Here is a 72089-nt window from a genome sequence, read left to right as displayed (position 1 = left end):
GAGAAACTGCCTTGCGACCATGGAACTGCAGAAATTATGGAGTTATGGTTAAATGAAGCAGGATGGTGAGAAATATAATATTACTGGAAAAGTAATATAAAGGCCCATAAATTCAAGATGAAATAAGGGAGTATCTCAAAATCACTGTGGGTTAGCCTTGCAAGGAAGAAAGTCTGAGATTTAGTCATTGGAGTGCTGTGGGCCAACAGATCCAGATATTTTAGAGAACATATTATTTAATCAAATAACACATATCTGTGATAAAGAGGACATAGTGATCATAGGTGATTTTAATATTCCAAACATTGATTACAAAAATACAAAAAAAGTAAACTGAAATGGTGCTAATGATTTTTCACCCAGTTTGTTTCAAGCCCACACTACATGGTAATGCCTGTCTTAATCTCATTTTATCAAACAATAAAGACAGAATAATAAAACCAGAAGTTAGTGATAGTGATGACAACATGGTAAAATTTTAGATCATCTTTGAAAACACTAATTTATACCAAAATGAAGACTTTTTGTAATTTGAGGAAAGCAGACCTTATGATATGAGGAAATATCTGGAAAACACAAAATGGGAAAATAAAACTATGCAACTATAAGTGATAAATGGTGTCACTTCACAAATATTCTGATCCAGATCCTATAACTAATAAAACATAAAGACTGAAAAATCTGCCAAAGTGAATAAATAAAAGCATTAATAAAAAAGGAAAAGCTTTATTCCCAGTTAATCTTACCATTATGACCTTTAAGACAAGATTAACCAAGAATCACTTTTGGAATGGAGGAGTCATTGATAGATACACTGTATATATATATTTTTTTTCAGCAATAGAAGGTATCTGTAATAATAAAATGTGTGGTGTAGTGGTTAAGGCTTTGGACTATAAGCCCTGAGATTGTAGGTTCAAATCCTGCTACTGACACTGTGTAACTGTGGCCAACTCCCCTGACCTGCCTGTTCTAAAATTGTATCATAGATGTTGTATGTCACCTTGGATAAAACCATTAAGTAAATGTAATGTTTAAACCAACTGCTCACTCTGAAACCCCTGACATCAATTTATAGTTTTACTTATTATATCTGGAATGTCTCAAACATCATGACTTGCCATGTCATCTTTTTAACTCTTGACAGACTATTTCTAAAGACCTGAAAAAAAAACACATGGCCATTTCATTCCAAGTACACTGCTAATGTTTTACATTTTATAATGCTCTCACTAATGGTCATGTTGTCCTGTTTTAGGATCAGCAGTCTGTTTGTAACTAAGGCTTTTCTTTCTGAGGTGTTAATGAAAAGAAAACCTCAAATGGAAAGTTTGAAAATCATTCCAATATGGAGGAATTGTCACAAATCATGGTTGCCCACTTAATTGGTTTGCCTACTAGAGTTCTACCCAAAGAGAGATTAAATGAGATTGATGGAATAAGGAGATGAAACATAGTCAGACTATATATGACTATATATGACTATAATCATAGTCAAGTCCAAAGATTGTTACCAAGAAATCTATAAATAATTCAATCTGTATCAAAAACTAATCTTAACTGTAGTCAGAAATGATTAAGCAAAAACATCTAAAGCCAGGGACAATAAATCACAGAGAATTTAACTAAAGTTTCATGTAAATCCATAATCTTGGAATATGCACTTCTGGTTGTTGGTGTATTGCAACACAGTAGCAATGATAAACACACTCATGGCAAAATGGTTTTGCCCTTGAAAAACAATTTTGCGTCAGGGAGTACGATTTTGAGTTGCTGCAATGAAATTGCTGGGTAATGGCCGAGGCCACCTGTCACAAAAGATAACAATGTTAATAAAAATTAATACAGCATTATATGTATTGTATTTTCATAGGACATACAAGCAAGTATTTCACAGCACATGAAACAGCACTACTGCTAAACATAGACAAGTCCACGAAACAAATTAAGAGCACATTCCTGAAATATCACTACCAAGGCCAAAGTCAAAGACACAACTGGCAGATGTAAAGGCAGTCTTTGGGACACAGAGCTGAGATGTGAAAATGTGGAGCTCATATTGAGAAGGCTAAGAGTGACAGAGGTTTTGTATTTTTATTGTATTCTTTAATACTAGATGCACCACAGTCAATGTCAATTAGTGTTGTGTTGTTAAATCTTTCGTGATTTTATCAGTGCGAATGTCACGCTCCGGTCCTTCCATGACTTTTCCTAAAATGTTACACAGCAAATGTCCATGTTGATGTACAGTAACTCTGAAATCTATTTAGAAAATGTGATTTGATATATATGTATATATATATATATATATATAGTGTATGTATGTATATATATATATATATATATATATATATATATATATATATATATATATATATATATATATATATATATATATATATACACACAGTATACATATATTTCACAGAAGACCCTCACGACCACCAGAAGCAACTCCATTAAACATTGTTTCCCAGGAATGAATTGTCTTATCGCTTTCATCTGGCACTCGTCTACCTTTGCATATCCTTTTAAACTCAACAGATCCCCTCTTGCCACTGTTACTACCATTACTGAACATTGTTTCGCCAGAAATGAATTACCATCTTTCTTCATCAAACAGCTATGTAATAATCAATGATTCACAATGTTAATGGAGAAAATAATAGACAAATTTGCAAACTGTTGCCATTCCATTTATTTCAGTTAGGTAAAACAATGGCTATAAATTCACTTATAGTGTCATCACAATGTTTTCCACACAACTTGGAAAATGAAGTACACAGCCAGCATTTGGCAATACCAAACCCTGTTAGTGGTACAATAGCAGTGATCAAACATTTTATGGTATCATAAAGTAAAGAAACAAACTGAAAGAACTAAATTGGAATTAGTTTTAGATTTCGATATTAAAAGTTTACTGTCACAAATCAGACTAAAGGCACATGTTTTCTTACCGATAGATGACATGGTAAAATTTGCTGTGCTAGCACTTGCATTATCTTGCCATTATAAGTACAGTGACATCATGATTTGCATGAATATTCTGTCCCTGTGTACCTCAGATCTTGAGAATAAAACATAAACTATTTCTTTTACCTTTTCTTTATGTTTCCTGAAATGAATGACAAGCTCCTTTTGCATCCAATAATTATTGTTTACATGTTATAAAATGTTCTTTTCATTTTCTTAAAACAGAATTATATGCAAAAGTTTTACTCAAGTAAACAGATTTCAGAAAAGAATTCCATAAGTTATTCAACAAAGTCAGCAGTTCCCTTAGAATAAAAAGCTCCAGTGTTTTAGAGGCCATCAGAAATTAGCACAAAAGCCTTTCTTATCAATGACATTACATTCTTTTATGTGGTTTAACAGACCAAAGCATTTGATGAGGATTTGAAGGGATTAGAAAACATTAAGCTGTCATATTTATGAATACAAAGGCGAAGCTCAGTTCTGTTTATGTGATTCTGTTAATGGGATCTGGGCCATACAAAGAGATTACCCAACTACTAAAGTGCAGAATGTTGGTAGTGAAACAAAAGATTTTATTTTTTCTGGTACTAAAACCTAAAAGAAAATTTCAAGTTATATTGGAAACATTCAAATATTTCCTTTTACTAGTTTTCTATCTATAATGGTTATATTTATATCATGGCATCACTGGCTCTCCCAGTTAAACTAAAGTGTGTGGTGGTTTAAAAGAATGACCATGTTGAGTGTTGTTTACATGTAGGGTGATGAAAAACATCTTATAGGCTGAAACCTTTGAATATTTTAGTATTTTCTGTATTTATAGTGAATATATAAACAAAAAAGGCAGAGAGACTTATAATTTTTCAATTACACACATAATGCAGATCCATTTTATATTCATCTATTACAATATAATAAAAAGATAATACAACTGGCAGTTGCACATGTAAAACATATTTCATTTTTATGGAAATATTTTTATAATCTTAAGGAACAGCTTGTAACAATCCCTTGCAGGTAACACTAACTTGGAAGAAAGTAATGAAAAAAATGGCCACATATATTTAAGAATGAAAAAGTTTTTTTTTTCATATCAGAAAATAAAAATACAAAGGAAGAGATCATCTACAAAGAGCAAAGTAAATTCACCTGCATGCTTATTTTGTAATACAAAGGTTTTTATACTGTCCCCATGTTTCCATGCTCTTCTTATTTCTCTCTGTGCTATAATTTGCCATTAACCTCTTCTCCCGCCTTGGTGCCCAACTATAGATATAACATGACATGGCAGAGATTACACATATATAACATTTCCAACACTGAAGTCTGTTGCAACATCAGAGAATTTCCTGTAAAGTCTTTAAGGCATCTGATAATATTTCCCTTTTGGAAACCTCCAGCTGCACTGTGACCTTAAAAACTTGAGCTGCTGCTTTACTAAGACACAACTGTGCCATGATACAATGAAAGTATATTGGACTTTTCTGTACTTTTAGGGAATTATGGTGTCTTATAACTTTTGCTGAATTACATTTGTCTTCATGATACTTCTCTTTTGGTGCTGTACTAACTATAGGATTCCCAGTATAGCTCATCTGAAATCATGCATAAAAGCAAACTTAATTTAATTAATTACACCAATTGGCTACACAAGTCTTTCTTTAATTGTGACATAAGGAGAGGCGATAATCCTTCTGGAATCGATAACTTAGAATGCTGTATGTCTCTTACATACAAAAAGTTTTATTGCATTGTACAATACAGTATATACAGTATAACACAATATAAAAAATGTTAATGTATACATACACACACATTTACTCCTACTTGTAGCATTGAAATGTTTTTGCTGTTGTGATAGTAAAATATTTTTCATTCACAAGACTGAAGAGAAGACTATCGGCAGTCATTATAAGTTTGGATACAAAAAGTTGACCATTGAAGAAGTCACTCCTCTCCAGTAAGAGCTGTCCTTCAACATTTCTAGCCAGTACACACAGAAATACATAACAACATGTGTAAAGTTACAATTATTATTATTACTGCTGTTAATGTAAGTCTTAGGTCATTCAAAATTCTTGATTCGATACATCCTTTTTTAGCTGGTGTGAGGATTTTGTTTAACTTCATGTAAGCAAGCTATAAATGAATAAAGTTATTTATTAAATGTTCATAAGTGCACAAAAATGCAATTTTGTGTATTTTCCTCTACATTTAAACCCACTTTATCCAAAACAGAGTCATGGTGGGGAAACGTCTACCTAGGTACAAAATGCAAACCAGTCTAGGTCAGGATGCCAGTCCTCCATAGTGCAGATCAATTCACATAGCCTTCAAAATCACTTTAACAGGGCCAGTTTAACTTGAATTGATTGTCTTTGAAATATACAAAAGACAGAAATGTGTATAATTGTAAATTACATAACTATGTGTATAAATGTATCTAAATGTATAATTAATATTTTTAAAAATGGCATTTAAAACTACAAATCCAACTGTTTTTCTTACAGTTGGGTACAATAATTTTAACAATGAAATACACAGGAGAAGAAAGGAGTAAAGATAGCAATACCCGGTATCCTCTCAGATCTTACTCTAAGAGGTCTTGAACCTGTGGGAAGGCTTGCTTGCATTCTAATCACATCCTTCCTACCCCCCAAAATTTACTTGCTTTCTTCAAATCTTTTTCTCTTTCCAACATAATTTTGAACTTTCTTCCTTGCACAAGTAAACCTACTTCCCAAACTCTCCTACTGATTTAAATTTTCATCTAGACTAAGGCATTGAGAACTTGTGTGATGTTCATATGATTCATTTTCCTAGTATTTGAATGTATGATTATTTAAGTTTTTATTTTTATCGTTGCACTTGTTCGATCAGTGCACTGATATTCTGTAATATGTTTTCTTCCCAGAGCATTGCCATGTTGTTACTTGGTTACCGTCTTTGCTAATCACAAGAACTGTGACCTACAGTATGATGTAATGACACTTTATTTATACAAGATGGAAGAACACACTGACTATTGTTCAGTCTTTGCACGGACGACTAAAAGCAACTAGAGAAATAGTGCGAGTAATGAATAAGCCAACAAGTTAGTTTTAGGATTTTGACTTGTACTTTGCTTGTTTTTGAGTTTTATTTCTGGTATATTATGTTAAATTTAAACACCCTTAAGTTCACATCAGTTTAAACCGAACAAAAACCAAAGAACACCGAGCATATGGCTAGAGGAGATACAATACTAGCAGATCCTGGCTTTCCTACACTCCTGGAAGAATTTACTTAGCCATTCTGCTGATACAAAATGACTTTGAGCTCTGTACAAGTTATCAATGTAATGCTCTTACAGCTCTCACTTATCCTGCTCTGCAACTATTCCCAATTTCTCCTCTTCAGCAGAGAATCAGAGCCTATTTTGCTATCCATGGGCACAGTGCAGCCGACTTTGGATGTATTGAACAGTATTTTAGTCTTTTTAATGCCATTTTATCAATTTCCAGGTGTATGCATTATGATAGAGGAGTTATATTACAATAACTAAACACAAATTACTATAGCCAGGAAATGAAAATTTAAACAAAAATCAAAAATACAGTCAACCTATTAAATCACAAAAAGGGTTAAGATATCCTGAACTTAAACAACATTAAAAAGATTCCCTCACCCAGTACAAAAAGCTTATTAATAATGTAAACCCCATTGTATTATACTTCTTTATATTGATTGAAACAACAGGAGCTCTACAGAAACATTGGCAGTAGTCCAGCAGATTTATTTTAGAATAACATTAATGAATTATTGCCAAATTCACTCTGCATAGTTCCATGCACAGAAAATTTTATTTCTTTCTGGTTTTAGTTAACATATAATTTTCTCTTCAAGTTATGAAGCATGCATTAGGATTCTTCCAGTTAACCAAAATTAGTTGACATGCTAACAATATAGTGTAAGAAATTACAGTGAGTTTACTGCTGCATATTTTTACCCCATACAGTGTTTCTATATACAAAACTATCTGATAGATAAGTAAAACGTTTGCCCAAAAAGTTTTTAATTTATGACATTCCTAAAACATATGACTTATGACAGAGGTATATGGCGTCATCCACAATTGGTATGCAGTTCCTGAAATAATTTAATAAAGTCTGGAGAGTTGTGCATGATGGAACTGTACCAACTGAAGACTTTTAGGTATATTTAATCTGAACTCACACATAAAAACAAACCTGCTTTAATTGATTAGACTAAATTAGTGACATCAGACTCCTTTTAAATGTGACATAAGAGAGGGGTGGAAATATTTCTGGAATCATTAATGTAGAATATATTTTTTACATATTGAAAGGTATTTTTCTATTGCCTAATGATTTCAGAGATTTTCATATTTTAATAGGATATGGTCACAAACACTAATTCTTTACAAGATCCTAACTATTTTCAGTGAGGCACCCCAAAATTGAAAGAAGACACTATGGCTGTTCCAGGGGAACAAAAGTAAAGAAATTTTCTATAAAAAGTCCATATCTAAAAGTCTGTATCTAAATCTAAATGTTACAAGGATTTTGGCACATAAAAACATAGAATATGTTTACAACCACTCTTCTGAGTCATCTGTTTTTTGGCAGCAACTGTCAAAATCCAGTTAACACCAGAATTACCACAGCCTACGAAAAAACTCGTAGATCCGGCCCACCTTAAATCCCATCGCACCTCTCCGTCAGCGTCGTTTGTCCTGTAAATGTGCCGATAAAGGCAAGCAAGTAAGCAGCCTGCTATTCCCCCAACTGCCGCAGAACGTGCACAAAGTTCTCCCAGCTAATACCTTGATTATCTGGGAGTGAAGTGCTAGAGTTTTAGAGTGGAAATAATAGATTGTTATTTGGAACACATGCATTTCGTGTGTGTTCCATTTCTACAATAATCTGTGTAAACACATTGTTAAAACAGAAACATTTTTCAGATTTTAGTAGAAAATGACAAAATGTTGCCATAAACTATGTAATGTGTGAGGCCTGTAAAAGGCGCTATATAGCGCCCGACCCGGCACAGACTCACGCAGAGGCACGTACTTAAACAAAATGCACTTTTATTTTATCTTCAGCCGTGGGGCACGCCTTCCCCGTGTCCCACAGGCCCAACACAGTCCCAAAAGCACTTCAACACAACAACTCACACTTCTCTCCACCTCAGCACCACCACCACCACTCCTCCTCCTCCTCCTCCTCCTCAGGCTTAGTCCTCTTCCTCCCGACTCTGGCTCTCGAGTGGTGGTGGCTGGCCTTTTTATACCCCACCCGGATGTAGTCCAGGTGCTTGGTCACCTGGGCCTAATTGCATTTCCGGGTGGGGCTGAGGAATTGACCAGCCGGGCTGGTAAGTCCATGCAGCTCCCCCTGGCGGCCATCCAAGCCCCCAACCAGGCTCTGGAGGACTCCATGTCCCATGGAGCCTTGCGCCAGGTTGGGGAATCATCGTCCACCAGGGAGGCTGCCACCAAGCGTCCCGGGGGAGGTACTGAGCTGCCCATGGTGGCTCCCCCGGAATAGATGCAGCAGGGGCGTCCCTGCCGGGCATGGGACCCGGCTGTCCTTCACATGGCCCCTCCCTCAGATGAGGCTTCTGGGGCTCATCGGCCTGCCCCGCGAGGGCCGGTCCTCTCCAGGATAGGGAGTCTGCATTCTTGGCTTCTCTCCTGCGGCCTGTGAAAATATAAGCAACAGGTCTGGGGGTGCTGCCCCGACGTCCCTGCCATTCGGACGTCTTCACTGGACAACACCTCCAGACGTGGCCACCGCAGCCGCAGTTATAGCACGCCCGACCCCCTCCAGTTCGACCCTTGCGGGCGTGGAAGCAGGCAGGAAACGCCTGCCCCATAGCCCGCTCTGAGGAGGGCTTGTGACACTTCCGCCCCTCTGCAGCATAGCCCTCCCGCTGCGTTAACCCAACGGGCTCATGCTGCACCTTGTTAGGAGTCCCCAACCTCTTTGTCCGGGTCCTCCTCTTTCTTTGGGGTGCACTGACGGTCTGAGTCCCCTTATGGGAAGAAGGGAGACCCCGTGCCGTCTGCACCCCTTTAGACGGCCGTAAGACAGGCGCGGGCAATCGGGGCGGAGTTGTTTGGCAGCTGATATTCACCAGCTGCCTCCCCGCACGCTCTTCTGCCACGCTGTCTGTCATCACGGCAACGACTTGTGTTGAGGACGGAGTGGCTTGGCAAGCAGTACTAATCACCACTGCCGCCGCTGCACACCGCCCTCCTTCCTGTTCGACCCAGGCTTCACCTACCTGAGTCGCTGCATCCTGCAGGCTGGAGGGTGACGACCCACCTGTCCGAAGCCATTCAACCAGGGCTCCGCACGGGCCGCCGAGCTTCTTCTCAAGCCCCTCCTTTGACTCCTGCAGGACCTTAAAAACATTGAATAAGGACTGCAGGGCGAGGACAACTGATTGCACCTCCCCTGTAGCCCAGGAAAAGTTAATAGTATCGGTCGGCGGTGGACTAGGGCTCCCCTTGTCCCCTTCCGCCGACCGCGAGCCATCAAGGCCCTGCGGCATCTCCGCAGGCCCGTTCGGGCATTTCGGAGGCTCAGGGAGAAGATCTGTCAGCCCCGCCTGCAACCTTTCTTCGGCGGGCAACTGATACACGCCCTCCCCCCCTTCACCTGTTTCCGAAAGGAGGTCGGACTCCTTGAGCGGTGACACCACGCTGGGAAGCTCGTCCGGGCTCTCCTCCGCCAGTCGATCCAGCAGGGCGAAGGGAAGACACGGCTCTGCCTCGGTCTCCGCTGAGCGGACTCCACCATCCCTCCATGGACAGATCTCGTCCGGCCAGCACCGGGTGCTGTGTGGCTCGCCACCTAGGAGGCAGGCTGACGCGAATGCGGAAAACCCTTCCCGCAGCCCTTCCCCTTTGGGCCCGTCACCTACCTCCGGCTGCAACCCGGTCTGCTGGAGGGCATGGCAGTGTCTGGCGGCTGTCTTCTGTGACCGCCCGGCTTTCTTCTTTCCCATCCCGCGGTGTCTTTTAGGAGCTCTCAGTTGCTCCCTCTGTGCTGCGCGTGCCGGCTTGCGGCCGCTGCTGCGTATGCGCGCTTCGCGCTTCTCACGCTGTGCTGCGCGTGCTTGCTTACAGCTGCCGGCTCCTGCCGCGTGTGCGCGCTTTGGTTGCGCTGTGCTGTCCTCTCTGGGCCGTGCCTGCTTGTAGCTGCAACGGGAGCGCGCTCTCCGTGCAACTCAGTCGAGGACGTGCCTCGCGCTGTCAAAGGTTGCTATGCTGGGTCTCTGCACAAAATTTATTTGCAGGTTCCGGTCCAAATGGACGGACCGGTATCCTGCCGACTACGCCAGTTGTAAAAGGCGCTATATAGCGCCCGACCCGGCACAGACTCACGCAGAGGCACGTACTTAAACAAAATGCACTTTTATTTTATCTTCAGCCGTGGGGCACGCCTTCCCCGTGTCCCACAGGCCCAACACAGTCCCAAAAGCACTTCAACACAACAACTCACACTTCTCTCCACCTCAGCACCACCACCACTCCTCCTCCTCCTCCTCCTCCTCAGGCTTAGTCCTCTTCCTCCCGACTCTGGCTCTCGAGTGGTGGTGGCTGGCCTTTTTATACCCCACCCGGATGTAGTCCAGGTGCTTGGTCACCTGGGCCTAATTGCATTTCCGGGTGGGGCTGAGGAATTGACCAGCCGGGCTGGTAAGTCCATGCAGCTCCCCCTGGCGGCCATCCAAGCCCCCAACCAGGCTCTGGAGGACTCCATGTCCCATGGAGCCTTGCGCCAGGTTGGGGAATCATCGTCCACCAGGGAGGCTGCCACCAAGCGTCCCGGGGGAGGTACTGAGCTGCCCATGGTGGCTCCCCCGGAATAGATGCAGCAGGGGCGTCCCTGCCGGGCATGGGACCCAGCTGTCCTTCACAGGCCTAAAGTCCAAAGATCAAATAAACACTTTGACAAAAGGTTCAAAGGTAAGAAAACAGCTTCCGCAGCGTAGCGGTAAGATATTCTGACTTGTAATCACAAGTCCTTGGTTTGATCCCGACTGACTCCTATATTTGCCGTTGTCAGTAGTGAGCCGCTCTTATTGTTAATATTATACAGTACACACATACATTTGATTTGTGTCTGTAACAGAAGGTGTACCTTTACAGTACTTGTAAAAGTTACCTTTTTTTTTCACTTTTATTCTCTCAGTCACGGTACATACTAACCCACAACCCAAAAACAGCTGATGGTCTAACCATGCTTCTAGGATAAATTACCATATATACTCGCATATAAGTTGGGTCTTGAAACCTGAAAAATCAATCATAAAATCAGACCATGACTTATATGCCCGTTCAAAAATATGACACTTAATTTTTTTTTCTTGCTTCCTCCACCAATCTCGCACCAGTTTTTCAGACACATCGAATTTTGTTGCAGCAGCGCAGTTACCAATTTCTTTCGCCACTTCAACGACTTTTAATTTAAATCCAGTTTCATATTTTCTTCTGATCGAACGCTCCATCGTAGATAAGGGATGCTCTTACAATAAAGTGTATGAAGATCTGAGATACAAAAAACACAAAACAGTGCAAACATCACTTCGGATTAGTTTGGGTAATTACTGTGTGGTCACGTAGGCACAATACACAGAGAACAAGGCAGTGTGCTCTGTGGTTACTCTCTCAGGTGGGTGTTAGCATATCATAATCTTTTGGACCAATAGTATGAGTTTTCTGCATTCGACTTATACGATTGACATTATAAAATACTGGAAATTATACAGTAAAATCAAGCCCCGACATACCTACGGGAGAACTTAAACGTGACTATATATGGTATATTGTGTCCCAAATTAGATGCCAAGCCCAACACACACTAGCAGCTATCATATTATGTGATCTGTTGCATCCTAATGCGCCATACATCAGTCCTTAGAAATAATGGGTAATTGCCAGTAAACAAAACATAAAGAAAATAAATAAGGGACAAAAAGAGTGCAACAAAGACTGTTAGTAGATTTTGCACCTGATACCTTGATTATGGCTATGTCATTTACCATGAATTCCAAATATTTTATACATGGCCATTACTTGAGTCCATTTTTTTATTGTTTAAAACAAAAAATTAACAGATGTGTCTATTTAAAAGAAGAACTGATTTGATGAGGTGTTCTGGCAACAATTAACTATCATAACTTTTCCAAATTTTTGTTCAGTTATAAGGTGTCAGAGATTAATCAAGAGATTATGCCAGGGCCTGATTAGCCAAAGCTGATTCAGAAGAAGTATGGGCCAGGAAATGACCACTTTCAATATATCACATGCCCATTGGATAGCACACTTTTATCCACATGCACATTGGGTCAAATTAGTGTTACCTGTCCAACACATGGTTGGGCATTGCTGGGAAAACAGGATCCCCTTGAAAAGCCCATGGGAACACAGGGAACAACTGCAAACTCACATTCAGAGCACTACTGCTAGGAAAGGAGGTGGTATAAAAGAGGGTAGTATGGCCATAAAGAGCAAAACAAAATGAATGAGCCGAATAAACTTTATTTTGCTAATGAAAGCAGTCATAAATAATGATGGCAGCTGCCTGGATTTTCTTTGGCATTTTAACAATGTCTCTTTTATATTTTTATAAACAGGCTGCTAAATAACACAGTTTATTGCTGTTCCCACAATCATTAAGGTAGGTAGTAATACATAAAAATGGCATATTAATATGTGATGATTCGAATGTTTGTACTGTTTTGTTAACAAAGTTCATTCAATAAAAATGAAGCTGCAATAGTATTTTTAATGGTGTCGTGGAAAAAACTTTCTCTGTCTTCAAAGAAGGTAGTTACAGAGTACAAATGAGAATGTAGAATAATCTTCTTTTATACATTTTTCTAATTACCATTACCTCATATAATACATCATATCATCTGACTCTTAATATGCAGAACTTTATCACCTCCTCCAATCAACTAAAGCCACCAGTAATTTCTGACTCTTGTCGATTCTCCCATTATTTCGAACACCTCTTTGTTAAAATGGGTGTTTAGCAGATTCTCCCATTGATCTTAGCACCTCTTCATATGAAGGAAGTATGGGCTTTTCCATCAGTTTATCCCCGCTTTCTGGGGGGGTGTTCATTACTCATTTACCTCATTCTCACCTTGGAAAGTTACATTGGTGGCTTCTCTAAGACAAGGCAAAGACCTCATGTGCTTAAGCTTTAAGTTACATTTAGTTAACCCTTGACTTACATTCAATCCTTTTCCTTATGTTTAATAATTCATCCTGTTATAGCATCATGATGTATACTTGTAATGAATTGAAAAATATGATATATTAACTAAAAATTCCATTATAACTGCACAAAACTGCAGTAATGGTAATTCATTGCACAGTCTATATCCATGAGATAGACTGTACATTAAGCACTGATATTTTTATTTAATAAAAAATGGTTAAATTGTAAACTGATATAAAGAAAACTGAAATCTAAACTTTATTTCTGAGTAAACTATATCTAATGTTTTTCTTCTGATTACATTTTTTTGTCTTTGCTGTGTTACAAAAATTAAAAAAAAAATTATAAAATAGGCACTGACTCTGAAGTGTCATTACTTTTGCAAGGATGCTCCAATGTGTTCTTTCCTAAAGAAGTCAGTTTATTCAGTAAAAAAATAAAATGGGAAACAGCATTTTTCATTGCACGTGTCTTCATTAAGCTGACTTTATTGAGGGTTTTTTTTTTGTTTTTGAATTCAAATCATCAAGTTTCTTTTGTTCTCTGTTTTGTGTTTTAGCTTTGAAAGAAAGAAATGCGTACATTACTTTAGAACTTTAACAATGGAACCAGTACTGAAATTGATCAAAATTATGCAATTACAGTTTTCAAAGTTCAGGCTTGTTTCAGACTCATGTATAATTAATTTTAATTGCCAACCATCAAAATAATTGAAGCTGTTTTATTATTTTGTCTTTGCAAACACATTCTTCTTCAAGCAAAACGTTAAATCCATATCTTTGCTGTTACGTTTCTGATTCATTTTTCTTTCATATTGATTGTAATAGCTGGAGGGGTACAGAGATGCCACTTTGGTATACAATGAAAAATGAAATGGTTTATTTTTATATTAAAGTTTAAAAGTGCAGACAATATTAAGACACTCATTTCCACAAGTGGTGTTCCGCCTGTTAAAATTCCACCAATTATAACTTTTACATATATCGTTTTGTCAAGTTATTTTCTCTTACATATTTTTTACTTTGGGTTATTGCATAAATTAAATATTACCGACTGAAAGTATATGGCATATTTTTTATTTACCTTCAGATAATTGTGTAAATGCAATGTTGTTGATGACATTCTTAAAGAGTATTTGTTTTGAAACCTAGATTCTATTATATTTAATTTTGTCAGGACCCAATGTGTCAACAGACAACATATGAATGAAAATTTCAGATGAGAACAAATCTGCAGTAACGATGGAAGATAGTAGAGAGAATCCATCCATCCATTTTCCAACCCGCTGAATCCGAACACAGGATCACGGGGGTCTGCTGGAGCCAATCCCAGCCAACACAGGGCACAAGGCAGGAACCAATCCTGGGCAGGGTACCAACCCACCGCAGTAGTAGAGAGAATGCAAAACAAATTTACTCATGGTTGTCGACTCTGATAATTTGTTAGTATTGATATATAGTTCGGTACTTCTAATATTATTTTTTTCATTAACTTCATTAAAATGTGTGACTGCATAACCGGATCGCCTTATGAAGCCATATAGCAGATGCTTGATTTTGCAAAACAGCACAAATAATGCAAAATAAGCCAGATCAGTAAATTATGAATTCATACCTTAAGTTACAATCTTAACAGCTCTGACCACATTGTATAAACTAACCCTGGAAGGTACACCAGCCCTTTGCATAGTCACTTCTTTAAATTAGTTTTAATAACATTTGTAATTTTCTGAATGATTTTCTTGATTACATCTTTGGGCACAGCTTTAAAGTCATTCTAAGTAGAAAAGGAGCAAATGATTGGAGTGTGTTGCTTTACTTTGGAATGTCTCCTTGCTTCAGAAATTTAAGTTTTGTTTTCCAACATTTTGCAGTTGTTTCTTCAGTTACTGCAACTTTACCATACAGAAGCACCAAGGCACATATAAAAGACAAGGTAATATATCACAAACACATAATTCAATTTTAATACAACTTTCTTCATATTCTTTCTAAAATAGTTTCAGTCTTGATATTTGCACTGTCATTCGCTCATCTCCTTCCAGGTCCCAAAGCTGTTCTAAAAAAGGCTGCCCACAGCCAGTTGCACAGTAAAATAATTTTTATATGGTAATGCTGAACACTCCACTCCATGCAGACATCTCATGTGACTTCACAAAGATTTCTGTAATATCCCAATAGCCATTCATATATCAGCCTATATAATCTGCAGATATAACAAAATTGTTCTATCCTCTGTGATGAATAAAAGTAGAAAATAGCACCATGCAATTGTGTAAATCATTAGAATCAGATCTTATAGCTTAGACAGCTCTCTTAATTCTGTATTTTTATCTGTGAAAGCTAATTTAGTATACAGGTCCACACTTACTCCAGCATTTGTATTGATTTAAGTTACATAATTAGTTATATGTGAGTAATGCTATCAGATACTTTTTCAACATCTAATTAAAGAATGTCAAAAGCTTTGCTGAGACTACTATAGTGTTTGCTTCTCCAAAAAAGTCAATTAAATTATTAGGACACGAGACCCATGATCTAAACAATCCTGTGTTGGCTGTCTTCCATAGTGTAATAAATCTATATCAAAAGTTTTCAAGTTTACCCCTAATTATTGATCCCATTACCTTGCTTGTTAAGGCTAGGAGCCTAATTGGCCTTATGTTACTTGGATCTGCTTGCTGTTTCTTTTAAAATACAAAGGTTATATGAGAAACTTGTAAAGATGCTGAAATGCACTAATTTTTGATGTGGTCAGTTGTAATTGCAGTTGCTTTATCTTGGGACCATGTAAGAGGTCAGTAATTGTTTTTTTTTATTTTACTTTGTATTTTCTGATCCTGAAAACATTTTTCTATTGTTTTTGCTACTAGAAAAGTTCTGCATTAAATGTATATTTTAGAATGTTGCTGTATTTTTTATATGTACATATATACCGGTCGAACAAAGGTTTAAAACCACTGACAAGTAAAGTGAATAACAATAATGATTTTGTTACAGTGACACATGTTAAGGGGTGTGATTAAGCAGCTAGTGAATAGTCAGTTCATGAGGGTGATGTGTCAGAAGGAACAAAATGGGCAAGCGTAAGGATCTAAATTGACTATGGCATGGGCCAAATTGTGTTAGCTTGGTGACTGGATGAGACTATCACCAAAACAGCTGGTCTATTGGGGTGTTCTTGGAATGTAATGATTAGTACCTACCACAAGTGGTCCAAGGAAGGACAACTGGTTTTCCCGTGACAGGGTCATAGGTGTCCAAGGCTCATTGATGCAAATAATGGAAATAAAGGCTGCCCATCTTTTCCCATCCTACAGAAGAACTACTTTAGAATAAATTACTGAAAAAAGTAATGCAGGCTATGAGAGAATGGTGTCAGAACACACAGTGCATTGCAGCTGGCTGCATATGGAGCTAAGTAGCTACAGACCAGTCAGAGTGCTCATGCTGATCCCTGTCCACTACCAAATGAACCTCATTGGGCAAGGTGAGCATCTGAACTGAACTATGAAGCAGTGAAAGAAGGTGGCCAGGTCTGATGAATCATGTTTTCTTTTAGATGGTATGGATGGCCAGGTGCTTCTGCATCATTTACCTGGGGAAGAGATGGCAGCTGGAGGCACTATGGGAAGAAGGCAGGCAGCACAATGCTTTGGGCAATGTCCTGCTGGGAAACTTTGAGTCCTGGTATTCATGTGGATTTTACATGTACTACCTATCTAAAGATTGAAGGAATTTCCTGATGGCAGTGGCCTATTTCAGCAGGATAATGATACCATTGTAAAAAATGATCAGGAATTAGTTGAGAAACATTTGCAAAGAGATAAAAGTGTTGACTCTCAAATCAATCGAGATCTGTGGGATGTGCTGGAAAAACAAGTCTAATCAAATGGAGGCCACACCTCACAACTTACAAGGCTTGAAGGATCTGCTGCTAATGTCTTGGTGCCAAATACTACAGGAGACCTTCAGAGGTCTTGTGTAGTCCATGCTTTGACAGGTCAGAGCTGTTATGGCAGCATAAAGGGAACCTGTGCATGAAACCGCAGGTGATTTTAATGTTATGGCTGAGTGATGCAGTGTATATTTTATATATATATTTAAACAATTAAGGTATAATACTACACTTAAAGTGACTTGGGGTATTTATGTGACTATAGAGCAGGGGTCTCCAACACATAGCTCGCCAAAGTGTAAATGAATCCTACATAAATTTGAAAACTTGATTAGTCAAATTAGGGGTGGGCGATCTTTCCAAAAAATCATATCACGATCCACAATCTAAATTGCAATCTATCTTTTCGATGTGGCATACACTTAAGATAATATTCGGACACAAACTCATTAAGACCTAAATAACACTTTATTTTAAATATCAAACAAAGTTCAATTCAATTGTTCTCTCATTTGCTAGCTAAGCGGAGTTAAGGTACACGCCCCGAAGCTGGCAAGTGAGTAAGGAGAGCTCCCCCTCCCCTCGGCCCACTACATGCTTCTCAGATTTGCGCAAATAAATTGGTAAAGCAAGCGAACTATGATACATAGTGAAATGAGAGAAGTCACAAAATCAACCAGAATGTTCAAGCAAATTATAGAAAAAAACCCAATCTAAATCTGTTAAGTAGTTCTCTCGTGAAAAGCGGACAGACATACAAACAGACCGACATTGGATTATATATATATATTAGTAAACCTTCAAAATAATGTGCAGTTAAAGTCTCAAAAGCAGTCTCAGCATTTCTGCAGCTTAATAGAGCCAGATAACTATAAGAATCTTCACCAAGCAGCTCTGAAAATATCTGCTTTGTTTGGGTCTACATACCTCTGTGAGTCTGCCTTTGTTGACATGAATGTCATGAAATCAAAGTTCAGAACAAGACTGACATATAAACATTTAAATGACTCCATAAGAGTGAACCTAAGTGGCTACACTCCACCATACACTTCTCCACTTGACTCCGTGCAGTGCCAGTCATCTGACTAACTAAAAAACACATCACACATGCAACTGGACATGTGAATACTCTTGTGAAGTGAAACAGTGACATGTAACAAAATGACAAATGAATAAGTAATATCTGTATATTTGTAACTGCGTTGTTTTGATTTGACATCATTCATGTTTTAATTCAATAGTGTGAGATACACTAGAAAATGCATACAGACATACAAAATGCACTTGCAGGTGAACTAAATATTTTTTGTGATGTTTTAATGCAAAATGTGAGTTGTGGACACCAACATTTTGTAAATGTTCAGGCAAAACAAGCTTATTCAGTTTGTTTTGGTTGAAATAAGCTATGAGAATAAATTTTAGAAAACATGAGTAGCTCTCGGCTATTTTCATTTTGTAAAAGTAAAATTTTACAAATGAAAAAAGGTTGCAGACCCCTGCTATAGAGTGATGATGTATACAATAAAGGTTTTTTATTGCTTACTGCATATTCCTATCCATATCTATACAGACAATGACCAGACATGGGATTTAAACCCAGGAAACTGGTCATGTGAGGCAGCAGCGCTGTAACCACCCAGTAACAATTGTTAGACATAACACATGTGACACCCTGCATAGTGGCAAGGTTGGCACCAGACTATACAGTGGGCATCTTCTAGTTCGGGACCCACCAGGATCAGCCTTCAGAAAAGTCAGACATGATGATACAGACACAAAAAGGTGGTATCTTCAAAAGCAAAATTGGGTTTTATTCACAGGTTCACAAAAATAAAAAATAATGTCTCAATCAAAACAGTGAATGATATTTACAGTGATTTTGTCAGTCCCAAAATGAAAAATAAAGACAAAAATGTATATAGACAAAACTGTAGTATTTCTAAAGAAAGAAAACAATCAGGAAAAACTACACAGAATGAAGTCCAAAAAATCCCAAAACATACTGTATTTACAAGAAAAAAAGTGTATATACAAGAAAAAAAAAGCACAACAAAAACAGACAATCTATATAAATACCTCCACCAAAAGAATACAATAACTAGAAGATATCTATACTTCTATACAAAAGGAAATATATATACAAGGGCAGGGCAGAAGAAATCAATATACTGACCATATTATCAACACCACTGCGTCTAAAGACAAACCCCTAGGACTGGGTTTGAAATCTTCATCCAATCCTGCAACACGCTGCTCCCTTACACCAACAGAGACTGACGGAGGTGCATTCTGCACAGGTGCTACACTCAACCCCTGCAAGGCAAGTATAAAATAGGCCAGCAGCCCCACGTGTGCGTGGGCTTGAGCGCTTTTTGATTACTTTTTCTTTGTAACCTTACCTTGGGACTTTCTTTTGAGGATCGCCTTCTCAGATTAATGCATGCATTTACAAAATTAACAAAGCTAAAAAGCTCCGCACTTTTCTCTTTATTCACGGCAGGGGATAGGGAAGCCTCTTGTCTTTATGATGGGGTACGCGCAGCATCCCCCAGTAGGCCTGACCTGGCAGTGTGCCCGACCTGTTGCCAGCGTACCTGCCAAAGGCAAAGTTCAAATCCTTGTAATCACACCGTCGTACTTCAGCAATGAAAACAGGTAAGTGCCTTTTCTTTTTATAATGTGAAAGTCAAATTTTGTTTAAATTGGTAATGCCCAGCAGGCAGATTGCCACAACATATGGCTGCTAATCACAGTGGTCTGAAGAATGTACTCTAAGTATCACAACACTTAATTTACAGTCCTACACTATTAAATACTTGTCCTAGTTTAGTAATAGTAAGAATACAGTACAGGTTAAGATAGGATAGTGTTACAGTGGTTAGTGATGTTGCTTCACAGTTACCTGGATTTGATTTTTGGTGCCTCACTCTGTCTCAGACTTTGCAGGTTCTCCATGTATTCATGTATGTATTCTCCGGACACTGTTAAGAATATCCCTAAGGTATGTGTTTTTATTTAATTAACAGTCTATAGCAGGTCTGATATGTGTGAGCAAATGTTTCTTAGAGTAAGTGAGTGTCCTTCAGTTTGTGGATTGGTTCCTGATTTGCACTTTTCAGTTTTCCATGACCTTGATGTGCAAAAGGCAGGTTCAGAAACTGGGAAGCTGGATGGTTGGGTGGATGCATGGAGTATGTACCTTCTCCTAATTTCTTCATTAGTTTTACTAAGTACTGGTTGAGTTGGTTGCCAGTTCTAAATTAGCCCCTGAGTGGCTTTGTGTGTGTTTCTGCATAAATGGACACGATGATATGCTGTCCATGTTGTTTATCACATTGCATCCAGTGCTGCCAGGATAGCCAATGCCTTGTTGCCCTGAACTGGATTAAGGATGATATTTAATAAGAACACTTACCCCCTACTGCCTGTTTTCTTTCAACTCCAAGCTCTCCTGCTCCTTATGAAAAACATTGATTATTTGTGGGTTGAGGGTCCACCAGATGAACTCCTATGTTTATTACACAGTACTATATAATACTCAATATTATACAATAATGACTTATTATGTCTTCATACTATCCTCACCCATACCATTCGTGGACACCCATAAGTGACCTTAGGTGGCATTAGGTGAAACCAGACATGATTTGCTGCATGTAAGAAATTGCTGACACCTACACTAAATATCAGGAAAAAAGAAATGCATGTAGTTTAGGCTGATCAATTCTAGTAAATTACTGCATTATATATCATTTAACTAAAATCAGCCTGTGGATAGAGAGGAGACATTATTGAGATTTATCTTTAGTATAATTTGATTGCCATGCCCTTTAAGTCATGTGTACTGTATCCATGAGTGGTTCCAGCTCAAAAGCACACACAAACATACACACTCTATGGAGCACCAAAGTAATGGTTTCTCCCACAAACATTTGTAACAGTAGTTTTACCACTAATGCCTTACTGACTCATTTTCTCTCTTTAATATATACTTTAGCTGAGGTTTGGGCAGGACTCATTCTTTCTGTTAACTGCACAAAAAAAAGAGGCCATTTCATTAAACATGTAGGATTCACTTTGAATCCTAATGCATCATTTTATACTTCCATGACTCTCTTTGCTTATGCTGTAGTGTAAAAATACAAGCTCTCTTTGGACAGAACATTTTTGTGTAAATATACAGGGAAACTTGTGACCTTCCAGAGTTCACTCTTGGACGTAACTTCCTATGTAACCCTCAAAAAAACTTTTAATTATATCCTCCTGTGATCATGCACACTCTTAGCAATCTTTTCTAGAAAATATAAAAATGTTGACTCTGTAGTTATATAGGTTGTGAGATGTTCAGCCCGGACACAACCAAACGGACACCGACAGTTCATAAAACACATGCTTTTATTATTCCAAGTGTCCCCAAACACAAGTCCCGCACACTCACAGTGCTTCCCGCACCAAACACCCTTACTCGGGCTTTCAACTGTCCGTGGGCCACCTTTCCTCTCCTCACTGGAGCTTCGTCCTGCTCCCACTCCCGACTCTAGCTCCCCGACTGTAGGAAGGCGGCCCCTTTTATATTCACCCGCATTTGCTCCAGGTGCTTGCTGATGAACTTCCGGCGGCACTTCTTGGTGTTGTGGAAGTGCCGCACTAGCACCCGGAAGCACTCCAGGCGTCCCTGGAAGGTTCTTCCTCCACCTGCACATGTGTAGCGGATGTGCAGGTTTCCCGGGCTCCACGACGCTCAGGGTGCCCCCTGACGGTGGCCACGGGCCCCTATAGATGTGAGCCTCCTGGCTCGGTCCCAGTGGTCCCCTCCTTATCCAGAGCAATTGCCCCCTTGTGGCCAGGGAGACGTATATGCCTCCCGGTCCTTCCAGGCATCCTGGCTGGGTCTGGCCCCCAGCCTCCTGTGACAAGGTATATATTTTCTCTTTCAAAACTTAAAATATGTGTATAATAAAACAGCAAACCTTTCAATGAGAAAACTGTGAGCCACAGCCCAACTAGCTTCTGAATAGAAAAGATGATCTTCAATTTTTTAAAAATTTGACAAACACACTTTTGTTAATGATGCACAGTACAGCTGACTAAAGTCTCTTTCCAAACAGGCAACACTATTGATTTTATGTATGCTTATTTGTATGCAAACAGTTGCTAATTAGTGGAAGAATGCACATTTGTAGGTTTTTTTTTACTGTTGGGTTGGTTTACACTCCTCCTTTCTCTTCATCTTTTTCCAATTCTGTGATCAATCTTCTCCATACATGCACCTCCTTCCCAGTCAGGCCCTTTTCCTTCAAATCTTCTTTTACTTTACTGTATTTATCCAGCTCTGCTTTGGCCTTCCTCACCTTTTCTTCCCTTGTACTTCCATTTCCATCACTCTTTTGTCAACATATTAATTGTCTCTCCTCATCACATATCACTGTCTTAAAAACCTTACCTTTACCTTCACCTTAATTCTTCAATCACACAATACTCCTGGTACCTTCTTCCAATTGTTCCATCCGCACTGCACTCTACGGGTTATCTCTACATCTGATTTTCCATCTTGAGCTATTACTGATATTTAAATTAATCCTCTTTTTCAAAAGCTCTACCTTCTAAATCCTGATCATCATTTCACCTCATATATTAAGTTTTATTCCTATTTATCTTCAATCCTCTATCTTTTTCAAGGCCCTTCCAGATTTATTTTCTGCTTCCTCTCCACTTTCTCTTTTCTGGTGTTACACAACACAATGTCTTCAGCAAAAAGCATGCACTGGGGGATTAGTCTTTTATCTTATGACTCAACACATCCACAATCAGATCAAAGAGGTAAGGACTTAAAGAAGATCCCTGGTGAATCCCAGGTCCCTGGTTGTCTTCTATACCAACACTGCTTTCAACCCAAGTTCTCACCTCATTCATTTCTTGGACAATCCTCACATACTTCTCCAATACTCCTTTCTCTTTCATGCACCCCAAGAAGCAAATATCCATCCACTCACTTTCTGAATCAACTCATGAAGTAAGAAACAAAAGAGCACCATAAAGCGTTGGTTATACCATAAGTAACCTCTTTTAATTTGCTGTTGGAAACTGAATGCAAACAAATGAATGAAAACATGAGTCAAGAAAAACTGGTGCACTTACCACAAAGGTGATCCGACAGCTCATGCCATCTTAAAGGTTGGCTGGAATTTAACTCATTGGTACTGTAAAAGGAGTGGCTGGAGGTGGAAGCAAGCTGAGGACAGTGGTCTTTTTCTAGGTCCTAGTCTTCCTCACTGAGGGCAGAACAGAAAACCTGATAAATGACAGTGGTACATCCAAATCCTTCCCCTGTGTTCCTCTTCCCCATAAGAGGTGCACTGTACTCACATGTATGGTATATTTGTTATAGTTTGGAGTGGATGCAAAAAAGTCCAGGTTTATTGTTGTGTGTATATAATGTGCATAGTGCAATGAAATTCTTTCTTTGCATGTCTCCTCAAAATATTTCATAATAATAGAAGACAAATATGCACACACAAAAGAATGCATAGAAGGGAACGTGTATATTCAATTATACAATACAAAAATAACCAACATTGAATGAGACACTGTCCATTTATTGGGCACATTTTAAAATGTGCTAACTCATATTATGGCAATTTAAAATAAACAGTTCACTTAACACACAAATCTTTTAATGTTGGTGTATATGTAATACCTGAAATAGCTGAAACACCTGGAGAAAAGCAACACAGACATTGGAAAACCTGCAAAATTTATAGCTGCCAATATATGGATCAGACCTTGAGCTGTAAAAATGTCTTTTTTTCCTTTTATTTGCAAATGTATAGCCATTTCTCCATACCAGCCTAATTCCAATTCTAGGCTTGTGGAAGCTAAGACCATTGCTGTAGCACTGGCCACATGGAGCAACATTAGAAGGGGTGTCAGTCAGTCATAGAAAATACTGTCATACATGTTCAGACTCATTTATTCTGGGAGAAATGTACAGTTGCTAGTCAACCTAAAATGAATATCTTGGCATAAGAGAGGACCACTAGATTACTCATAAAGAAACCTACACAGATGTTGACATGCAATTGGAAGTCCACATGTTTCACTAGTTTTAAATATAATGGAATTCAGTACAAAAGCTAGACTACTTTAGTTATTTATCAACTATAGTGCTTGGATGCAAAACCTTCCAGACTACTGTTAAAGAAAATATTCTGTAAATATGAATAGTAATGAGTCAGCACTACAAATAAATCCAAAGATGTACATTTCTTATTTACAACATACTTGAAGGAATCGACTCTGTGCACTCTGTTAATTTACTGTGGCAACAAAATGAAATAGAGTAGGTCCATTTACATAACATATTTGCATCATTTCAATTTTTACCAATCAGCACAAAGATGAATGGTATATCTTAATGGCTTAACTGTATTATCTAAAAGTCCCAAAATAGTTAACATGTTAAAAGTCTTTGACACACACATTTACCTCTAGAAAGAAGCTTCTTATTATAAATTCTTGAAAAGTATAATATATTGTAATTATCTCATTGTTCCCTTGGTTACTGTTTAGGACTCAATAGGTACAGAATATCTTAATTTCACAGGAAAGACCTAGAACTCTCATAAATTTACACAGAAATAATAAAAGAAAAAAACAGGGATACACTTTTGTGTTTCCTTCTGCTACATTATGGTGATGAGAACAGTTTATGCAGAAGGAGAATTAAGCCTTGCTTGTGGCTCAGGTTTTCTTAGCTTACATTGCTGTATTTCTCTAAATCTGATGATAAATCACATTGTTTAACTTTTGAGTAGGTATTACTTTTACAGGAAGGACCTGCCTATTTTCAATAGATGTTGTATTATAACTTCTGGAGTTACAATTTTTATGTGTCTAGATTTTTCACAGGCACATCAGAATATGAAAATTCCTTTTCCTGAATGACATAAGTATTTTGAATTCAATAAATATAATCAGGGGAAATAGCTTTCTTCTTTCACCGTTGCTCTATTAATGATGACCAGGATTTATCTCTCCTCATGTTCAACAATATTTCTTTTGTCTTGGTGAAATTTAAACATAATTTGCTTTTATTGTACCCCTTCATCAGATCTGCTTCCTCATCTGGATTCCTTCTTGCTACTACTGTATTGTTGATCTGTTCACTTACTGTGGCATTAGGGCTGTACCAATGAGAAGTGTGTCTGGATGACACATTATTGTTTTTTAGATTTACCAATTCTGGTGTCCCAGCAACTGATTTACAAAAAAATTATTAAAGGTAAAGCTGTACTCAGTGATTAGTATCTAACATATTGCCTTCGTCTTTCAAAGTATGTAATAGCATTATGTACTGTCAGTGAGAGTACCTCATCCATTGACATATTATCTGTACTTTGTTAGGCAGGATGTGATGGATCAAGGGAACATGTAACAGTGCTTTCTGTGTTGACTTTTAAAACATTCCATAGCTTCATACAATTTGTAAGTGAAAATGGGCTATAATCATTTATGTATGATATCTGTATCTTCTTTGTTGACGCTATGGAAACTTGTACAAGTAGAAATTATTTCTGACAATAATCCAGTTCTAAACTTCCATAATCTTGTTTCCAGTCTTGAAAGGTTTTCTCCATAGCGTGGCTCCTTGTCAAGTGGTATTATCTCCAGATCCTTATTAAAAGAGGTAAAAGCAGGAAGCATATATTACATTAACTGAATCTGTTAAGGGTTTAGTGAGACAAAGTGTTTCTATTGTGTTTTTTTTAACTAGCAAATAAGCATTAATCTGAAAATAGCTTCTCTAGTAAATTGTTTATAAATGTATATTTAGCCTGTGTTGTTGAGAAAGGCCCTAATTTTTGTAAGAGACATTCCCATAATTTAATGCTATGTTACATTTGTATGTGAATTTGCCTAGTTATGTTAAAGTGTTCAGGTTTGCATAGATCTAGAAAATATGGGTTGGGTTTTATGGTATCAGTACATAAAGAAAATATGTCGTAATTTCCAGGCTCTTTTTACTGGAGAAACTTGATTTCAATGTATCTCTCTAACCCATCTTCCTGTTCTCTCTTCCGGTCCTCTGTGTGTGTGTGTGTGCGTGTGTGTGCGCGTGTGCGTGTGTGTGTGTGTATATATATTGTAACAAGGTGCTATATAAGCAGCCGACCCGACACAGATTGGACACGGGAGGCACATATAAAATGAAAAGACTTTTTATTTCTCTTCACCTGTGGGGCACGTCTTTCCTGTAATCCCCACAGGCACAACACTGTCCCAAACAACACACAAACGTAAATCACCACACGCCTCTCTTCTATCACCACTCCTCCAAGCTTTGTCCACCTCCTCCTGACTCTGGCCACTGAGTGGTGGTTGCTGGCTCTTTTTATGGCCCACCCGGAAGTGCTCCAGGTGCTTGATCACCTGTTTGCGGTTGCACTCCCACGTGGGGCTGAAGATTCATCCAGTTGGGCTCAGGAGCCCATGCAGCGCCCCCAGGCAGCCACCCCAGATCCCAACAGGGCTGTGGAGAACTCCATCTCCAATGGAGCCATGCAGGAGGCTGAGGCATCGCTCCAATCCAGGGGGGCGGCCATCCAGCGTCCGGGGGGAGGTATTGCACCGTGGTGGATGTGGTTAAAAAAATGCGTATTTTTATAGTTTAAACCCTAAATATGCCCCCAAAACACTTTAATTTAATTTCAAACTCAGCTTAATACATTACCTAAAAAAAAGAATGTAAAGATAAACCTGTATACTGTACTGCTATGTTTCCCGCAGTGCTAGAATGTAAAATACTGATGTTACCGCTATATGTACTGTAATTCATGCAAGCATGTTTTAATTGCCAGAAGCCTTAGAAGGTGCAGGGCGTTTCGGGGGCATCTTGGGGCTTTAACCCTTAAACTGCCACATACTTGGGGGTTAATGCATCCTTGGACACCAGATACTTTTTTGCTGCACGTCACAATTCACAAAGATTTTAATAGAACAGTTTTTTTCATGCAAAGAGCATCACAATTACTGCAACACTGATCATTTTACACACTGCTATTGAACTGTAAAAACTATTTAAAAAACTACTGGAACAATATGTACAAGATGCAACTGACGCCAAGGGTGAAAATAAGTAAATCACCCAGCCAACTGCGCTTGAACTGGCAGCACGCAAGAACACAGAGGTAAACGCTGATGATGTCTCAATCCCAGAGACAGTGAGGCTGCAGTGTGTCACACTTGGGTCACAGAATTGCACAGAAACACAGGAGATTTTAGAGACAGAAACTTTATTCAAACACTTCAAGCAAATGTGTCTCTTTCAGAAGTAAAACGAGTTCAGTATGCAGTTAGTTCTCAATTAAAGAATAGACAAACATCATAGGGGAGCACAACGGGAGTGGGACCCCCAACAAGAGCAGAGGATATCTGGGGGAGGAGAGAGAAACAAAGCAATCAGCCAAAAAGGGCAGGTGCCGTTCATGCTTTTAAGTAAGCATAGCGTCGCGCGAGAAGCATATCACGCAACAGAGCAGCAAGTAAGCCCAGCAAGTAAGGGAGAAATGTGAAAGTAGTCTATCAGCGTTTTTAAGAGGGTTTTTTTGAGGAGTGTCTGTGTCTTCTAGGGGTGCATTCAGCCCCCCTGCTCACAAGGGGCTGGCAGTGGTCATGAGCTGGCTTCTCAACGAATGTATGGCACTGACTGATCAGCTCCTGCGTGTTCGCAAATGGCACTGGGAAATGATTATAGCTGGTTGTGGCGGTTAAAAGTTTAAGAGGAACAAAATGGAAAACACAAGAACACTCAGCTGGAGATGCATCACAGTCAATCAGCAGCAAGGAGAAATGAATAACGATATAGTGGTCTGGTGCCGCTAAGATTTACACCATCGAGAAGACGGCGATTTATTTATGTTTATGGTGGAGATTGCAGGGATGCACCCAGCCTTGACCTGACCCACACGCACTCACAAACAGAGACAAAAACAAAGCAATCCGGTAATCAAACAGCAAATAGAGAATGTAATGAAAACAAATGAAATAAATAAAAACAATGATACCACCTCTGTTCCCTTTACAGCGATTACACATTAAATACAATAAAGCACCAACAAAACACACACAGTAAATCGTGAAAAACGTTCATGAAAATCATTCATGAAAAACGGCAACGGATGAAATGTAATGATGACAATAGATAGTCCAGAGATCCGCACGTTTCTTTGCAGGATGGCCATGAATCCATTTATAGTCCTCATGTACACAGGCAGACGGCAGACAGTGCAGACTCCAAACACGAAACAATTCAGGACAAATCAGATAAGCACAAGTAACCCAACAGAAGGCAGGCAGAGAGACAGTAACTTGAAACATAAATTACAAAAACTTTTTTTTGCTTTTGGTCACCGACCCCCTTTTTAAAAGCCATGCTGACATCCTTTGACCCCAATAGCCCCAGCACCCTCAGCAGAAGACCAATCAGAGCCACTGCAGGGACTTCTGGGAGTCGCAATTTCAAATTCTATTGGCTACTTTCACCATCCCATGGTGTGTTTCCTCTACAGTTGCTTCTTCTTCTCTCTACAGTACAGTATTGCCACGAAAAAAGCGATAAAAATTGCAGAGGATATTTGCAGTCTCTACTAACAATTATTAGATAGGTTCTAAGGAAAAATCTGCGAATGACTGAGGCCGCAAACTCTGAAACGCGACTTTGCAGGGGTCATATATATATATAATTTGACAGTGATGAGTTTTCTGTAACTGGAAATAGAATCATGAATCAGACGGGTGGTACTTTTTCATGTGCCTTAAATATTAAACAAAACAGGCCACAACAGGTTGATGTGCTTTAGTACTCCTGTTGAACTGAATCAGTTCCTTCATTCTTGCAAATCAATTTCCATGATTCACTAATAGTCTCGTTCTAAAAGAACAAATCATGAATTGCCCATTACTATATCTGTCATCATCAAATTAAAAAAAAAATCAAAATAATAATGTGACTGTAAAATGTAAGGCGATGCCATGTGGAAATGTAGTGGACTCGAAATATTTGCTGTAAGATATAGTGGGGTAAAAGTCAAAAGTATCTACAGTTAAATCTACTTAATTTGAAGCACAGATACATAGAAAATGTACTTAAATACAGTAATGAAGTAACTTGTATTTCGTTAGTTTTCAACACTGCGCATCAGCACCAATAACAAGCAAATATTTTTCAAACCGATTCATCCACATCTCATATGGAAGCGTAGGCTCTCCTAGGCAAGGAAGAAAGGCAGCTGGTCATGGAACACTAGATACAGCCATAGATACAGCCATCTTCAGTTAAAAATGTCCTTGTTGCCAATTTTGAGGTGTCTCTCAGTACATAAATAAAGCACATGGTTGCAATTTCCAGACACTTTTTATTTGAGCCACTCTATATAGGTCTATCTCTCTAGCCCTTCTTTCTGTTTTCTCTTTCAGTCCAACATTAATAACATTAATAACTTACCATAACATCAGGCATGTGCTGAAAGAGAATAGCCTGATGAAAGTAATAATTGAGGTAAGATTTTTGCGGAGAAGTCCAAGAGGAAGGAAAAAGATGACAATGTTAAAGAATGTTCAGGAAGGAAGGATATATGGGCAGATGTACTGTATAAATTAGCTGAAGACAGAGCAAAGTTGGGAGATAATTATGCACAGGATCTGTCTAAATACAGATGCTGGAAGGTTTTAACCTTATCCCCGTACAAGATAATACATAAATGGCATGTTCTGGCTTATTCATTCTTTGTTCTGCATTGCAGTTGGCAAGATATGAGGGACAAAGTTTTCAACCAAAACCTGTACCGTGTAACTGTAATGCTTCTTAAACTATAACATAGAAAAATAACAAGTATAGAAAACCTCACATTGTAAAGTCATAGAGAACAAATCTTTCTTGTGTGTGTTGTGAAGTGTTACCTGAATTTGTAATTTTTGTCTTCTTTTGATTTTCACTAAATTGTACATTTTTATTTGCTAAATTTTTGACTCAGTGCTGCTGGACCCTACTTTGTCAACTCAGTAGTTGATTGACTTTGGGAACCTGGAAGAGACAAAGCTGCACCTTTTAATGTTTATAAAGTTGAAATTTATCTTTTTCAGTTATCTTTCCAATTCGTCACATTTTTACATCAATAAAAGTCCAGTCATGGCATTGTATAATGCTTTCCATTAAAAAAAAACACTACAATGTATCAATGTTTTGCCTTATTTTTTTCCTAATTCATTTTTTGGTTTTGTTATGCTGTAAATAGGTCGATTTAGATAATAGATAGAGGAATGGAGTTATGGTTTTGGGAATCCCTATATATATATATGTGTGTGTGTTTGTGTGTGTGTTAATGTGAAGCCAATGAGGACAAAAAAAGCAGATAGTATTAGAACCTTACAGCAGTATTTCAGTTCCAGGATGGAATGCTTTCCCATTGCTTATATAAGCTTCTCACAGATATTCATTTTTTTGTTTTCACAGTCCGAAAATGTGCTTTAACATTGATTATAAACTTGAAATTTTCCAGCACATTTTTGTGTATGGTTACTATAGTATGTATGCTGCTGGGCTGAAATTCCATCTAATGTTCATTCCATATTGCTGTCAGGACAGGCTCTCACAAACCTGAACAAGAAAATTCAGTGGTGAAAATAGACACTTATTCTAAGAATAATATTTAAGCCAAAGGCTCATATATTGTAAATATTTAGAATTATTTTTCCCATAACCCAAAACTGGATTAAGTGTATTTGAAATTATACGGATAGGTATAATTATTTTGCCTATTTTTATTCTATAAATAATAGTTACACAGAAATTATAAACCATAAACCAAGTAAAATATCCGTGTTTGCTACAGTCATTTTCATCATACAGAATTGAATTAAATGGGTTAGTGAATGTTATGTTACTTAAAGAATAGCTGTCCCTTTAATGGCTGTGGTGGTATACAAGATTGATATCATCAATAAAACTTTCAGTAAAGACTAGATGCCATCTGTATTTATTAAACTTGCTGGAGGAGTTTTAGAAGGGCTTTTAGAAGATACAAAGGTACCCAGATGATTGAAAATGCTGTTGAATAAATGCATTTAATTAATAAAGGATTGCTTGCTTTAGGCTAACCTTGGCTCTGATTCAAGTGCTGAAGGCTACTCATAAATAAACATTCTATATTCTTCCTGTTAGTACAAGAAATAACCTCTTCTGCACTCAAATGTGTCTTTATTAAATGTTTTCTTCATATTTCTTATATTTATAGTCCTTTTCAGAAACAACAATGATAAAATTCACTGCCTTTACTGGATACACTAATAAGGTTAAAATATGATAATTTATTATGTATATTGAATTATTTTAAAAAGATTAATAAATCCTTCCATTTTGTTCTTGTAAAATAGTTTTAAACGAATTTAAAGTCAATATAAAAACATTCTAACATAATGCCATAAGCATTTATATTTTATGTAGTAATTATGCATATTCTGTATAAGTTGTAAAGCACAAACTCTAGCTTTTCATTTTCTTCTCCCAACCCAGAACACTGTTTGTCAAGAGCAGCGCCCTGCTGCACTCTCCTTTACCTTAGTGGCTATTCAAGAGATCTCAGGTATCTACATCGATGAACCAGCTAGTTATTACACTGTGTAATGGCTATTTTGGTAATTTTTGTCCTTATTTGCCTACTGTCTGAGCTGCCAAAAGTATACAAAAGTAATAAAAAATGAAAATGCCATGTGCAAAAAACTCTTGGTTGGTATTATTATTGCCATTGGATTATTTTCAGACTACTAAATTATTAATGTATCCTCACTTTTCTGTTTTATATTGGCTCTCCTTTTTTATTAAGCGGCTCTTTCACTTCTTTATAAAATTGTGATTTCTTCTTTATTAACAAATTCTCTCAATATTCTGCAATTGTATTATTTAGTTTCAGCTTCTTTGAATTTAAATTTATTTCTTTATTGAAAAGACTGGCGCTTATTAAAAAAATTCCTAAATATTTTTCCTTTTTCTTCGCAGTGAAACTCTCCTAGGAATCTCTGATTTTCACTATTTTTGTGTTTTCATTTATAGGCCTACTTCTAAGCACCAATTTGTCTACTGCTTTAAAGTTGTCATAATTACTGACCATCTAGATAGAACCACAAAATATCTTTTTGCTTCTTATTATATACACATCGAATCCACAACTTCACAATTACTTTTATTTATTGTTAATTCTTTGATATGCAGCATTTGAACACAACTTTATACAGCTCTGTATTTATTTCTATGAAGACGTCCATACGGTCCAATTCTTTTGATATTTCCCAGTCACTATTGGACCATGGTCCACTAAAGAGCCTTTTGCTAGGCAGGAGGAGGAGGCTGGGAGCATGTTTCTGCACCCACCACACGATGAACTATCTGGATTGGGACCCGAGTGCAATGGGTGACACCTCACCTGGAACAGTGTGAGGTTTTTTACAGTGGCTAGAGTGTCAGTCCTGCCACCAACCCCCAAGTTTTCCCTGTAAGTTGTAGGATTTGCAAGGTAGAAATTCAAGAAAACACTGTTGATATATTGTACAGTAACATAATTGTCAGTCAGTTAACCTATAGAACATTATCGAACTCTACCGGAAAGGAACAAAATGCTGAAAGAAGCTTCCCTAACCTGATGGTGTACATGTCCACACTGAAAACCACTATTTACCTTAAACTTAAAACAACACTGAAAGGCCCCAGTGATGCATGATCCTGATCATTTTTAAAATTGCATTACAACTTCACATACTGCTAACCAATAGCTACATCCATCTAGATCTGTCGATAACACCAATACTAGGTGGTTGAAGTGATTAAGTGATTTTTCCTAGTGATTAAGTGGTGTGGTGCACCCATCTAGAGGATTTCAAGGAGTTAGCATTACATTTTCAGCACTGAAAATCTTATTAAACCATATTAGTCATTGGAAGTCGAATGCCATTTGTGATGATAAAAACAGTTTTTTTTAATTTACTAACTGTCAAAGTGTAAAATTCGCACCTTCTGCTCCCCCAAAAATAGAGCTTTGTTTTAGTAGAACTCCGAATTAATGCTCCCTTACATAACATTTTTTTTAAAAGTTGTTGTTCTCTGTGTTGTTGTTGAGTTGTTATAAGTTGTTATAAGAGTATACCTGTACTACAGCTAAAAGTTGCTCTAGTCCGATTTTTGCCTTGTATATTTTTTGTTTCACTATTACAGTTAATTTTGTGAGTCATCCAAATATGAATGTGTACAGATACTATGTCTATTTTGAATGTGTGCCACATGTGTAAAATGTGAATAACCATAATTGTGTTAGACAAATGTGACCTAATAGACAGATGCCGGTCATTGCACTGCTTTACAATGGTTTCAGTGCCAGATGCTCTTGATAGCAAGAAAGAGATATAGAAAGTAGAATATCGTAGTTGTTGGTATCAGAGAAACTATCACTGATATACCTGCAGAAATCTTTGGACAAGAGAGGAGACAAAACTGATGAAAGAATTATTTCAAGGGTTTGGATTGTAAAACAGTCATTATTAAGTAGTGTACCAACTTTTTGAAAAGTTTTGATTTTGTGTCAACTTTTACTAATCACACTTCACTAAAAAGATCAGATGTGCGTCACATTTGAGTGAAATACAAGGTAACTGAGTTACATTGTCACTTAGTCAGTATTATTGTGTTTTCAAAAAGCAAGCACAAATACATCCTGACACTGCAGAAAGCTTTATGGCCTCAGTGGTTTAACAATGGAACAGTTGCTATCAACAACACGGTTGTGCACATGAAAAGGAATAACAATTTGAAAGAACAAAAGTAAAAATATTACTCCCAAATGAATCAGAGAAAATCAGGATATGTTCAAACTGGGTCATAACTAGTAATCGAGAAAATAACTAAAGTGAAACTATTAAAATACCTAAACAAAGCAAACCCAGACCTCTTCTACTCTACTGACAAATTTCCTTCTTTTAACACTTATCCTGCATTAAATTGTTTTCCTACATTTAATCATTTTTGTTGGTTCTTAGAAAAAATATTAAATGGAGGCTTTATTGTATTTGAAACCCATGTACATGTATGCTGAAATAAAAAACTATTCAAATAAATGTTTTTTCAGAGACCAAAGTAAAATAAATCAATTCTGTGAATGGCCAATTTGAATTTATTTTAATTCAGAGGAAAACTGAAGTGTTATTAACATAAAAATAACTAGACATTTTGAGACTTCAGTGTTTTTATTTACCTATTTCTTTTCAAATATTTATACCTTGGTCTGGGGCTGGTAGGTCACTCAGCACATCTTTATTAATAGACTCGTGTTAATCCATAATTTTAAGGGGCAGGCAGAAAGAACAACGAGAAACAGCCTTTTCTGTCAATATTTAAACATCAGTGTTTTCTTTGGCAATGGCTTGTTGCATCAATTGCTTGCTAGCGTGTTTTTGAGCACCATGTAGGTATTTTTTTCTTATAATGACGAACTTCTGCTTTGTCTTCTAGCTAACTTGTACAGATTTCAAGTATTGTCGTGTCTACCTTTGTGTTGTTTATGACATAATACGATGCAACATACAAGTTTCTCACTATTTTATATAGCCTAAAAATATACCATAATATTTCTGTTTTCAAAAATTAAATATATATTTTTTGGGTTGGTTTTGTGGAGGTCTGATGAGAGGAAGCCATTGTAGGTATATTGTTGTTAGAAAGTGACAGTTTTTTCAGGCCCATAGTATATGAAGTATTAAATGCTGAAAAAAAAATTCTTTTTGTTTTCAAATTATAGTTAATTGAAAAGAAAAAATCATAGATATTGTTTAAAGTGTAACTGCAGCAAAAGTTAAGAAAGAGCTATTTTGAGGTTTGTTGTTACACCATTCATTGTAACTACAGGTAATTATTACCTGAATGATTCAAAACAACTAAGACCCTATTAAATTGGTTGTTAAATTGCTGGTTTCACAAAGAATGACTATTGTGAAAATACTAGAAATTCCCATGATATATTTGAACTTATTGTTAACTTCTTCTTCTTTCAGCTGCTCCCGTTAGGGGTCGCCACAGTGGATCATCTTCTTCCATATCTTTCTGTCCTCTACATCTTGTTCTCTAACACCCATCACCTGCATGTCTTCGCTCACCACATCCATAAACCTTCTCTTAGGCTTTCCTCTTTTCCTCTTAACTGGCAGCTCTATCCTTAACCCAATATACTCGGCATCTCTCCTCTGCACATGTCCAAACCAATGCAATCTCGCCTCTCTGACTTTGTCTCCCAACAGTCCAACCTGAGCTGATCCTCTAATGTACTCATTTCTAATCCTATCCATTCTCGTCACACCCAGTGCAAATCTTAGCATCTTTAACTTTGCCACTTCCAGCTCTATCTCCTGCTTTCTGGCCAGTGCCACCGTCTCCAACCCATATAACATAGCTGGTCTCACTACCATCCTGTAGATCTTTCCTTTTACTCTTGCTGATACCCGTCTGTCACAAATTACTCCTGACACTGTTCTCCACCCTGCCTGCACACTATTTTTGTTAAATATTACTGCAAAATTAAGATGAGTGTGAAAGCTATTCAAGAGCAGCATTTCTGACATTAAGGACTATGTTTGAATTCTCACTGTACATAAAAACATGAATTAAAAACATGAATTCTGCTTCAAAAGCCTACTAAAACATGCCAGCAAATTAGTGTAAAAACCGATCCAAGTAAGAACTTTTGGCTGCATGCACAGAATAGGATCTAACAAACAAAAAAAAATCATGTACATGGAAACACTGCACAAATTATTCAAACAATGGAGCAAATTTTGGAGGAATCTTCAGTTTACGTGAGCCATTAACTGTGGGGGGTTCAAGCTTTTGTGGATTCAATGTATTTTATGAGAAAGATTTAATTTTGAAGCACCCTTCTAATGTGTGAGCCACAATGCATTCTGTATGACTGCTGTGCTTAGGTGTGTGTCTTAGTTAACTGAGTTGTGTTTTTTGCAATGGGAGAAATGCAATAAACAAGGACCTCCTTACAACCACTTTTATTAACTGCATTATTTAATTTAGATATAGTAACAGTGTCATTCTTTTTTTAAATATTAAGAGTTAAAACAACAAATAGCTCTAAAACCATTAAAACCACTAATAAATAAAATAATTAACACCCCTTCCTTGCTCATTTCACAACACACCCCACCCCACAGACTTGCATGGCCAGGATGACTTCAGCAGCACAAAGTGACAAATATGGAAGCCTGAAGATGAGGCCATGGTACATCAGCACTATTTAAAATCAACGCCAACAGTAAAACTAAAATTCTCCCGATCCCTCCCTCCCTAAAAATTGCTTAAAAAAATACACACACAAACACATATATATATATATCTATATATAATCTTCATTTGGATCTTGATCTTTGTTTGTCCACGAATGAATTAGAAGAAGAAGCACTAGATGGCAGTAGAGAGACAGCTAAAACATAGGCATTGCATTAAGAATCTCCTCCAGGTTTATACTACTGAAGAATGTAGTACTCCAGTCACACCTCAAAACACAGACATTCAAACTAATCAAATTGTTGTGCTTTAAATTAGCAAATCTTTTATATATAATCTTCATTTGGATCTTGATCTTTGTTTGTCTGCGAATTCCACGCATGCGTAGACCACCTTCCACTTTAGTACGTTGTTGTTACTCACGGATGTCAACAGTGTGCCGGAATAACGAAAGGGGTGATGGACAGTGTTACGCTGGTTAGCTCCTGAGGCCTGGTTAGAGAATGAGATTGCCGAAGATAAAAGGTACGTGCCTATGTAACATATGAATGAAAGAAAGACAGTGGGTAAAATGAGTGACAATGTAACAGCACGTTCCGGAAATTATTATTGTTACGTTGTAGCCGGCGAGTGCTGCGCGTCTCACAGTTGTACCGTGGCTTGCTCACATGTCAGTGAAGTGGTTCCTATTTATGCTTTAAAGAGCCTGGATACCTATGTGTCCCCCTTTAATAACCATTGCTCCGTGTATATTGCCTTACTCTTTGGATTGCCACAAAGCAACCTGCGAGATTGGAGAAAGGTTGAGAAGAGATCGTGAGAGGAAACGACAGCGTCGTGAAAACGAGACAGACTGTGAACGGAGAGAAGCAGAAATGCTCCTACACCACCATATAATTACTATTCGGACAGTGATTCCGAGTAGGCAGTTCCTATCGAATCAATGTCCAAGGGTTTTCTTTTGTAATTTTGTTTCCCTTATAAAAAATCATAATGCTGTGCGACGAAGGGCCCAGTTCACAACTGGCAGCCGCGTTTAAACAGGGAGCCCTTCACAGACAACTTTAACACGTGCAACATAGTTGGGCGCACATGGCTAGTATATATATATATACAGTATATTATAATATATATATATAGATAGATAGATAGATAGATAGATAGATAGATAGATAGATAGATAGATAGATAGATAGATAGATAGATAGATAGATAGATAGATAGATAGATATTGCAATATAAATATATATAAGCATATAATATATATAAACAGCAGCATGGTGATGCAGTGGTAGTGCTGTTGCCCCACAGTAAGGAGGCCAGGTTTCATTTGCATATTCTCTCCATGTCTGCATGAGTTCCCTCCATGTGCTCTATTTTTTTTCCACATTCCAAAGATATGCAGGTTAGGTGAATTGACAATGTGAAATTGGCACTAGTGTGTCGTTGGTCGTGTGGGCGTGTATGTGTTCACCATGCGGTGGACTGGCATTCTGTCCAGGGCTTGTTCCTGCCTTGCACCCTATGTTAGCTGGGAAAGGTTACTACACCCAACACAATCCTGGTCTGGAATAGATAGATAGATAGATAGATAGATAGATAGATAGATAGATAGATAGATAGATAGATAGATAGATAGATAGATAGATAGATAGATAGATAGATAGATAGATAGATAGATAGATAGATAGATAGATAGATAGATAGATACTTTATTAATCCCAAGGGGAAATTCACACGTTTACCCCCCCAGGTGGAATTGAAGAGTCGCATAGTTTGGGGGAGGAACAATCTCCTCAATCTGTCAGTGGAGCAGGACAGTGACAGCAGTCTGTCACTGAAGCTGCTCTTCTGTCTTGAGATGATACTATTTAGTGGATGCAGTGGATTCTCCATAATTGATAGGAGCCTGCTGAGCACCCGTCGCTCTGCCACAGATGTTAAACTGTCCAGCTCCATGCCAACAATAGAGCCTGCCTTCCTCACCAGTTTGTCCAGGCGTGAGGCATCTTTCTTCTTAATGCTGCCTCCCCAGCACACCACCGCGTAGAAGAGGGCGCTCGCCACAACCGTCTGATAGAACATCTGCAACATCTTATTGCAGATTTTGAAAGATGCCAGCCTTCTAAGGAAGTATAACTCTGTCCTTTCTTGCACAGAGCATCAGTATTGGCAGTCCAGTCTAATTTATCATCCAACTGCACTCCTAGATATTTATAGTTCTGCACCATCTGCACACAGTCACCTCTGATGATCACGGGGTCCATAAGGGGTCTGGGCCTCCTAAAATCCACCACCAACTCCTTGGTTTTGCTGGTGTTCAGGTGTAGGTGGTTTGAGTCGCACCATTTAACAAAGTCATTGATTAGGTCCCTATACTCCTACTCCTGCCCACTCCTGATGCAGCCCACGATAGCAGTGTCATCAGCGAACTTTTGCACATGGCAGGACTCCGAGTTGTATTGGAAGTCCGATGTATATAGGCTGAATAGGACCGGAGAAAGTACAGTCCCCTGTGGTGCTCCTGTGTTGCTGACCACAATGTCAGACCTGCAGTTCCCAAGACGCACATACTGAGGTCTGTCTTTAAGATAGTCCACGATCCATGCCACCAGGTATGAATCAACTCCCATCTCTGTCAGCTTGTCCCTAAGGAGCAGAGGTTGGATTGTGTTGAAGGCGCTAGAGAAGTCTAGAAACATAATTCTTACAGCACCACTGCCTCTGTCCAAGTGGGAGAGGGATCGGTGTAGCATATAGATGATGGCAGGTTAGGAAATGATGCAGAGTTTACACACACACACATATATATATATATATCTATATATTTAATTCACTAAGCCAGGAGACAAGTAGCCGACCATGGAAAGCACGCCGTAAGGGGCGTGGATTATATAATTCACTAAGCCAGGAGACAAGTAGCCGACCATGGAAAGCACACCAGAAGGGGCGTGGATTCACTAAACCGCCGACAAGTAAGATGCCAATGGCGCACGCAGGAAGGAGCCACGCCCACCAACTCTTAGACCATTGGATACGACGAAAAAATCAGAGTCACGCCCACCAACTCGGACGCGACGCCTCAAAAAACATGCCGTCATTTCTGTTTGTCTGTGCCACATTCCACTTGCAGCTCTGAGCTACGTTGACTTTTCATTAGTCAACCTCAGTGGAATCTTGGTTCACACAGAGGCAGCGCGAGAGAGAGAGCTGCGCGCGCACACACACACACACACACAGAGGCAACGCCAGAGAGAGACAGAGGCATACACAGGCAGCGCGCGAGAGAGAGACGCGCACACACACAGAGGCAATGCCAGAGAGAGAGACAAGCACACACACAGGCAGCGTGTGAGAGAGAGTCACGCACACACACAGAGGCAGCACCACAGAGAGACAGAGGCACACACAGGCAGCGCAAGAGAGAGCCGCGCAATCCTTTAAAACTGAAGTTAAAACACAATGAAGGAAGCAGTCTTTAAAAATCAATAAGCCCTGTGCCTCTTTTTCATTAGCGTCTCACCTGCTTCAGGCCCTGCAACAGTCGAGACGCTCTCTCTGCAGCTGACCTTCTCTGTGCCTGACTCCAATACTGTCAGTCGCCTGATTAAAAATGGCCTTTTGAATGTGAGCTATGGACCCGCTATACCACAGGAACACATTGCCTTCGAGCCTGCTCTCGCTCACTCTAACGTACCGGCTTTCTCTCTCTCTCTCCTCACTCGCTCACACACTGCACAGGGGAGAAATGCCCGAAGCACGAGTCTACACTGTGAGTGCAATGATTATTTATTTCAAAATGGGCTTTTGAAGGGGAGCTGTGGACCCACTATGCCACAGGATCACCTGTGACATTGCCTTCACATTGTTTTCCTTTTATTTATAATCCTGTTGAGCAGATCAGACACCCAGGCAAACAACACTGAATAATCAATAGCTCCAACTACTTTGCCCGCCCCCACTCCTAACCTGAGTCGGTTTCGTCTCTGTTCAGCAGTGTTTGCCAAACTCGGTCCTGGTGAACCCCTGTGGCTGCAGGGTTTTGTTCCAACCAGATTCCTAATCATTAATGCCGGTGAAACTCATCCGGGATAAGTTGGTTTTTCAAACGCAGCCGTGTAGCAGATTAGTCTAGCAAGATGTAATAATCCGAGATGAATGCGCGCCCTCGCGCTGAGTGAAAAGCCAATATATATTGAGTCTACAAAACATGATCACCAAGTCTTTGATAGGCTGCAACAAAATGATGAAAGAACGGGCGCATTTTTTTCACACAAGCTGAGTGGGTGGGTGTTAGTTAGTTAATTAGCAACTCGAAGGATTAAAAAACATTGAAAAAGCGGCGCGGATTGGTTTGCATCATGTAAAACAGTTTGTTTGTCGCGGATAATTTGCTATCCACACAGGGACGAACCGGGAAGTGAACCCACAATCTTCCACTGTCTCCTTACTGCAAAGCAGCCGTACTACTACAGCGCCACAAGGCAGTTAAAGAATGCACCGGGCCACATGTTCATTTTTTCCCCTGTGCTTAAAAGACATTAAAAAACTGTTTCTCAACTGTGACTCCCGAACGGCCAGAATCGCAAACAACAATGAAAACTCACAGGTAGTGATGGGCCGTTCTATACTAAGGTTTCGACACTGTGTCGAGCTTTCGAAGCACTGCAGATTTTAATACTTGATCGAATAATGACATCTGTGATTTAAGGATTTCACATTTTCTTTCTCAAATGTGCTTACCTATATCATGGCAAAGTACAGGGATAAACCTTTATTTTCTGTCTACTCCGTTTTAATTAAGACAGACCAAACAAAACATTTAAGGCTATTAAATGTAATCTCAAGAAAAGATCAGGGTTAATTATAATACTAATAACAGGAGCGATTATAATGATGCAGTGCAAAAGTAAATACTAATTGAAAGAGCCGGGAATGCATGAGGTGAGGCGTCTTATTTTGTTTAACTCTTGCTATCGTATAGTGCATTCTGCCTGTCGGCATTAGTTATATTTAAATTTTTTAGACATCAGACACTAGAAGCTGCTGACGAACCCTTCTCTTCGTTGTCAGTCTGTAGCTACGAAAAAATAAAAGCAATACAACTTTTAACAGACGTCATTGAAGTGTATCATAAGTTTCTGTAACGTTAATGAAAATGGCCAGGAAGTGTCACGAGAGAGGTGAGTGTCAAATGCTTCGAAGCTTCGATACGATTTCCGACACAATTGCTTCAAACGTGTTGATGCTTCGCGAGGCTTCACCCCGCCCATCACTACTCACAGGTTACTGAACGAGAAATCAGCAGACTAGCATGACGGATGGGGCGTAATGGGTGTCGTTCCCCTCTCCTCCAGATTTTTCAAATGTTAATTTTTTCCCTGTGCTTAAAAATCATTAAAAAAGCGGCCTGATTATGTGGCATATGGTACGCCGCGGGTTGGCTAGTATATATATACTAGCAAAATACCCGCGCTTCGCAGCGGAGAAGTAGTGTGTTAAAGAGGTTATGAAAAAGTAAAGGAAACATTTTAAAAATAACGTAACATGATTGTCAATGTAATTGTGTTGTCATTGTTATGAGTGTTGCTGTCATATATATATACATATACACATACACACACACATACACATATACAGATATATTATATATACATATACACATATATTTTTTATATATATATATATATATATATATATATATATATATATATATATACACATACATACATACATACATATACACACATAGATGCACTTACAATAACATAGAAATCAATATAAAGAACATTAACATCATTATCATATGAGAATATGAAGTAATATATAAGAAGCACATTTCATATAAATATAAATTATTAAACAGTAAAATCTTCTTCTATAATTTGCTACCGTGGCTTTTCGTTGGTCTGTCCAGGATTTTAAATCACCTGTAGCTTGCAAACCGTTTCACCTATTGACTTGAAATCTGGTACACATATAATACGTCACGTCTGCTATCCGCTTTATGGGTGATGATTGTATTACTCTTTTTATGTTTATTTTATTTTAGAATCAACTCCTATCTGCGCACACCAGGGCGGCCGTGGGCAGATGCGTATGGTGTATTCACTCCATGTTATCGTGCATTGCGCTGTCACTGGTATTTTGATAAAAGAATTTGAACAATATATAAGAAGCGTATAAATTATTAAACAGTAAAACATTAACATTTAAGAAGTAAAGTTACATTGAGTACTACTGCAGTGCCTTCGGGTATACCTCATTTTTTCTTTGCCCATTACATGCTTAAATGTATACATTTTTTGGTGTACCTACCCGAGAACACGCGACCGTGGGAGAAGCATGGATTTTAAACACGCGTTGAGTTCATCTGCTGGTCTCCCTCGTGGAATAACTGGTAATGTTTGACTAAAATCTACAGCGAGTAAAACGACATTACCTCCTTTTTTTTTTTTACGATCTCTGAGATCTTGCTTTTTTCGGTTCAAGGCTTCATAAGCTCTTTTATGTTCCATGGTGTACTTATTAAGTACTATTATCCCAAACCATCATCTTTGAATGTTGCAAGACTTTCGCCTTGTATGTAGATCGGGGGTAATTACATTCGTTGCATTCCTAGTCTGAATCACAATCTGATTGTATGTGTGGTTACCTGGCACTGTAGGGTTGCCACCCGTCCTTTAAAATACGGAATCGTCCCACGTTTGAGAATGAAATTGCGCGTCCCGTTTTGAATCAATACAGGACGGAATTTATCCCGTATTTTTTTTATAATTTTTTTTTTAAAGCAGCGTGTCATGCAAATCATCCCACACGCATTTTATGAAGATGCCTCCTTTCCTACTTTTGATTGGGTAATACTTGATGTCATCGTTAGTTTGATTGGTGTTTTTAACTGTCCAGTGAGGAGGGCGTGTCTTTTAAGTACAGTCTGCAAAGTGTTGGCACTGAGATGTGGCGTCAGCGCCATAGTTGAAGCCCCTAACGTTGCGGTCAGCAAGTCGGCTAACATCCGCCATGTGCCGTCTTTCAGTTGCGAGAAGCAGATCATAGAATGTTTGAAACTGTTGCCCCTAACGTTGCGCCACGGCGTGTGGTTCGTTTATACCTCGTGTCTTCTCATTAAACTTTTATCTCGCGAATATGTTATTGCAATCCGCAGCGGGAGCGTTTCTATAAACTTAATTTAAACTTACGTTTTACACCGTGCTTTGTTTCCCTTATGAACATGCTTGTATGCTTCACTCGCTCCGTTCTCAATTGTTTAATTAATTTTTTGCTCTTCGCTGTTTGCGGCTGTTCCTCCATTTCCCCCTACTTCGTTCTTTTATGTCGCGAATATGTTATTGCAATCCTTAACGGGAGCGTTTCAATAAACTGATTGAAAATAGTTTTGCATTTACCTTTTTAGTAAAAGGCGAGCTTTTAAGCCTGAGAAATCACCCCGTAAATGCACACGTTTAATTGCACATGTGTTAATATGTATGCTTACACAGTATTAAAAGACAGTGAACAACGTCAGTTACCTTTGTTCCCGCGTTTGATAAAAGGTGAGCTTTTAAGCCTGAGAAATCACCCCGTAAATGCACACGTTTAATTGCACATGTGTTAATATGTATGCTTACACAGTATTAAAAGACAGTCAAAAATTAACGTCATTTACCTTCGTTCCCGCGTGTGACTCGTGCTGTAAATCTCTTCCTTGTTTTTAGTTCACATGATTACGTGGGAGGCGTGATGACGCGATACGTGACTCCGCCTCCTCCATTACAGTGTATGGACAAAAAATATGTTCCAGTTATGACCATTACGCGTAGAATTTCGAAATGAAACCTGCCTAACTTTTGTAAGTAAGCTGTAAGGAATGAGCCTGCCAAATTTCAGCCTTCCACCTACACGGGAAGTTGGAGAATTAGTGATGAGTGAGTCAGTCAGTCAGTGAGTGAGTGAGTGAGTGAGTCAGTGAGGGCTTTGCCTTTTATTAGTATAGATATATATATATATATATATATATATATATATATATATATATATATATATATATATTTGCACTTGCAGCTACCTTTCTTGCTTTTTGCGTATGTGTGAACATTTTTTACTGGCACTCCCCTCTCTTTCCCTTAAAGCTTGCTTCTCAGACTCAGTCATTATTTTCAAGGCACCATTCTTGCATTCTGTCTTCTTTTATAATTAACGGCTTTGAAGTTGACTCGCTGCATGCCTTACCATGCTGTTTCTCCTCCTTGTGTGTTGTGTGTCACATTTGCACTTTGTGGACACTTGGTGGCACTGTTGCCCCTTAAACCCAACAGACAGAAACGCAGGACACTATGTAAAAGCACTAAGAAGATGTTTTATTTCTTACCATTCTTTTACTGTGCCCTCCAAGCACAACAGCCACCAATAAACAAGCAAATAACAAACACAATACTTTTTCTATCTTCTCCACACCTCCCAGCAAGCTTCGTCCACCTCCACCCGACTTCCGTCCATGTGACTTCCCAGCACTTCTGGGTCAGACAGAGAATTCAAGTTTTTGAAAAGCCTGGAAGTACTTCGGGGTTTCAGTCCTCATGATCCAATAGTACTTCCAGGCTAGGTGAGAACTTTGTCTCCCACCATCTTCCCACAGCATCCCCTGGCAGCACCCACAGTACCCAACAGGGCTGTGTTGCCAAACACCATGTCCCATAGTGCCCTGCAGGAATCCAGGGCACCGCCACAGTCTAAGGAAGCTGCCATTTACCGTCTTAAGGGGGGCAGTTTCCTAAAAAAGCTGCCTTCCCCCATTCTTCCATCTCATAGGCATCCCGGCTGGATTGAGCTGTTGGCCGTCTCTTACAACTTCCTCTTTCGTTGCATCACCAATGCCAAAGTAACAAATCAGATTGCTCAAAGGGACAGGACACACAGACTTTAGTGTTTTATTATATAGTAAATTTAGTGTCATATTGGGGTCAGAGTTGTACAAATACAATTAAAACAGTTCTTTAAAACCACTCATTATTGTTGTGGTTGTAGGCGCAATCTTTGGAGTTTTTCAAAGTCCATTTGTGGCTTCCTAAAATTATAGAATTCAAAATCATCCTCTTCAGAGCTGTCCCCTCTTGTAGAGGCCACAAGCAGCATGAATGCATGACAAAAGACAAGCAGCGATTGAGTAAAATCTGATTGCATCAGACAATCAATCATTTGTAAAGGTTTTTATTACTGTGAGATATGCATTTGCATGATTATTGATTGTGTGAATGTGCGTTTTCTCTGTCATTGAACCAGCTCTATTTGTGTTTCTGCCTGATGCATAACAAATATATACAGTATGTATATATACTGTATATATATATATATATATATATATATATATATATATATAGTCACACACGTATGCTTGGGAGTCAGTCAGAGGGTTCAAATCAGGGTATTGACACTCCGGACTGAGGGTTGGCATGGAATACTAATACCTCTCCTTTTCTCCCCATAGACCATCAGAAGACAAAAACACTTAGACACCTCACTTCCAGCTCCTACTGATGACCTAATTTCCAGCCCTGCAGATGAACTCACTTTATGCCCTACGGACATGCCCTTTCTGCTCTCCCACTACAAATTCATTCAGTTCCCCTCTTCAGCCATTCCAGTATAGAGCATCAGCATCAGTCCTTAGTGACTATTCTTTTTTTGACTTTTTGCAATAATATATGGCATGGATCCCCAACTGTTTTTTGATCTTCTTTGTGTGTTTCTACTATATTGTCGTATGAGGCTGGGGGTCAGACCTGGCCGGGACGCCTGGAAGGACCGGGTTGTGGCGTATTCGTCCTACGGGCCACGAGGGGGCAACCACCCTGGATTAGAAGAGGCCCACAGAAGGGGAGCAGGGAGGCTCAAGCCCGTTGGAGCCAGTATCCACTGCCAGGGGGGCGCCCCAAACCTCATGGAGCCCTGGACATATTTACTTCCTCCACACCCATGGACGTTGATCCTTCCAGGGACACCTGGAGTGCTTCAGGGTGCTCTCCTGACACTTCCGCCACACCAGCAGGTGACGTCAGGCAGAGAACCTGGAGCTCATCTGGGAACAAATAAAAGGGGCCGCCTCCCTCCAATCGGAGAGCTGGAGTCTGGAGTAGGAGCAGGATGAAGCTCCTGGAGAGAGAGGAAAAGGAGGCCCAGGGACAGTGAGAGAAAGGCCCAGGAGAAAGGTGACTGGGGCTAGAGGCACAGTGGTGTTGTGCAGGACTATTGTGTGTTGGAAAAGAACGGAAAATAAACATGGTTTTGATAAAGATGTGATCTTCGACTGGTGGTGTCCGGGCAAGTCTCACTATATGTATATATATATATATATATATATATATATATATATATATATATATATATATATATATATATATATATATATATATATATATATATATATATATATATATACATATACACGTTTCCTCCATGTAGGAACACAGTTAATTACATAAAAGGGGTGGAAACAACCTAAATCTCATATTTGATTTCATTATTATAATAAAGACACTGAAGCTTAGTCTCAGTAATTTGACCAGAATAAAAACACATTTAATTTTCATGGGCCAACAAGCTGCCTAGTCTTTATGATCACTCATTAGTAAACACAACATTGATTATATCAACAGTGACCTTTTGTTACATGCAAAAATAAAATAGCAATCCTGAAAAAAATCTTGACTGCTGTATCAGTGAACCAAACAGCAGGTTTTATGCAGACAGTTATGGTTCTGTGACAGCTGTTAGAGTGATGGAAACATGCTGTGAAAGTGGTGCTTTAATAGAGTCTCAGTCTTCTAACTACTTATTTGATATTATATTTAAAGAGGCAGGGATATCAATGTTCTCTGAAATTTTAAAATGCAAAGGGAAACAAGGGCACAGAAGCTTCCTTCTTTAATAGAATTACTTAACTGTTTCATTTAGGTGTACTGTACTCTGTGCCCGTCAATTAATCATGCCAATTTTGCTCTCCCTTCTGTATGTATCATTGAATAGCTGTTGCCAAATATAAGGAGAATTAAGACAGCAAGCAAGAGCTTACTGTAATTCTTAAAATAAACCCACTCTTTTTAACCTTTTTACATTTAACAGAGGTCTAACAAACCAACTGGATTACTTGAAAAATCAGTGAGATGTTTATAAGGAAACACAGATTTCTTCAGTAAAGGTAAATTGCAGGTTTATAGGTTAACTAGAAGTGCAAAATTTTAGTCATGACATCATTATTATCTGTAGCATAATACTATATGTTAATCCTTGGCAGTTGAAAAGGATTTATTTTTTGCACTAATTCTATAATGTAATAATACTACCTTCATTGGTATTAATAGATATTATCCATGAGTGTGCATTGGTAAACTATGGTTATTTATAGCTACTGGGATTTAAATCCCAATTTCAGCTAATATGTGTATAAATTCTTTGTGCTTCTTCTGGGCATGCATTATTTTTCAGGAACTCTGGTCTTTCTTCTACATCCTAAAACATGTAGTTTAGGTAGGCAACTTTGAAGTGAAGTAAGTAGAGTGAGCTTAGATGTATGTATGTGTGAGTATGCTCCCTGATAAACTGATACTTTATCCCATTTAAGGATTAAAGTTAAAAGTTTTGTTTAAAAGCTTAATATCCACCTTAAAAGTGGATTAAGCAGGCTCAGTAAATATTTTGATAAGTGAAAGTGTTCTGCCCACTTACTATACTGTAACACTTGGCGCTAATAATTTTCTTAAGTTAGATGATTAGTTCATTAATGTTCTCTTATGGAAAAGAAAACTAAATTTTGACACTAGTAAAACACGACACAAACAACAATAAACAGCTTGGGCACCACCTTGGCGACCCCGTAAATTGGAAGGCTTAAAGCAGCAAAAAAAAAAGGGTGCAACAATTGTGGAAACATCTTTGCAGACGTGAGTACATCACATAACTGCCTCAAGGTGGACAATTTTTAGGTTATAAGGCCATGAGGCAGGAAGGGGAGGGTCCAGAGAGATAGACATGGAAGTGACATCAGAGATGGAGTGGCTTTTAATCTTACATTGTGCAGTGGAAGGAGAAGAGAAGGCGTTAGTATACACGACAACCCTTGGTCCTTATGCTACTCTCCCATGTGCATCTACATGATGCACTCCCATGTCAAATTCACAAGAGCTCACTTCACACCTGATTCTGCACAGATTGAGTAAATGCCTGTGTTAACACTAGAATCCCTGAAGCCCATGAAAAAACTTGTAATCCACCTTAAATTCCCTTGTACCTCCTTATCAGCATCTTTTGTTTTGCAAATATGTCAATCAGTACTGGCAGCAGGCAGCCTGCTATCCCTTCTCCCCACGGACTTCATTGAAGGACATTCGTGTGGCAGATTCACTGGCAGGATGACACCCAACCTCTTGCTGTATCCAGATGGTGCCATCTTTCTCCTTTATGCCTGGCGCAGCTTCGTTGTTCTTATGTGTGAGTGGACATTTCTTGTGAGGAGGGCTTCTGTTCTTTTTCTCAGATGTAGAACCCTCATCCTTATCTGAGTTCACATCTGTAATAGCACATCTTTATTTGAAAACTAACAGTGTCAGATCGGGGGGAGTGTGAATGTGACTGAGAGAATAAAAGTGAATAATAAAACAAAATGCTAACTTTTACAAGTACCATAAATTTACACTGGCTGTTACAGACTCAAAAAAGTCAAATGTATGTTTTTATTCTATAATAGTAATAATAATAGCTGATCACTATTCAAAACAATTAATGTGTGAAGGCCCTGGGATTGAACCTACAACCTCTCGACTTGGAGACAGCAGTTCTAACCTCTGTATCAGCCAAGCAGACATATATGTGTGTGTATGTGTCTTACCTTATCCCAATTTCTTTTACTTTGGTTAAATTCTAGAAAAAAGTGCACTTGTTTTGTTATCCATCCATCCATTATCCAACCCGCTGAATCCGAACACAGGGTCACGGGGGTCTGTTGGAGCCAATCCCAGCCAACACAGGGCACAAGGCAGGAACCAATCCCGGGCAGGGTGCCAACCCACTGCAGGACACACACAAACACACCCACACATCAAGCACACACTAGGGCCAATTTAGTTGTTTTGTTATATCTGTGTCTTTTGTGAAAGTGTTTATTTGATATTTGGACTTCAGTCTTCACACATTATACACTTCACGTCAGAATTCTGCAAATTATTTATAGAACATGTGTGTTATCGTGGTATTTCCCTCAACTTACACTTTACCTAGGGGTAAGTGTACTCATGAAATTCTTTACCGGGTTGGTCTATTGTTGCACTTTAAGATTAACACAAGCATACATAGCTATACGCATACACAGAAACTCAACAGTGCCCTGTGAATGACACACACAGAGCTGGTTAACTTCTAGCACTTTAAACCACACAAGTGCCTTAGGAATAATACAACCTGTAACTCTCACAGCACTTCAAGAGACTTACTTATTATCGACACAAACAACATACAATATTTTAAATATATCTCAGACCTAAATATTACTTTTGGTCTCCAAAAATATATTCAGACATACAAAGACTCACCATCCTTGACTATAGGCCATTTATCAGCCAGGAATGCCTTACTTTACATACTGTTCCCTACTATTGGGTGGAGCTCTTACCCACAGCCATTAATAAACCTTGCAGCACAGAGGTAATGGCAAATCTCCTGCTGCACCAGGTGCTTAAGGAAATCTACCTTATTACTTCAATCACTCTAGACATTAAGACAAAGCATAGGAAGTTAAAAGCAGCATAGATAGATAGATAGATAGATAGATAGATAGATAGATAGATAGATAGATAGATAGATAGATAGATAGATAGATAGATAGATAGATAGATAGATAGATAGATAGATAGATAGATAGATAGATAGATAGATAGATAGATACTTTATTAATCCCAAAGGGAAATTCACATACTCAAGCAGCATACTAATAAAGAAAATATTAAATTAAAGAGTGATAACAATGCAGGTATACAGACAGACAATAACTTTAAATAATGTTAATGTTTACCCCCCCCGGGTGGTATTGAAGAGTCGCATAGTGTGGGGGTGGAACGATCTCCTCAGTCTGTCAGTGTAGCAGGACAGGGATAGCAGTCTGTTGCTGAAGCTGCTCCTCTATCTGGAGATGATACTGTTCAGTGGATGCAGTGGATTCTCCATGATTGACAGGAGCCTGCTCAGTGCCCGTTGCTCTGCCACAGATGTCAAACTGTCCAGCTCCATGCCTACAATAGAGCCTGCCTTCCTCACCAGTTTGTCCAGGCGTGATGCGTCCCTCTTCTTTATGCTGCCTTCCCAGCACACCACCGCATAGAAGAGGGCGCTCGCCACAACTGTCTGATAGAACATCTGTAGCATCTTATTGCAGATGTTGAAGGACGCCAGCCTTCTAAGGAAGTATAGTCGGCTCTTTCCTTTCTTACACAGAGCATCAGTACTGGTAGTCAAGTCCAATTTATCATCCAGCTGCACTCCCAGGTATTTATAGGTCTGCACCCTCTGCACACAGTTACCTCTGGTGATCACGGGGTCCATGAGGGGCCTGGTCCTCCTAAAATCCACCACCAGCTCCTTGGTTTTGCTGGTATTCAGGTGTAGGTGGTTTGAGTCGCACCATTTAACAAAGTCCTTGATTAGGTTCCTGTACTCCTACTCCTGTCCACTCCTGATGCAGCCCACAATAGCAGTGTCGTCAGCAAACTTTTGCACGTGGCAAGACTCCGAGTTGTATTGGAAGTCCGATGTATATAGGCGAACAGGACCGGAGAAAGTACAGTCCCCTGCGGCGCTCCTTTGTTGCTGACCACAATGTCAGACCTGCAGTTCCCAAGACGCACATACTGAGGTCTGTCTTTAAGTTAGTCCACGATCCATGCTACCAGGTATGAATCTACTCCCATCTCTGTCAGCTTGTTCCTAAGGAGCAGAGGTTGGATGGTGTTGAAGGCGCTAGAGAAGTCCAGAAACATAATTCTTACAGCACCACTGCCTCTGTCCAAGTGGGAAAGCATGTAGATGATGGCATCCTCCACTCCCACCTTCTCCTGGTATGCGAACTGCAGAGGGTCGAGGGCGTGACGGACCTGTGGCCTCAGGTGGTGAAGCAGCAGCTGCTCCATGGTCTTTATCACATGCGATGTCAGAGCGACAGGCCGGAAGTCATTCAGCTCACTAGGATGTGATACCTTTGGGACTGGGGTGATGCAAGATGTTTTCCAAAGCCTCGGGACTCTCCCCTGTTCCAGGCTCAGGTTGAAGATGCGCTGTAGAGGACTCCCCAGCTCCAATGCACAGGCCTTCAGCAGTCGTGGCGATACTCTATCTGGACCCGCTGCTTTGCTGGCACAAAGTCTCCTCAGCTCTCTACTTACCTGGGCTGCTGTAATTGTGGGTTGGGATAAACTCTCTCCTATGCTGGTATCAGCAGAAAGATGGGTGGAGGGTGCAGTACTTCAAGGTGAGAGTGGGTTAGAGTGGTCAAACCTGTGAAAAACGTTGTTCATCTGGTTTGCTCTCTCCACATCTCTCTCGATGGTGGCACCCCGCTTCAAGCTGCAGCCAGTGATGATCTTCATCCCATCCCACACTTCCTTCATGCTGTTATTCTGCAACTTCTGCTCCAGCTTGACTGAGGAGATCGTTCCTCCCCCAAACTATGCGACTCTTCAATTCCACCCGGGGGGGTAAACGTTAACATTTAACATTATACAAAGTTATTGTCTGTTTTTCACCTGCATTATTATCATTCTTTAATTTAATATTATTTATTGTATCAGTATGCTGCTGCTGGAGAATGTGAATTTCCCATTGGGATTAATAAAGTATCTATCTATCTATCTATCTATCTATCTATCTATCTATCTATCTATCTATCTATCTATCTATCTATCTATCTATCTATCTATCTATCTATCTATCTATCTATCTATCTATACTGCTCCTTCGCCGCCCTGAGCTGGACTGGGAGTTCCTTCTGCACGCGCTTAAGCTCATGCTGATCACCACCTTTAAAAGCCCTTTTCTTCTGGTTCAAAAGGCCCTTGATGTCACTTGTAATCCATGGCTTGTTGTTAGCATATAAGTGTACTGTTCTTACTGGAACTACAGTGTCCATACAGAAGTTGATGTAGTCAATAGTGCAGTGAACAACCTCCTCAATGTTCTCACTATAAGATCCCTGCAGGATATCCCAGTCCGTAGTTCCAAAGCAGTCTCTCAGAGCCTGCTCTACCTCAGGGGACCACTTCCTGAATGAGTGTGTGGTTGTAGGTAGCTCCCTCACTCTTGGTTTGTAGTGAGGCTGAAGCAGAACCAGGTTATGATCTGCTTTCCCAAGCGCAGGCAGCGGGGTGGCACTGTATGCATCTTTAACGTTTGCATACAGTAGATCAATAGTCCTATTTCCCTGGGTGTTAAAATCCACATACTGGGAGAAGGCAAGTAATGTTTTGTCCAGCGTTACATGGTTGAAGTCTCCAGCGATTAGCACAAGTGCCTCAGGGTGCTGCGTTTGTAGTTTAGTAACTGCGGAATGGATGATGTCACCCGCTATCTCCACGTCCGCCCAAGGAGGGATGTAAACAATAAAAACAATGACGTGTCCAAACTCTCTGGGCAAGTAATAGGGACACAGACTTACGGCCAACAGTTCGATGTCCCTGCAGCAACTGGAGATTTTAACATTAACATGTCCAGAGTTGCACCATCTTTTATTGATATAGAGTGCAAGTTCACCTCCTTTCTGCTTTCCGCAGGTACTTGCGTCTCTGTCCACTCTAACTGTGCTAAACCCGGGTAGCTCCACGTTAGCATCTGGGATGTTAGTTGTTAGCCACGTTTCACTAAAACACAACAAACTGCATTCTCTGTAGGTCCTGACATTTTTCACCAGCGCAGCCAGTTCTTCGATTTTATTTAGCAGTGAGTTCACATTTCCAGGATCACAGAAGGCACCGAAGGTTTGTAGCGCCACTTTCTCGCTAAACGCTTGGCTTTTATCTTAGCGCCGGCTCTTCTGCTGCAATACTGTCTTCTTACCTCGTCAGGTAGATAGGGAACCACACCGGGTCTGGCATTTGTTCTCAGCGCCATAAGTTGACTACTTGAATAGACAAGTCTTGGTGTGTAAAAATCCATGTCCTAGTAGTAAAAAGTGTCCAGGGAACGAGTCCACATAAAAGAAAGTGGTAGGAGTTAACAGTGAAATAGAGAAAAAGGTAGAAAAATAAAGTCATACACGGAGCGGTGGCACCTGAGTCATATTTTATTATTGGTATTTATTACAGGAGTGATAATACCAGTAGAACAAAGAATAATAGAAAATAGGATAGTAAAGTCTGGATATATATATAGTCTTTAGAAAAAGCTTACGAAAAAGTAAAGATGACAAGGATGAATGTCACAGGTAGCTTGTGATCTAGCACTCGTAGTTGTTCATTGGATGCTGTTCCGACAATCAGATGGAAACTGCCGCACGTTGTTGGAAACTGACGTCACTTTGTTCTTTCTCCTGACATCTTTGTTCCTTCTTCTTCCTCCCTCCTATGACGAGGCATATTTATTATAAAATTCTACCAGAGGGTTTTGCAAGATGTGATTGTTAGATATTCTGATTGGACGGCTGTCAGTATGATGAATGAATTCACTGTCCATTTTCCCAAACAATAAAACTTGGCATGTCTTCCTTTCCCAGGGTGTAAACCCATTTAGCAACTTATCATCCCAGATGTCCATCCTTTCTCAGGTTATACAGCAATTGACAGCCTGAGGCATTGCCATGTCTTTCTCTTTTGGTTGAACAGCTGTTTTAAAAGTGAAGCACAATTGGGAAGAAGATATGCTTTGATGTGTCCTATGTTCAAATTCATCTGTTGTTTTGTCTTGAACAAAATATAATGAAAATATAAACCAAAATGTACGTATTTTGTACACTACAACAACATGAAAAAAATTTCTGTTTTAATTATGTGTTCAACGTTTCTTACCTGGCATTTCCTGTCATCCAACGTTTACACAGATCATTGCAGACATGGAACACACATGAGATGTATACGATCCAAATAACTATTGTCATACACGTGTGCATGGGAGGTAGCTAAAGGGTCTAAATGAGAGACCAGGGGGTGGCAGAGTGCACTGACATTTTTTGTCTCTTTCCTGCAGACCGTTCACGGGAAATTCTGCCTGGCCCTAATGACGCCAATTCTGGTTCCAGACCCTTGGATGATGTAACTTCCGGGGAAGAACCCATGTCTGAAGAGACTTCCTGTTCCGGCCCTTTTGATAACATCACGTCCGGGTCTGAACCTTTGGAAGAGGACCCTTCCGCTTCCACCTTTGATGACTTCACTTCCTTTTCTGGCCTTTAACACTAGAATTACCAAAGCCTAAGAACAAACTCGTAAATCCGGCCCACCTTAAATCCCTTCACACTTCTCACTCAGCGTCTTTTGTCTTGTAAATGTGCCCTTCAAGACAAGCAGCAAGCAGCCTACTATTCCATCCCCCTACCACTGCATATAAGGAGTCCCAAGATTATGAGATTGCTTCAGGAATTCTAGTGTTAATTAGCTTCTAAATAAACATTATAGCACCACAATTCTGAAAAAATAGTGAAGATATACTTAAATGAACAAATAGGAATATAAAGTATCAAAGCATGCTCAAACAATTCTAAGTAAATTAATATTAGGTTTTAGTCCTCTCCTGAAAAAGAGAAACTTGCTCTGTTCAGGTAAGGATTTAGCAGTTACCTCTGTTACAGGAGTTCAAGTATCTTGCAGTCTTATTCACATGTGAGTCAAAAGGTGCAGCAGTAGCATAGGCACAGAAGGAAATTGGGCTCTTTAAAATTTTGTCAAAATTTGAGACAAACCAGTGATTACATTATGGTGCAGCTATCTAGGATTCCTGGAACAATAATATCAAAGAAAATATAAAGATCACAATCTGACACATCATTTTGTGTGTATTTGTAAGAGTACACTAACTTGAATTGAACATATCTTTTCTGGATTTGTCTATCTGTTTACTTGCCAGTTTAACTGAATGTTAATCAAGGAAATATCTAATAACTTCAATTTCAATGGCAATGAGAGAAGTACCAGGAGATGAAATTGGTAATAAAAGGATAGCAGGGGTTGATATCAAAAAGAATGACAAATTGTTAGACAAAAAAAAAAAAATGTGGAATCAACTGATTAGTCTCAGAAGTCTAGCAGGAAAGACATAATATCAAAGAATCTTTTAGCAGAACATATGTGAAAGGTCTTATTTTGATACTCATATTCTTGGACGTATTCTGGTATGCACCAATGATATTACTTGTGACTTCTGAAAGTGTAAACCTGACAGCTAATTATTAAATCTAGGAAACAGAGCCCCAAATTGCTGGTGCAAATAGAAGAATACTATCAAGTTGTGAAAGAGTAAAATGATTAAAATAGAAATCTAATCCATTCATCCATTATCCAACCCGCTATATCCTAACTACAAGGTCATGGGGGTCTGCTGGAGCCAATCCCAGCCAACACAGGGCACAAGGCAGGAAACAAACCCCAGGTAGGGCACCAGCCCACCGTAGGGCACACACAAACACACACACCAAGCACATACTAGGGACAATTTAGAATTGCCAATGCACCTAACCTGCATGTCTTTGGACTGTGGGAATTGTAGGAAACCCACGCAGACACGGGGAGAACATGCAAACTCCACGCAGGGAGGACCCAGGAAGCGAACCCGGGTCTCCTAACTGCGAGGCAGCAGCGCTACCACTGTGCAGCCCCAGAAATCTAATCCTCAAAATAAAATTAAACAAGAAAATTTATTCAGAACCAAAAAGAACAGGTATCCCTTTAGTTAGCCTCCTTAGTGTTAGACCCAAGCATTACTTGGGCTGTGAAAACAATATTAAAAGCGTTAAGTGTCAATCGGATAAATGTATAGATGCATTTCACATATGCATTAGACCCAAGGATTACTCGGACTGTAAAAGTGCTAATAGGCATGTCATTTAATAAAGTATCTATCTATCTACCCGGGAAACAGTGTAGACCAATCTTCTCCCAGTATCTTCATGATGATGTGATAGAAGGAACTATTACAGAGATAAAATGTTATGCTAAACAGTGTCAGGTAAATGACCATACACCTAACCATTTTTTCTGTCCAAAGATATATATTACACACAAGACATATTTTGACAGTTATACAGTATTGAAATCATTATTATTATTGTAGCATTATTATATTCTTTACACTTCTGAATTGGTACTTTTAGTGTTTTGCTTGTTTTACATTAGAAAGATGGAATTTAATAAAAATGTCATTTTTCAAGCCAAGAAATGCAATGCTTTTTATGTTTTTTTGAGAAAAAATGGAACACTATGGAGGTTAATTTGCTACTAATAACAAGACATTAGCATAGGCTTCTATCATTTTTAGTTAAACTAACAAAGTTCCAATAAAGTAGTTATTTATCTGCAAAGTGTGGCATATTTAGTGCGTGTGATACCTGTACACTTGTAAAATTACTATCTTTGTGAATATTAGAGTTTCATTTGGTCTTATTAAGCATTAATTAAGGATTCATAAGCCTAACATAGAAATATGCAATATTAATACCCACTTAATCTACCACAGTAAAGTTGGTTTATCATGCAACATTGCACATAAATAAATAACTCACTTAGATGATGTTTTGTAAATGATATTAAGACCAAAAGAAGCCTTTGTTAATGGCTTGTTATAAAACAGAATTTGACTAATAGATGAATTATAGATAGTATCTAATCTAAAGTACTATACAAATGGTTATGGTCTACGTCTTTTGGGTGCTTTTTAAATTATTTTCCACTGGAAATATAAGCTATGACACCCATTAAGCACTACAGTGGTGTGAAGAAAAATAAAACAGGCAAACAGTCTGTTACTGAACATAGTTAAACATAATCACAAATAAGAAAACAACAATATAAATCATTAAAACAAGATATAGATGAATCTTATACCATTACATATTCCACCTGTTGTTATTCTTTCCCCATTTATAGAAAATTTATAGAAGTTTTTTTTTCTTTTTTTATCAAACTGTTTTCACAGCATTGGAAAGTACTGTAGGTGAAGTGAAATCCAGATAAGGTTTTTCCAAGTTTTTGTTTTTTGTTTAACCTAAAAATGAATGGTATTGCAGATGGAAGAATCAGGAGAAGACAAGTGACCAATGAGTCTTTCTAAACCAATCCCGAAGATTATCTCCATTGTGGGAAGTGATCATGATTTTTGAAGCTTTTATTGATTCTCTGATCAAACAGGTCTGAGAGCAATTCCTGAAACATATTCTAGTCTTCATATAGCTCATTCAAATGGTAGTGAAATACGAGGGGGGGGACCCAAAAATAACCGGAATTTTGTTGTTGTTAGGTTGGTACTTGTAGTACGTGGTTGGGCCGCTAGGGCGATCTAGTTACACTCCTCACAAGTCAGTCTGCCAAGTGCCATCAGTCTGGAAGGTTGTGCTTGTGTTCAGTGAATTTTTTTGTAAAAGTAGGTTGTGCAACAGTGTGAGAAGGAAACGCCCTGATTTGTGGGAGTCGGGCGATTGATTCTTTCATCATGACAACGCTCCATCTCACACTGCTCTCAGCATTCGCCAATTTTTGGCAAGAAACGGTATGACAACCCTGAACCACTCACCCTACTCACCGGATTTAGCTCTGTGTGATTTCTTTTTGTTCCCTCGGATGAAAAAAGATTTGAAAGGAAGGCGTTTTGCTGACGTCGAAGAGGTAAAACAAGAAACGACCAGAGCATTAATGGGCATTACTTCAGACAAATTTAAAAAATGTTTTGAACAATGGAACAAACGGTTAGATAAGTGTATTTCCGCCAATGGAGAGTACTTTGAAGGAGACTAATTGTAGTTTGTACAGAAAATTAAACACGTTTTAAAAATATTTCCGGTTATTTTTGGGTCCCCTCTCGTAGGACTAATGGTCAGACACTATATACCAAGGCACCCAAAAATGAAAACTTAATACTTCAGAAGGGAGCAAATGCTTTGAGTTATATATTGTGTTAATACAAATAGCTTGATGTGCTTGAATTAATAACCAGTAACTCCATCAGAAAGATTTTCTAGCTTGTGGACAGAATTTCCATTATATCAATATTTGAAGGGATGTTTTAGTAAAACCTAAAGAACAAACCCCATATTGATTCATAGTTTTCTCGTCTACTCTTTTTCAATATAAGATTCCTTAGAGTTCTTCAACATGCATTTTCCTGCTCTATTAACACCTGGCACAAAGGACAGCCAAACTGAGTTTGAATACTCTTTGTCCTCAAGGAGAGGCTAAACCATAAACATTTTTGCTACAGCCACACACCCCTCTGGTTATATTGAAATTAATTTTGAAAATGGATCAGGTATCACACTGCCACAACCCTTCTTGAATACAACTTTCACTATTAAAGCCTTAAGCCTAAGAAACAAGCTGGTAAGATGAGAAGATGTCTTCATGTAGCTCTGTATCCATGTACACCTATAACACTAATTCCTTCATGGAAGTAATGCAGTTTATTTGTGTCCAACAAAACTGTCAGAAACGATTTACCTGATGTGAAGTAATTGAGTTTGAGAGTGGGCAATCTTGTAAATGCATGGGCAATACTTTTTGTACATTACACAACATTTGGATCAACATGTCACCAAGCCCAAAGCTGCTAACTAGTATCTATGTGTGGATCATAGTAGGTTTTTTTTTTCATTTTGACACTTGCTAGTCTATTTCCATGACTCTCTATTCTTTTGTACAAAATTTAGTGGGGCAGCAGTGTCTGCAGATCTTTGTGTTTACACCCTGATATTTCATGCCAACGAAAAAACACCTAGCAGTTTCCAACACTTAGACCACTACAGGAGCTCAAGCTCGTCATGATCTCTTTATTAAAACCTTTAACAGCCAACTTTGGAATGTGTTGTCTGATGATAGACTTTTTTAGTGAAGACCTGAATGAGCTTGTAGGAGTTATAGGATTTTCTTGATTATGGTTTGTATTTTGTGAGTTCTGATTATGGTGACACCAAGTTAAGTGGCCCATGCATAACAACATTTCTTCAGAAATGAGTGAAGTACCTTGGATTGTGTTCTGTTGCTGTTATCATCTGGGTTTGTGATGGTCCACCATGCTCCCTGGTTGCTTCCTGGAGCTGCTTGATCCCTGAACCATCATAAACAGAGATGAGCTGGGCAAATGAGGACACACATAGTCAGCAAGGGGTTGGTGCAAATGTGCAAAGTACATTTATTAAAACACAAACAAAAGTGTTCAAAAATGCAATGCAAAAGATGTTCATTAAATAAAGAAATACATAAAGTCCAAAAGTGCCAAGTAGAAGTTAAAAACAATCAATAAATAATTCCATTAAAATGAGAATAAAGTAAAGAGCAAACATATCCTCCTAAAACCATGAGACTTGGTGCATCTCTGTAAAATCTGACGTCTCCTCGGCTTGCCTTTTAAGGAATCCTTAGCACAAAGAGATGTTCACCAGGAGGTGCAGACAACACTGTAGTCCTGCTCAGGTCCCTATTGCCAGTTCGTCAGGCTTCACAGGGTGCCATACAGAGCTTTGCTCCTCGCTCCCTCCATGCCTCAGTTTGTCAGGCCCCTCTGTTGCCCTGTTGAGCATCAAACCTTACACTCCTCACCAGGGGCTCACTTTCCCGTTTGCTTGCTTCCCCTCTCCTCACAATTCACACCAGCTCCCTTCCTGGTCCTGTCGTTTTCTCAGTCCTTCTTTCCTTTAACCTTCATTCTTCTTTTTCTGATCTCATCCTTATCGTTCTGATCTGATACCCTTTCTATCCTGCAGGCTCCTTTTATAACCCCAATCGGGTGCAGGTTCTTTTCTCCACCTACTCCAAGGTGTGAAAGAGACCCTTTACTGACCCACTAGCATTTCAATGTGAGTGCACAATAAGGCAAGCACCCCAATCAACCTAGAAGTTGTGTGCACCCGCACCTTTTGTAGGCTACACGCTCCAGGACACATTTATTTAAAATTAGGCCTCTGTTCAGGAACCTATACAGTGATAGCAACACTACCATATTTAAATTCTTCCCTAGTCATCATCTGGAAGTAAGGTTCCTCTCTCTGTTTATTTATACCAGAATGACAGTAAGCCTATATTCTGGAATATGTTGTAACAACAAGAGCGGTAGTTTGGAATCTGGTTCTCTTTACATACATTTAAACTGAAGTGAGGTTCAGAATGATTCCAATATTCTATGTTGGAGGCCTAATTCCTTTTCACCCAAGCCCAGGTCTTCACAAGGGAGAACCCAAGGCAACTACTCCTTTCTGGATATTTGCCACTTGCAAGTTCAGAACATAGTAAATATATATTCTATGTGTGATATGGGAGAGAATAAAATTCATTACTGTTTTTCCAATTTGAAAGAAGCTATTTTTATAGGGTTTATTGACTGATGCATGACATTTCTTACTCTTTTTGTTGATTACTGTGGTAAAAAGCATGTTGATTTCAGAGAAATTGAAGTTTATTAGTAGCATGTGTATGAACACTTGAACGAACAACTCTCTTAAAGAGGAGGCAGTATTCATAATAGCACTTACTATATAGCCCATTTAGGAGTGTTGTGATTGACAAACAAAATGGTAAAGGTGTAAGACCTCAAAATTTTTGTCAGAAAACTACTGCGTTTCTACTTTACAGACTTGTTTTTGCATATACCTGAATGTGTCTTTGGTTATGAAAGTTAAAAAATATTAGATAGATAGATAGATAGATAGATAGATAGATAGATAGATAGATAGATAGATAGATAGATAGATAGATAGATAGATAGATAGATAGATAGATAGATAGATAGATAGATAGATAGATACTTTATTAATCCCAAGGGGAAATTCACATACTCCAACAGCAGCATACTGATAAAAACAATATTAAATGTTAACGTTTACTCCCCCCGGGGTGGAATTGAAGAGTTGCATAGTGTGGGGGAGGAACGATCTCCTCAGTCTGTCAGATTCAGTGGATTCTCCATGATTAACAGGAGCCTGCTGAGCACCCGTCGCTCTGCCACAGATGTCAAGCTGTCCAGCTCCATGCCAACAATAGAGCCTGCCTTTCTCACCAGTTTGTCCAGGCGTGAGACGTCCCTCTTCTTTATGTTGCCTCCCCAGCACACCACCACATCTTATTGCAGATGTTGAAGGATGCCAGCCTTCTAAGGAAGTACAGTATAGTCGGCTCTGTCCTCTCTTGCACAGAGCATCAGTATTGGCAGTCCAGTCCAATTTATCATCCAGCTGCACTCCCAGGTACTGTATTTATAGGTGTGTACCCTCTGCATACAGTCACCTCTGATGATCACAGGGTCCATGAGGGGCCTGGTCCTCCTAAAATCCACCACCAGCTCCTTGGTTTTGCTGGTGTTCAGTTGTAGTTGTCTACTCCCATCTCTGTCAGCTTGTCCCTAAGGAGCAGAGGTTGGATGGTATTGAAGGTGCTAGAGAAGTCCAGAAACATAATTCTTACAGCACCACTTCCTCTGTCCAAGTGGGAGAGGGATCGGTGTAGCATATAGATGATGGCATCCTCCGCTCCCCACCTTCTCCTGGTATGCGAACTGCAGAGGGTCGAGGGCGTGGCAGACTTGTGGCCTCAGGTGGTGAAGCAGCAGCTGCTCCATGGTCTTCATCACATGTGATGTCAGGGCGACAGGCCAGAAGTCATTCAGCTCACTAGGACATGATACCTTTGCGACTGGGGTGATGCAGGGACTCTCCCCTGTTCCAGGATCAGGTTGAAGATATGCTGTAGAGGACTCCCCAGCTCCAACACACAAGCCTTCAGCAGTCGTGGTGATACTCCATCTAGACCCACTGCTTTGCTGGCATGAAGTCTCCTCAGCTCTCTGCTTACCTGGGCTGCTGTAATTGTGGGTGGGGGGAAACTCTCTCCAAAGCTGGCATCAGCAGAAGGATGGGTGAAGGGTGCAGTATTCTGAGGTGAGAGTGGGTTAGGGTGGTCAAACCTGTTAAAGAAGTTGTTCATCAGGTTTGCTCTCTCCACGCCTCTCTCGATGGTGGCACCCTACTTCAAGCTGCAGCCAGTGATAATCTTCATCCCATCCCACACTTCCTATTAATGTGAATTTCCCCTTGAGATTAATAAAGTATCTATCTATCTATCTATCTATCTATCTATCTATCTATCTATCTATCTATCTATCTATCTATCTATCTATCTATCTATCTATCTATCTATCTATCTATCTATCTATCTATCTATCTATCTATCTATCTATCTATATATTAGGTTCCACAAGGCAGGGGATGACCGTTAACCCCTGGCTTGTACAGCAATGTACTAGTAAAGAAATCTTAATGAAAGAGGGATTGATTAACAAAGACTGAAGAAGAATAAAAAGAGCAAAGGCAAAAGGATTGGCCTGAAAGGCAATTCATAGTGATCAAGTCCCAGTACAATAATCCAATAATCAAAATCCAAAGACAACAAAAATTCAAGAATACCAAGAAAATTAGTTGATGGGCATAAATACAACCCTATAGCTTTCATCTCCCCATTGATATTATGATTTCCTAATTGATTTGCTGCCAGGTGCCCCATTTAGTAATGGAGGCTTGTGTCCACAAACTAAGGCACAGGAGAAATATTTTAAAGGAAGGACAGGTAGTTGTTGTATAAGAGCATTCTACAGTTCTGTATGATTAGCTGTTTCCCCTGTTTCCGGTTTGTTTCAGGCATGTAGAGAGTGTAGGACAAATATCATTAAAAAAGAGACAATTACCCTGTGCCCTTGATTGCTATTATTGAATCAAGTCTGGTAATCCAACATTTTCAGCAAAAGTTAACAAAAAAAGCCCATAATCATATTTGAGTAGGGCATGAATAAAGAGGTATTTAACATCGTGACATGGATCTACCTTTTGGTAACACTCTATAATTTGACTCATATGCCTGCATTTTGTCAGTCTTTTCAAAGTGGTAGTTTAGAGATGGTATCTGTAATTTTGGTCTATGTAAGAGATATTATTATTTTTCCACTGGTTACTAATATTTTCTGGCCATTTCAAAGAGGTATTGTAGCTATTAAATTCAAGTAATTTATGCATAAAACTGGGGTAGTGTCATTCTAGAACCTCTTTTCTGTTCCTTGGATATTAAGATTTTGAGGATGATAAGTCAAGCAAAAGTGCAAAAAGAAAGATTGTTCCACATAGAAGCATGTCAAATAGGAACTAAAGTTTACACATTTTGTCCGTTTTTACCATGGGTGTGTTAAACATTTTAGTAGAGTAAATATTTTAGTAAAGTTGAGGCACCTGTACCAGCCCTAACAAGCTACTTTATTTATTATACGAGGTGAGGCACAAAAATAACCGAACTGGGCTTGGGGCTTTTCTGGAAAACCATCTGGAGGTTGGCTGAATGTGAATCATGTGAACTATATCCCCTCCTACACACTCTCTCAAAGTGCCAACTGTCTAGGTATATCCTGTTAAAAGCCTAGTCAGTATTTGCACAGCAATTGCTACATGAGTTGCCACTATAATGTTGGGTGAAAAAATTGAACAGTGAGTCAACATAATATTTCTCACAAAATTGAACAAAACGGCCACAGAAATTTATGAAATGATAAAAACAGTGTACGATGATAACAATTTGTCTCGAACACAAGTTTTTGAGTGGCACAAACATTTCAAGGAAGGACAAGAAAATGTGGAAGATGTTCAATGCCCAGGTCACCCACGTTCATCTCGGATGGATAAAAACATCAAAACGGTGAAAGAGATTGTTCGAAATGATCGTACTGCTTTTCCATAAAGCAGTTTTTGGCTGACAAAAACATTCCTGTTCTCGATCATCCTCTCTGTTTGCCCAATTTAGCTCCCTGTGATTTTTACTTGATCCCGAAAATCAAAAGTGACCTGAAGGAAACACATTTTTCTTCAATGCATGAAGTGAAGACAGAAACAGCAAGCCTTTTGAAGTGGCTCAAGCAAGAAGACTTCCAGCACTGTTTTAATCAATGGAAGATACGTTTGGAGCGGAGTAGAGATCGGGAGGGTGCGCATATAGAAGGTGACACTGTTTAGAATGCTGCAATTCATTTGTAAATATATATTTTTTTACCAATCCAGTTATTTTTGTGTCTCACCATCTATGTGAATTTCATACATTCCATGCCGGTTTTTGAAAATAAACATTACTTGTTAAAAATAAATGATTACCAAATATGTTGATTATAAAATTGATGATAGAGGAGTGACTCCATGATTATAAGGAAGAATTACCCCATAGACTGGAACTGGGGAAGCTACCCGTAGGGGACCTCCCCCACACTATGCGACTCTTCAATACCACCCGGGGGGAGTAAACGTTAACATTATTCAATGTCAAAGTTATTGTTTGTCTGTATACCTGCATTGTTATAACTCTTTAATTTAATATTTTCTTTATTAGTATGCTGCTGGAGTATGTGAATTTCCCCTTGGGATTAATAAGTATCTATCTATCTATCTATCTATCTATCTATCTATCTATCTATCTATCTATCTATCTATCTATCTATCTATCTATCTATCTATCTATCTATCTATCTACCCAGGCCTGAGTACTTTTAATGTTGCGATGTCAAAATGGGGACTACAATTCTCATTAGACAGTAATATGTTGGGGCTGAATGGAGGACATCTTGATCAGAATGCACAAAGTTTAAATATGAACACAGGCACATGAAGGCTTTCATCTAAGATCACTGCTACAGGGTTTTCTTCTGAACTAATTTGATTAACAATTTCATTGCCTCACTGGTGTACAGCTTTTGTGTAGGATTACTTTATTTTATTTCATCATGGGTTGTGTTTAGCCATGTAGAAATTCCAAAAGACACTTTTTTCTTGGCTAATTTTGTTTGGACCTTTTTTGGTGCAAGATATGCATATAAAGGAGGTGAACATTGCTTCCAAAACCTTAAGCAGCGATGTTCTTTATTTTCACACCTAAAAAGTGTTAAAAAGTTAAAAAAATATTCTAGTGAGTTTTACAGTAGCAAAATTGCATGCAAAATTAATTTTCTCTCGTCACTACCTATTACATTTTGTGATGTTCCATTTTAATATAATTTACAGAGTGAGATTAGAGGTACCAGAAAGTGGTGATGTTGTAAAGGTTGGTTAAATGTGCAAATAATTTTATTGTAGTGTGCACCCAAGAAATAAATCTGAAGTGAACTGATGAGACAATAAACTAAGTCCTAAGCCAGGATAAACAGAATGAACCATACTTTTTTATCACATTGCTGCGTTTCTGTTTTTCAGAATATGGTAAAATAAGGAATGACTGAAGACGATAAATTTTGCTGTCTCTTGTTGGTAGACATTTGCTCAAGTAGATTTTATGAGGTACCTACAGCATAAGTTGAGGCTTTGATTCCAATACAGCATCATAATTTGTAGTACAGTTGACCCCTGTGAAGCTGCGGTTCAGAGTTCGCAGCCTCAGTTGTTCGTGGATTTTTCCTTAGAACCTAACTAATAATTGTTTGCGGATACCACAAATATCCCCCGCAATTTTTTTATGGCTTTTTTCCGTGGCAATACTGTACTGTAGAGAGAACACAAAGCTACTGTTGAGGAAAACACGGCTTGGGATGGTGAAATACGCCTGTACTCAGAGGCAGGAGGTTTGTAGTAGCCAATCTAAGAGCGTTATTCATTTCTCCTTGCTGCTGATTGGCTGCTGCCCTGTGACGCATCTCCGGCAGATGCAGCCCAGCATTCCCTCATCATAACAGTTAATCACGTGTAGCTATCTCGAGTGTTTTGTTGAGTGTTCTCGTGTTTTTCGCTTTGTTCTTCTTAAAGCCCTAAGATGCAGCCCAAGCGCCTGAAGAAGAAGCGCCACCCAAGGAGCTGTAAATCCTCTGCTTTGCTGTTCAGTCATTTTCTTCATTACATACCTTCATTGTACTGCACAGCTAATTCATCATCATCATCATCTTCAGTCAATTTCATTCATTATTGGTGAGTAGCCGTACATTTAACTGTATTTTTATTAAATTAGAATAAAATTATTACTATATTTACCCTACTTATACCAAAGAAAACGACAGCACATACCAAAGAAAATGCGCTTGCATGAATTACAATATATATAAGGGTAACATTGGTATTTTACATTCTAGCACTGCGGGAGACATAGTAGTACAGTACTATACAGTATATGGGTTTGCCTTTAATCAACCCCAACTCACTTGTACAGATATTTTCCATGGTTGATGCATGTGGTTGCCTTTGAAAATGAGAAAAAAAATAATAGCTTAAAAAAGCAAATTTACTTTATTTCTTTATGTCATAGAGAGAACTGTAATAAAGCTGATTGATTAGCCAAGATGGATAATTCAACTGAGTTAGAACCTAATGCTAAACTTAGTCTAAATCACAGCACACATCATGGTGAATCAATTCCAAAGTCATATTTGATGTATAAGCTGAGGAGACAACCCTAGAATACGTGCCTAGAGGATTATCTTTTTTTTCCCAAAGCAACATGTGCAGATAATTTAGCTTGGATTCAAAGTTTATCAATAGCTGTTCACTATGGTATTACTTACATTAAATATTTAATATCTATATTTTTTTGGTGGACCGGGTTAGACTCTAATTTTAAACATTTATGTTAACAGCTTTGGAATCTGCAGCAGTTCACATGCACTTTTGTTTTGTCTGATCATCTTCTGCAATTGCCTGTCCTTACATGCTTATTCAATTTCTGTTGATTTTCTTATTTATCAGGCAAATCCTTCAAGTCCTAGTACTATATTGATATCTATGAAAAGATCTTTTAAAGTGATTCACTGTGTTTATTCTGTTTAACAGACTATTTTCAAGCTGAACAGAAGAATTTTATTCCTAGGATTAGTACTCTAAGAGAGAACTCTTAACTTTATTCTTTTTTTTAAGGGAGTTCTCCACCAGACTGGCCATTAGAGTTGATCTTTCCTAGAGTTATGTTCAATCTAATGACAAGGCAGAGAGAATTAACCAGGAATAGAAACAGTATCTTGTCTTATTTTAATACAATATCACCCTTAGATGTAGTGAACACAATATGTACCCTGGACATAAGGATAAGGATTATCACAGAGGTTATGTTTTATTTATTATTAGCAAAATACCCGCGCTTCGCAGCGGCAAAGTACTGCTTTAAAATTTTAAATAATAAACTGAGGGAAAAAGTACCAATAATTATTTGTTAAGGATCTCTTTGTATACCACGTTTTCAGTTCGCCCCTCCGGTTGTAATATGACCAAGCTGTGCGCTGAGCTTACTCTTGAGCATGCAACGTATAGTTGGCCATGTGAAAAGCAATCTTGCCTCAAATCAATGCCAACCTTTTGTAGGGTCTGTCCCTGAGACTTATTAATTGTCATGGTGAAGCAGAGCCTTACTGGAAATTGGAGGTGTTTGAATTGAAATGGGAGATCAGAGGGTACTGCGGTGGGTTGGCACCCTGCCCAGGATTGGTTCCCTGCCTTGTGCCCTGTGTTGGCTGGGATTGGCTCCAGCAGACCCCCGTGACCCTGTGTTCGGATTCAGCGGGTTGGACAATGGATGGATGGATGGATCAGAGGGTATGCGAGGAATAAAAACTCTCTTCCCTGAGCCACCGCAAGTAAAAATAGTTGCCTCAATTAGGTTCTTTTGCAAGCATGTGATCTGAAGTTTCTCAGTAACATTACTGGTACCCCAACCTTCAAAATTAGATTATACTCAGGAGTGCCTGGAGGATTCAGAGTGTGGACCGAGCTGCAGGCTATGGACGTATATATGTACGTAAGTAGGATTCAGTTAGCGTTGGGAACCCGCGTACCAAATTTCTTGAAGATGGGCCCATTAAGTAACAAAGACAGTTGGAAAGTTCAATATGGCAGCCGACAGTGGTGTCATACCACCGAAATAAATACGTACATCGGTTTCGGTTAGCGCAGGGAAGCCGCCTACCAAATTTGTGAAGATGGGGCCATAAATAAGAAAGTTTAACATGGCGGACGTTGTCGACCGTTACGTGTAGAATTTCAAAATGAAGCCTGCGTAACTTTTGTAAGTAAGCTTTAGATAGATAGATAGATAGATAGATAGATAGATAGATAGATAGATAGATAGATAGATAGATAGATAGATAGATAGATAGATAGATAGATAGATAGATAGATAGATAGATACTTTATTAATCCCGATGGGAAATTCACATTTTAAGGAATGAGCCTGACAAATTTCAGCCTTCTACCTACACGGGAAGTTGGAGTTAGTGATGAGTGAGTCAGTGAGGGTTTTGCCTTTTATTAGTATAGATGTATATGTGTATGTATATATGTGTGTGTGTGTATATATACATGTATATGTATATATATATATATAATATATATATATATATATATATATATATATATATATATATATATATATATATATATATATATATGTTGTCACAGGTGGCTGGATGTGGTTGGCAATCAGCTGCCTATTTAAAGGTCCGCCTCCCGACAATCTGGGCTGGAGTCGGGTGAGGAGGCGGACAAGGTCGGAGAAGGAGGTGAGTGAAGAGAGGCCCATTGTATAGTGTGTGGAAGAGAAGAGAGGAGGCTGAAGGAAGCCTGGACTTTGGGACTGTGGGGAAGTAAGGTGCACTTATTGACTTGTATATAGTAGTTGTGTAAATAAACGTGTGGTGATGGCTTGTAACGTGTCTGCCTGTCTGTGTCCGGGTCTCCCATTCCACAATGTATATGTGTGTATATATATATATATATATATATATATTTGCAGTTGGAGATCCACGAAGGGAGAAAAAACAAATCACGTATCATAAAATAGTTTTATTCCTGAGCTTTCAACCCCTATCAGGGGTCTTCATCAGAGGGTAATGCTTAGACTTACAAGAATCAAAGGCAATATATAGCAACACATTCAGTGGGGGTTCGGAGGTGACTAAGTCAGTATGATCAAGGGGGGGGGGGGGGGGGGTTGGGGTTGTAACATTTAAGGCCAGTACTAAAAGTGCCAGAGAGTTGGCCGAGTCTTGGCTATCAGATGAAAACGCCATCAACAGACACTTGGACATAAATCCAGCATATGCCAACTTAAGAAGGACATGTACACAATAATTAAACTATACAACCCCCCCCCCCCCCCCCCCCCCCCCCCGATCATACTGACTTAGTCACCTCCACCCACCCCCCCCCCCACTGAATGTGTTGCTATATATTGCCTTTGATTCTTGTAAGTCTAAGCATTATCCTCTGATGAAGACCCCTGATAGGGGTTGAAAGCTCAGGAATAAAACTATTTTATGATACGTGATTCGTTTTTTCTCACTTCGTGGATCTCCAACTGCAAATATGCAAACCGTATCACAGACCTTCTCTTCCATATATATATATATATATATATATATATGTATACAGTAATCCCTCACTTATCGCGGGAGATAGGTTCCAAGGCCGACCGAGATAACTGAATTTCCGCGAAGTAGGGACACCATATTTATTTAATTATTTAACGTGTATTTGGACGTTTTTAAACCCTCCCTGTATTGTTTACAACCCACCTTTTACTCTATTAATAACAGGGACAACTGCTAAGCAATATGAAATTGGTAGATAAGTTTACACTTACTGTATAGCGAAGTACACGTAGCTATATATGACGTGATGATGGTGATGAATATGCTGTGTAGTAAAAATGATGACGATGAAGGTGATAATCCCCTGAATGCAGTAGCAAGAGCACGTTAATGCTGAATGAGTGAGATGAGACTTCCTGGTTAATGCAGCACTCCGTCGCTGAGCCAATCAGCAGCACACAGGAACTTAACTGCGTGCTCTGATTGGGTAGCTTCTCAGCCATCCGCCAATAGCATCTCTTGTATGAAATCAACTGGGCAAACCAACTGAGGAAGCAAATACCAGAAGTAAAAAGACCCATTGTCCGCAGAAACCCGCGAAGCAGCGAAAAATCCGTGTTATATATTTAGATATGCTTACATATAAAATCCGCAAAGTCGTGAATCCGCGAAAAGTGAACCGCGAAGTAGCGAGGGATTACTGTATGTATATAAATATATATATATATATATATATATGTATATGTATATATGTATATGTATATATATACATGTATATGTATATATATATGTATGTATATGTATATATATATGTATTTATATGTATGTATATATATATGTATATGTGTGTATATATATATATATGTATATGTGTATATATATATATATTGTCACGCACTCACGATTAGGGAGCCGCGTAACGACCCAAAATGTGACGTGAAGCCGTATGTCAGAAGGGAATAGCGGGGTACTAACCTCTCTCTCTTTATCTCTGCAGAAAGAAGGACGCACCGCCGCCATGAATCCACCCTGAATACATGAAAACATAACAACAATTCCGCCTTCCCTCTGTCGCTCCCCGATGACGTCAACAATCTCAGCATCCATCACGGTTCCTTCCCAGCAATCCATTCTCCTATTTCCGGTCCCTCCTGATAAATGTTCTCCTCTCGGCCATCTTGGCGGCTGTGTTATGAATGCCAATACTTGCAATATTTTGTTTGTGGGAAATAATCTTTTGTTACAGTATATGGGGCCGGAAACCCCAAACCATTATGCTCTGTGAGTCGTTCTTTTACAGTGGCGTAGTCGGCAGGATAAGAGAGTCCCAAAATGTCAGAAGGACAGGACCTGAATGCCGTTTTGACCGAGATGGCATCCCAGATGCAAAACTTACAGATAGAACCACAGCGGAATCGGTAAGACCGGAGCCCGCTTGACCTCCGCATCCTCCAATTGTCCCGCTGTCGGATGCCGATGACATTGAGTCTTACTTGGGCATCTTTGAGAGGACAGCCTCTCAAAATCAGTGGCTGCGGGCAGAATGGGCATCCATTTTGGCTCCGTACTTGAAGGGCGCTGCGCAGCGGGCCTATTACGACCTCCCCGAGGAGGAGGCTGCGAATTATGACCTCCTAAAGCCGGAGATCCTTTGCAGCTACAGCATCACCACGGACCAGCAGGCGAGCGAGTTGCAAAACTGGCAATTCGACCCCGATCAACCTGCCCAAGCCCAAGCTTTTGACTTCTGGGGCAAGATGGGCCGCTGGCTAAGGCCAGAAGGTCCCCAAGCACGCCAAGTAGTTGAGCAGGTTGCGTGTGAGGGGTTAGTTAACGCCATGCCAGGATATATCGGCCAGTAGGTCCAGAGACATCCGTATAAGGATATGAAAGGACTCCTGGAAGTCCTGGAGCGTCAGCTTGCGGTCCACCGAACCAGGGGGTCGGAAAAGCCGGCTCGTGGGGCCCGACAGGGACAGGCCATCCACCCCGAACCCACCCGTCGCGCGGCAGAAGCTCCGACGAAGCCCAGAGAAAGAACAGGTCCGCAGCGCTGTTTCAAGTGCGGGGACCTCGGCCACCTTTTGCCAGCCTGTCCCCACTACCAACAAGAGCCGATGGACTGCACT

Source organism: Erpetoichthys calabaricus, chromosome 6 (assembly GCF_900747795.2).
Source record: "Erpetoichthys calabaricus chromosome 6, fErpCal1.3, whole genome shotgun sequence".
In the NCBI taxonomy this organism is placed as follows: Eukaryota; Metazoa; Chordata; class Cladistia; order Polypteriformes; family Polypteridae; genus Erpetoichthys; species Erpetoichthys calabaricus.
The sequence above is the reverse complement of the archived record's forward strand: the minus strand, read 5'-3'. Positions refer to the sequence as shown.